Source organism: Grammomys surdaster, unplaced genomic scaffold (genome assembly GCF_004785775.1).
Source record: "Grammomys surdaster isolate TR1022 unplaced genomic scaffold, NIH_TR_1.0 1164, whole genome shotgun sequence".
Classification (NCBI taxonomy): Eukaryota; Metazoa; Chordata; class Mammalia; order Rodentia; family Muridae; genus Grammomys; species Grammomys surdaster.
This window is the reverse complement of record NW_021605583.1, coordinates 427,540-494,428: the sequence shown is the minus strand read 5'-3', so window position 1 is coordinate 494,428 and position 66,889 is coordinate 427,540. Positions and strand designations below refer to the sequence as shown.

The 66,889-nt window shown below is 43.5% G+C and overlaps 5 protein-coding genes across 9 annotated transcripts in view; 2 read left to right on the top strand and 3 right to left on the bottom strand.

Annotated features, from left to right (window-relative positions):
- Window positions 1-7,382: 7,382 nt before the first annotated feature.
- Window positions 7,383-17,238, bottom strand: Sdhd (succinate dehydrogenase complex subunit D). The gene is made up of 4 exons (XM_028783744.1): window positions 17,126-17,238; window positions 13,902-14,018; window positions 11,925-12,069; window positions 7,383-8,294 (listed from the first exon to the last, which is right to left on the bottom strand). Exons 1-4 carry the CDS (start codon window positions 17,175-17,177, stop codon window positions 8,129-8,131), a joined length of 480 nt encoding a protein of 159 aa, XP_028639577.1. The 5' UTR covers window positions 17,178-17,238; the 3' UTR covers window positions 7,383-8,128.
- A 65-nt stretch (window positions 17,239-17,303) lies between these two features.
- Window positions 17,304-18,661, top strand: Timm8b (translocase of inner mitochondrial membrane 8 homolog B). The gene is made up of 2 exons (XM_028783776.1): window positions 17,304-17,428; window positions 18,304-18,661. The coding sequence occupies exons 1-2, from the start codon at window positions 17,345-17,347 to the stop codon at window positions 18,469-18,471; spliced, it is 252 nt and encodes an 83-aa protein (XP_028639609.1). The 5' UTR covers window positions 17,304-17,344; the 3' UTR covers window positions 18,472-18,661.
- Window positions 18,583-31,200, bottom strand: Nkapd1 (NKAP domain containing 1). 3 transcript variants are annotated; one of them, XM_028783774.1, is made up of 6 exons: window positions 31,033-31,200; window positions 29,342-29,418; window positions 25,376-25,476; window positions 23,626-23,775; window positions 22,676-22,729; window positions 18,583-21,179 (listed from the first exon to the last, which is right to left on the bottom strand). In XM_028783774.1, exons 2-6 carry the CDS (start codon window positions 29,408-29,410, stop codon window positions 20,675-20,677), a joined length of 879 nt encoding a protein of 292 aa, XP_028639607.1. In that variant the 5' UTR covers window positions 29,411-29,418; window positions 31,033-31,200; the 3' UTR covers window positions 18,583-20,674. The 3 variants fall into 3 exon arrangements, with proteins under 3 accessions (XP_028639607.1, XP_028639606.1, XP_028639608.1); XM_028783773.1 differs by lacking the exon at window positions 31,033-31,200 and adding an exon at window positions 30,474-30,658; XM_028783775.1 differs by lacking the exons at window positions 29,342-29,418; window positions 31,033-31,200 and adding an exon at window positions 28,852-28,969.
- Pih1d2 (PIH1 domain containing 2) lies at window positions 31,030-39,124 on the top strand. Of its 3 annotated transcripts, XM_028783770.1 has the most exons (7): window positions 31,030-31,305; window positions 31,795-31,887; window positions 32,100-32,303; window positions 33,444-33,567; window positions 34,718-34,963; window positions 35,416-35,681; window positions 38,984-39,124. In XM_028783770.1, the coding sequence occupies exons 3-7, from the start codon at window positions 32,127-32,129 to the stop codon at window positions 39,116-39,118; spliced, it is 948 nt and encodes a 315-aa protein (XP_028639603.1). In that variant the 5' UTR covers window positions 31,030-31,305; window positions 31,795-31,887; window positions 32,100-32,126; the 3' UTR covers window positions 39,119-39,124. The 3 variants fall into 3 exon arrangements, with proteins under 3 accessions (XP_028639603.1, XP_028639604.1, XP_028639605.1); XM_028783771.1 differs by lacking the exon at window positions 31,795-31,887; XM_028783772.1 differs by lacking the exon at window positions 38,984-39,124 and having other exon boundaries at window positions 35,416-36,008.
- A 4,667-nt stretch (window positions 39,125-43,791) lies between these two features.
- Dlat (dihydrolipoamide S-acetyltransferase) overlaps window positions 43,792-66,889 on the bottom strand; it is a 27,092-nt gene continuing 3,994 nt past the window's right edge. The window contains exons 5-14 of the mRNA XM_028783842.1: window positions 65,010-65,136; window positions 61,459-61,649; window positions 60,374-60,515; window positions 54,493-54,560; window positions 53,690-53,776; window positions 53,260-53,367; window positions 48,854-48,969; window positions 46,518-46,680; window positions 45,687-45,823; window positions 43,792-44,769 (exon numbers count right to left, since the gene is read on the bottom strand). Of these exons, the coding sequence (XP_028639675.1) occupies window positions 44,640-44,769; window positions 45,687-45,823; window positions 46,518-46,680; window positions 48,854-48,969; window positions 53,260-53,367; window positions 53,690-53,776; window positions 54,493-54,560; window positions 60,374-60,515; window positions 61,459-61,649; window positions 65,010-65,136 (1,269 nt within the window). The 3' untranslated portion in view covers window positions 43,792-44,639. The remainder of the gene's footprint in view (window positions 44,770-45,686; window positions 45,824-46,517; window positions 46,681-48,853; window positions 48,970-53,259; window positions 53,368-53,689; window positions 53,777-54,492; window positions 54,561-60,373; window positions 60,516-61,458; window positions 61,650-65,009; window positions 65,137-66,889) is intronic.

The window sequence follows — 66,889 nt, the reverse complement described above, 5'->3', positions numbered from 1 at the left end:
AGTGAGAGGTGTCAGGAGACTGAAGGAGTGAGAATATAGTAAGAAGATAAGAGAATAAAGAAGACTTGAAGAGACTCCACCGGACTCTGGCTTGTATCTATCTTTTGCGTCTCTCGCCCCTTTTTTCCCCTTCCTCCGTCCCCACTCTCTCTTGCTAGACCCTGACCTGCCGACCGGAGCAGCAGAACCGGCCGGCCTTTACAAAGTAACAGAACCTGACGGCCGTTACAAAAGAAACGGCAGTTACAAAGTGGCGCCCAGACGTGCGGCAGCAAGAACCAGGGACCCAGTGAGGGACGTTACTGGAAGGAGGATCGACTGAAAATTCAGAGGTGAAACAGAGGTGATTGCCGCAGGAAACTGCCGTGTGGAGACCAGTAAGTCATAGTAATAATGGGGCAAGAAATAAGTCAGCCTGAACTCAACTCTCTGGTTTTGTTCTGTTGCTTGCTGTTTACGTGTATCAATTGTCTGCTTTTGTTTCGCTGTTTAAATGTTGCCTTTCATGCCCAAAAGAAAAAGAAACACATAGAATCCAAAATAGGACCAAAGGTTGAAGTAATCAATTTGTCAGACCCAGATTGTGCTGACCTAGAGGAAGAGGCAGCCAAATATTTTGATCCTGAATGGCCTTCTTCCCGAAGGCCCCCTCCCTGTGCTCCTCCACCTCCAGACACTCCTGCTATGGAGATGGTGGTCGAAGATCACAGAAAGGAGTTGCAGGACAAAATTTCTTTTCTTAAACAACAAATTTCTCTCCTTAAACAACAAATAGAGTTAGAGGAAGAGTATCAGGACTTAATTAGTCAGATACAAAAACTAAAGACAGGGAAGAGGTCTCGAGCAGGCAAGGAAAATTCCTCAGGTCCTCGAGTTCCTCAACCTGGAGTCCAAAGGCAGCCCCTGTCCTCTGGTTTCAGTTCAGCCACAGATCAGCCAGAGGAGGGAGAGGTTAAGGTTTTCCCTGTATCAGAGACTAGAGATGCTCAAGGAGTTGCGTGGAGACATCACACAGGGTTTAACTTTCAAATTATTAAAGAATTAAAAAATTCAGTGTCACAATATGGTGCCACTGCTCCCTTTACTCTTGCAATCTTAGAATCTGTTGCAGAAGAGTGGCTGACTCCTGGTGATTGGGATACTCTAGTGAGAGCAGTTCTTAGCGGTGGTGACCATCTTATTTGGAAATCAGAGTATCATGAGAATTGTAAAGAGACAGCTAGGAGAAACATTCAGGCAGGTAATGGTTGGTCCTTTGATGCCTTAGTAGGAGAAGGACAATTTGCTTCTAGTGATAACCAGATGCAATATGACCCAGGCTTATTCGCTCAAATTCAAAATGCGGCCATGAAGGCTTGGCGCAAACTCCCAGTAAAGGGAGACCCTGGTGCATCTTTGACCTCAGTCAGACAAGGGCCTGATGAACGATTTTCTGATTTTGTTAATCGATTAATGACAACAGCAGGGAGGATTTTTGGTAATGTAGAGGCAGGTACAGATTATGTGAAACAACTTGCATATGAAAATGCCAATTCTGCCTGCCAAGCAGCCATTAGACCCTACAGGAAAAAGACAGATCTTACTGGGTATATCAGACTCTGTTCTGATATAGGGCCCTCCTACCAACAGGGCTTAGCTATGGCAGCCGCCATGCAAGGACAATCAGTAAGAGACTTTTTGGCAAGTAGAGACAAAAAGGCCTGTTTTAAATGTGGCAAGCCTGGACACTTTTCAAAATATTGCAAAGCAGAAAATGAGTTAACCCAGAGACAGCCCAGAAAACAGCCTGGGCTATGCCCACGTTGCAAACGTGGAAGGCATTGGGCTAGTGAATGTAGGTCCAAGACAGATGCACAAGGAAACACCCTTTCCTATAATCAGGGAAACGGGAACAGGGGCCAGCCCCAGGCCCCGAACCAATACAAGCCAAAGCAGGCTTACGGGGCAGTCAGTTTCGTACCGACAAACAACAACCCCTTTCAGAACTTAGTCGAGCAACACCAGGAAGTGCAGGACTGGACCTCAGTTCTGCCACCCACACAGTATTAACCCCAGAAATGGGACCTCAGGCCTTACCCACTGGAGTGTTTGGACCACTCTATCCAAATGTGTTTGGCCTGATAGTGGGAAGAAGCAGTGCTACTATACAAGGACTACAAATTTTTCCTGGAGTTGTAGACAATGATTATCAAGGTGAGATTAAGGTAATGGCCAAGGCAATACAGAATATAGTCACTATTCCTACAGGAAGGAGGATAGCTCAACTGTTGTTACTTCCATTGATTCCTACTAATCATAAATCTTTAGATTCTGAAGGAAAATCTGCTGCAGATAGATTCTGGCATCCTAATACTAAAAAGAATTTTGCAACAGTCCTCTGGAAAGACCCATTAACTGGAACCTGGAATGGGCCAGATCCAGTGCTTATCTGGGGAAGAGGATCTGTCTGCATATATTCCCAAACGGCAGATGCCGCACGATGGCTGCCAGAGAGACTGATCAAACAAATAGACAATAATAACAAATCCAGGGAGGAGAAACCCCCTGAGAAGCGTATTTTTTCTTTACAGGAAACGTAAAGATGCTTCACTGGAGCGAATCAACCAGTATACCTGACTTGGGAAGTTCTCAGTGCGGAAGAAGACATTACCACCCGCACCTCCAGGGTGGCTCTTCTCAGTGCGGAAGAAGACATCACCACCCACACCTCCAGGGTGGCTCTTCTCAGTGCAGAAGAAGACATCACCACCCACGCCTCCAGGGTGGCTCTATTAGACTCTTGGTTCCCTGATTTATGATTTAGTGGTACATTGTTTAAACCCTAGAGAAAACCCATTACCATAGTTACTATAGTTGTGTTTTAGGTTTGAGATTGATTGGGACAGAAATAGGGATTTTCTTACTTGTTTTGTTAAGATCAAAGCTATGATCAGTTCTGTACTTATATAGATTAGATTTAGAAAATAGTGTTATAGAATAGAAGAGGCTTATACTTTTTACTCCTCCAACAGAAGAAGTTATGTACTACCCTTAAAAAGAGTGTTGTATTTGCGCTAACCATTCAGGCATTGCTAAGTCTCTTGTCTCTCGAGTTCATGCTGCTCAACAAACTGATGGCTTTTGTACTACAACAGATAGACGTTACACAAATGAAACCCATACAGGTCCATTATTACAGGCTGGAAGTAGGGGACTAAAACCTCTGTCATCAAGACTGACGAGGATTAACCCTTAACTTACGCGCTAAGCCGGATAGTCAATGACGGGTAAGAGAACACCTCAAGACCCTTGCCCCTAACTGGGAGGCCTCACCATCCTAAGACAGGAGCTCAACCAATGACTGTTGAGTATCCAGAGATGGGAAAGGGAGGCTGGGGTCCTTTGTTCCAACCTAAGGCAGGCACGGTTTCCGTAAGTTTTCCCAGCCTTCCCTTTTGAAAACAAATTTAAAAAGGGGGACCTGTTGGGAGCCGACTCTTAGCCGAAAGTGGCTATCATCTTTACAGCCATCTCGAGCCATATACCCTGACAAGAGACTTGTTTCAACAGCCTGCAATAGCTGAGCGCACTCTGATAAACATCTTGTTACACTGTTTAGTGCCCCCAGCTGCCAGGTGCTCCTGGTATCCATGGCTACAAGGCACGTGACGTAGTGGCTTCAGTTGAGATTGTCCACGAGGGCAAGTCACGTGGTAAAGGGTATAAATACCCAGGATTTCCCTTCTATAGGAGAGTAGAGGAGTAGAGGAGTAGAGGAGTCAAGGAGGTAGAAAGGAGGAGGTAGAAAGGAGGAGGTAGAAAGTAGGAGGTAGAAAGTAGGAGGTAGTAAGTAGTAGGAAGTAGGAAGTAGAGGAAGGAGAGAGAAAGTGAGAGGTGTCAGGAGACTGAAGGAGTGAGAATATAGTAAGAAGATAAGAGAATAAAGAAGACTTGAAGAGACTCCACCGGACTCTGGCTTGTATCTATCTTTTGCGTCTCTCGCCCCTTTTTTCCCCTTCCTCCGTCCCCACTCTCTCTTGCTAGACCCTGACCTGCCGACCGGAGCAGCAGAACCGGCCGGCCTTTACAAAGTAACAGAACCTGACGGCCGTTACAAAAGAAACGGCAGTTACACACCACAAGACAAAGACACAGATCCAAGACCATTTGTCACAGCATTACTTATGATGGAAAACGGATTCCAGCTAGAGGTGTAAACAAAAGGACCAGGTCCATGGACGATGAGACAGGCCCTGGGGAGCTTCCTACACTCACCTACCATGGAAGAGCAGCTCTGCTGAAGAAGACTGCAGGAAGCCCTGTCTGGAGTCGCAGATGCAGATGGGCAGATGGTGCAATGATGTCATCTAAGACTCAGGCTCCTCTGTTCATGTCCTCTTTAGTGTCTTGACTTGTGCTCACAGAGATAATGGGGCACAAAGTCCCCCTCTCAAGTTCCTTATCTCATGGATAAAACTATTTTGAAGCAGAACCAAATTGGGGGTGGGGTGGGAGGAAGCCATGCTTTTAGTAGAATAAAAGTACAATCTATACTTCATATCTACTTTGAAGAAGACACTAGAAAAAGAGAATTGGTGCCCAAGGCCTTTGTTCCTTGTAATTATTACTGAAGGGCACGACACTGCCTTCTCCCCAAAGTGACATGTGCCTCTGGCACAAAAACAACATTCCACCCTTTCAGGCCAACCAAGGAGGAAAAAATCAACCTAATACCTTCCTAATATTACTTGGGAGACTGGATGGCCCAGTGATTAAGAGCACTTGCTCCTCTTCCAGAGGACCCAGGTTGACTCAGGACAGTCTGTAACTCCAGTTCCAGAGGATCTGTGGTGCCCTCTTCTGGTCTCCATGGGCACTGCACTTATAGTGGGTTTGTGTGTGTGTGTGTGTGTGTGTGTGTGTGTGTGTGTGTGTGTGTGTATACTTCTGCAAGCACACACGGGCACGCATGCACATGCATGCACATACAAAAGAAATAACTGCATCACATCCTCTATGTACGTTATGGCTGTTAGTTATGGCTGTTAGCTTGGTGTTTGTGTGGGACTCCTAACAGTGGGAGCAGGTGTATCTCTTGACTCTTTCCCCTGCTCCTGAGACTCTTCCTCCTATTGGGATGCCTTGTCCTAGCCTCCATTAGGGCCTTTGGCTTGTCTTATTGTATCCTGTTTCGTCCTGTCTGGTTGACCACTCTCAGAGGCCTACTCTTGTCTAAAGAGGAAATGGAGGGGGAGCGGATCTGGAGGAGAGTTAGGTGAAGAGGAAGGGGGAAACTGTGGTTGGGATGTATTCTATGAGAGAAAGACTCTTTTCCATTTTAAAAGCTTGGAAAAAAAAATCTGGCTTCAGGACAGGGAGATGGCTCAGTGGGCAAGGGGAGCCTGTTGGCCTGAGTTGGGTCCCCAAAACTCACATGGTGAAGAGCTGGCTCCTGCAGGATGCCTTCTGACCTTCACAGGAGTGTGTCCCCCCTGCATCCAAACGCATACAAGATAAATAAGTGCTGAGGAATTCTGTTTTGGCTCACCTCGTAGTCCACTGAGGGCCAGTCACTCTCTGCAGCTAGAACTCTGGATGTGCCTAGGGCATAATCCACATTTGTCATTGTCACAGAATGTCAATCAGCTGCCCTCAATTCTCCTTGGAGTTTTGCACCAAGAAGGCACAGTACTTTACAAACTGTTACCAGTTTGCTTTTAGCCCTGTGGTCACTCTGAAGCCCCTGCCACTGGATCACATTTAACCTTCCAAACTGGTCACCAACTGTGGAGCCTAAACACTGACTGACGACTATACAGCCAATGCTCACTTTGAATCTGCCCACAGAAAAGCCAGCACTTAAAAAATGATATAGGCAGCCAGCAGGCTTTCTACCACAGTACCTGAATTCTGCCTTCTTAGTTTGCTATTATTACACTTATTGAGTATTGTTTGTATGTGCTCTTGTAGTGTGTAGGATAAACAGTGCGTCCAGAGGCTCAAATTCAGGTTGTCATGCTCAGCAGTTAAATAACCTCACCTGCAGAGCCTTCTCGTCTGCCTCTATCTTTTTTATTATATTACATTTTCCTTTTAGGGGTGTGTGGCTCGTGTGCATCACAGCACAGCTGTAGAGATCATGGGGCAATGGGAATTATCTTTCCACCATGTCAATCCGGAGACTGAACTCAGGCTTGGCAGCAAGTGTCTTTACTCACTGAGCCATCTCTCCAGCCTCTTTAGTATTCCAATTCTACGACCTCTGATCATGCCACCTGACATACATGTTGCAAACGGTATCCAGAAAGCAGATGGCCCTTTCATTTAAACACCCCCCAGCCCTGCTGCTCAGTACATCCTCCGGGAGTGACATGTACAGTGTTATTCAGCAAGGCTTACAGTCAGTACATCCAGGTCACAGATTTAAAAAGCTTGGCACTCACAGGACACCCTACTAATAGCACAGCTCTAACACCTACCACTCAATCTTCAAGCTCTAGTCATACTTAAGCTGCCTGTTTCTGCCTATCATGAGTACTTTTGTATTGTGGCATTCTATGGGAACTAGTCATTTGGTAAGCCACACAAACTTAAACTCAGTTCTGATTCAGAGCTGTGGATGCACTTACTTTTAATTGTTCATTGTTTTTTGGTTTTGTTAAGTAATGGTCTCACTATGTAGCACACGCTGGCTTGGAACTTATTGTGGTTTACGCTGGCCTCAAACTCACAGCACTCCTCCTCAGACTCCTAGAGAGCTGGGATCACAGGCACGTACCACCATACCTAGCATAACACCGTTTTAATGACTAAAACTACAGCTATGCACAGCAGGCCGCTACTCAGGCTAGTCAGATAGCTTGAGCCCAGGATTTTGATGCTAACCTGGGCAACAAACTGAGGCCCATCTCAAACTAGAACAGAAGTGAGGTTTGTGGTTCACAACTGTAACTCCAGCACTTGATAGGCAGAGGCACAAAATTGCAAAGTGTGAGGTCACCCTGGAGAGTTTCAGATCAGCATGAGCCTGTAAGACTCTATTCTATTTCAGGGCTGGTGAGATGTCTCAGTGGTTAAGAGCACTGACTGCTCTTCCGGAGGTCATGAGTTCAAATCCCAGCAACCACATGGTGGCTCACAACCATCTGTAATGGGATCTGATGCCCTCTTGTGGGTGTCTGAAGATAGCTACAGTGTACTTACATATAACGAATAAATAAAAACCTTTGAGTTGGAGCAAGCAGGGCAGGTGCGAGTGGGGCCGGAGCCAGAGGGAAAGGGAAGAGGGGAGAAAAAAAAGCTTTTAAAAAAAAAAAAAAGACTCTATTTAAAACATATAAGGAACAACCAAAACCCAAATACTAAAGAATACTAGCACATTAAAAAAATAAAAGTACAATGTATTTTCATTATATAATATTTTATTTAAAAATTTTGCTTTTTCAGAGTACACTTTTCATTTACAATTCCCATGGTGGGAAGACAGTTTATTACTTAGTCTTATATTTTTTGGGCAGCTCATTTCTGCACAAGTGAGATATATTTGAAGAGTAAGTCTGTTTGCAATCTGTCATATTTTAACCCACCTACAAGGAGAACTCCCTAAATTAAACTTTTCTAAATCTAGCTTTCTTCAATTTCCTTTCTAAGGCTTAAAAAAATCAGTAATTGAGACCATCTCCTGATTGAAAGTACCCTAGAAACAGAGCCATCAACAGCTGGTGTCATTTGAACAAGAATGGAAGGTTTCAAATGGATTACTTTCCAATTTCATGCAAAGTCTGACTCATGAATGAACAGTCCCCCCATCCTGGGCCGAGGAGAGAAGTCTACTCTTATCCTGATAGCAGTTAGCTGGCTCTCCTTAAGAAACGGTGGTCAAGGCAGCAGGAGCCCATGAAATGTTCAGTTACACGGTGAGGCATGTGAGCTGGCCACCATACTCAGTGGAATATGGAACTCAGACTCATGACTGGTCAAACCTAACTCCTCAAATCTCTTCCTCAACAAATAAATTCTGAAAATAACCATGTAATTAGAAGACATTCTGCCCACCAATGGACTTCTCCTTCATCCCTCCATTGTGAGGTGAACGGCATTGATAAAGCAGAGGCAAGGAGGCATACAATCAACGTGCTCCACACAGCGGTCAGAGCTCCCACAGCATGGCAACCGCTCTGCAGATGCCTACATCGTGGTAATTGAAGTAGCAAAGCCCAGCAAAGGTCAGAGCTGAGAGTGCCAAGAGGCCTGCCTTGGCAGCCTTCTCCAGTGTGTCCCCATGAACGTAGTCAATGACCACTTGTCCAAGGCCCCTGATGAAAAGAAAAGTCAAACACAAGGGCAGTTAGAGGCCATGCAGACAAGTTAAGTACCTCACTCACCCAAAAGAATACAAAACACCCCAAATACAAAGTCTTGCTCTATGACTCCAATAACTGGTTGCTCTCGCAGGGATCCCGTGCAGCCACGCTCACAGGTGGGATCATTTCTATGCTTTGACACAGCAGCCAAAGCAACTCACAGTTAAAAAGTGGAAACCGAAATGCAATAGAGTTGCTAATAGCCCAGCAGTGGTATTGCAAGCCTTTAATCCCAGCACTAGGGAGGCAGAGGGGAGTTAGAGGCCAGCCTGGCCTACAGAGTGAGTTCCAGGATGGCCAGAGCTACACAGAGAAACCTTGTCTCAAAAAGCAAGCAAACAAACAAAAAATAGAGTTGCTAACAATGTAATAAAAAGATCTCATCCTGTGACCTTACATTTCCAGGAAACTAAATGCTCCTCTATCTGTAAAATCTTCTTTCCATTTTTAACTAAAGCAAATGTTCTTCAGAGCTTCCCTCATGAAGAGTGTACTAGGCATATGGTATTGTGTGCCGTGTCAGGAATGCTGAGGGTGCAATAGGTAACAGGTGCTCCCTCTGTGCGGAAACAGACATTCTAGTGAAACAGAAGAATAAGTAACTGTGAATGCAGCCTGAGGAAACACCTCAGGGTGACATGAAGGAGAAGAACACCCAAACAAGTGACATGGATCTTAACATCCCTAAGGAACAATAAGGATATTAATGAGGCTGAAGTCTGCAAGCCAAGTAAAAACCATGGCAAAGCAGAGGCAGACTACAGAGGCTCTAAGGAAACACTGACTAGGTTTTCGGCACAGAATAACCTAAATAAGGAGTGGCCTGACTTTACTATTTTTATAGCAGTTTTATTTAGATGTAACTCACACCACAAAATCCACCTTTTTAACAGTACAGACTTGGGTAGTTTTCACATACTCGGGAAGCACTAGCTTGTATCCCACTCGCCGACTTGCTCATCTCTGTAGCTGTGCCTATTCCAGCATTTCCTACAGTAAGACCACGTGAGGTGTGTCACACTGCTTCCCTAGCATGTGCTCTGCTTTCAATGCCACACTGCAGCACATCTCAGAACGTCATCCCTTTACATGGCTGACCATGGCACCATACTCTAGTTAGGCCAAATGGATGGTTTCCACTTTACCTAATTTAAGTAATGTACTACGGTGTTCTTGTAGTGCAGACATATTTTGCTTTGTTTTTTTGAAATAAGATCTTACTAAGGATGACTTTGAACTTGTGACTCTTTTGCCTCCTCTTCCTTACTGCTAGGATTCCAGGCATGCACCGCCCTGCCTGGAATGGTGGGGATAGAACACAGGGCCTTACAAACGCTAGACAAGCACCAGACAACTGAGGCATGAGACCAGCTCTGTACCTGCACTTCCATGAGAGAGAGGGAAGGGACAAAGGCACAAAATCACACACAGAAAATGGAGCAAACCAGAGGTAGTGAGTGTTACTAAGAAAACAAGGAAAGATGACAAATGGCCGAGTGAGTGAACGCAAGAAAATCTCTGCGAAGAACATGGTGTTTAAGATCTCACATGGGGGGCAGGTAAGATGGCTCAGGGGTTAAGAGCACTGGCTACTCTTCCAGGGGTACTGAGTTCAACTCCCAGCAACCACATAGCGGCACACAGCCATCTATGAAGGGGTCTGATGCCCTCTCCTGGTATGCAGGTGTACATGCAGATAGAATACTCATAATTTTTAGAAAGGACATAAATTTAAAAATTATTTAAAAAAAAAAAAAGATCTTGAGATGGGAAACAAGTCAGGTACATAACTAGTTTAGACAGACAGGAAGATAGTGAAGCCCAGAATGGAGGGTCCCCAGCACATCTGAGGACCAGTAAGAAAGCCAGTGTGCCTGTAAAGAGCAGCTGGACACAGAAGCAGTGGGTGCTTATGTGTGGGGAGGAGGCTCGGGCTAGGGACTGGGGTGGTAAAGGCTCTCAGGGCAGTCTTTTATTTGTTTATTTTACCTTGTTTTATTTGGGTTTCTTTATATATATGATTTATTTTTGTGTGTTCATTGGTGTTTTGCCTACATGTATGTGTTTGTGAGGTTGTCAGATGCCCTGGAACTGGAGTCACAGACAATTTTAAGCCACCATGTGGGTGCTGGGAATTGAACACAAGTCCCCTGAAAGAACAAGTCAGTGCTCTTAACTGCTAAACCATCTCTCCAACCCTTTATTTTGGTTTCTTGAGACAGAGTCTCACCCTGAACTCAAGCTGATCCCCCTACCTCAGCAAATGTAGATTACACATGTGCTCTACCACACTGGAGAATGCTAAGTTTTTAATAGAGACAAGATCTCACTTGTTGGCCTAGATGACTTTGAACTAGCAATCTTCCTGCTTCAGCTCCCTGGAATAAACAAGACTCATAGGCATCTAATACCACACACAGTGTCTATACAAAATTTTAACAATTCTTTTAGTTTGAAGAAGATGAGATAGGTTTTGAGAGAGAGTAACTAGCCCACATAACACATGACAGGATCACTGGGGGCTGCTGTGCTGGCAACAAACACAAAGGGAATCAATTAAGGGTGACAAGCAGGTACAGGGCTTGAGCCAGTAAGAGCACATGGGATGACGGTAATTCAAATGGAAAGAGGAAGAGTGGTGGTGCATGCCTGTAATCCCAGGACAAGGGAGGCAGGGATCCCTGAGTTCAAGGACAGCCTAGACTATTTCCTAAGTTCCAGGTCACCCAGGGCTCCAGAGTAAAACCTCATCTCAAAAAAGTGTACAGGAGGAAGGCTAGACCTGGTGACACAGGCCTGTGACCCAGTCATTGGGCAGGAGGATGAGTTGTTCAATGTCATCCTTGGCTACATGAGATCCTGTCTCAAAAAAAACAAAAGAATACAGGAGGAACGGACTGGGAGACAACTGGAAACACTGTGTTCAAACTGCCTATAAAGATTATCAAAATAAGACAGCAGCCAAGCAGATGGATACGTGCTAGGCATGCTCATTGTGGTTGGTGCTCTCCATAGGCTCATGCATTTGAATACTTGGTTCCCAATTGGTGGAACTCTTTGGGGAGGATTAGGAAGTGTGGCCTTGCTGGAGGAAGTATCCCTGGGGGTGCCTTTTAAGTTTCAAAAGACTCCACCATTCCCAATCTCTCTCTGCCTCCTGATTATAGATCAAGATAAGTATGCACTCTCAGCTACGGCTCCAGTATCATGCCTGCTCGCCACCATGACAGCCACGGACTCATCCTCTAAAACCATAAGTCCCAAATGAACTCTTGGTCACAGTGCCTCTTCACAGCAATAAAAAAGTCCCTAAGACAGAAGTACACATATGTAACCTCAGCACTTGAGGCTGAGTCAAGACAATTTCAAGTTTCAGGCCAGCCTGGACTACATAGTAAAACTTTGATTCAAAAACACTTAATGTATACCCATAAGCCCAGATTTATTTGGCCATTGATAGTTGTTTGTATGTTTTTAAGTATTCTACAAGTCTTGAGAATTTCAATCAATGTTTCCTTTATGAACAGACAGGCTTGCAGCAAACAGACCAAGCAGACAATGCAGAGGGATTGTAGTACTTGCCAGTGACTGTGCAGGGTGAGGGCTGCAGCCAGAGAGTAGTCCACCACAGAGCAGGGATTCAAGTACCCAGCTGGGATCAGGCCCAAGAGCAAAACACTGAGAACCCTCTCACTGGTCCAGTGGAGAGATGCAGCCTTAGAACCAGCTAAAAAAAGAACCAGATTCACAAGAGTTGAGAAAAAAACAAACACTTCAATCACATGATTACCAAAACCATCAAAATGGTAGACAGTATACACAGCAAGTCCATCTGGAGCACAGAATCAGACAGTATACCCTCTGTGTCTCTGAGCACAAGCAAAAAGGCAGTGAAATTACACAGACTTCAGTGACACAGGTATCTTATGAATGTAATTTAGCAATCCTTGATGAAACTCTTTTAGAATAATAATGCTAATAACTGTCTAATCTTTAGAGGAAGATGTGATACATTTTAAAAACAGCTTAAACCAGAGTGAAAAAGGAGCAAAGGTCTAAAGCTACTTTTTTTGTTTTTTTTTTGTTTGTTTTTTCGAGACAGGGTTTCTCTGTGTAGCCCTGGCTGTCCTGGAACTCACTCTGCTAAGGCTATTTTTTAAGGTTACTGTTTCTATCCCTTTTCAACCCAATGCCAAACAAATGAAACATGAAGACCGCTCTTAGACAAGTCACAAACAGCACAGGCCCTAAGCACTTCTAAGAGGCGATGAGCTCCTAGAAGAACCTCACAAAAGGATGGAGCTCCTACCCAGAAAAATGCACACAACCACATACAGAAAAATCTATGCATACTACTTCGGGGGACTTTCTTCAGCCTCATGTACTTCAGAACAAGTCTGATAAATCTAATAAAGGAATCCAGAAACAAAAACTGGTCAAAACCAAAAAGGGTTTAGTAGGCAGAAAAGCCCTACAGCTAGAATTGCTCATCTGTTAAGTGGCTGATTTAAGAACCACGGAGGACTGAAAGGCAGAAAATAAAAAATAAAAATAGAGCCGGGCGGTGGTGGCGCACGCCTTTAATCCCAGCACTCGGGAGGCAGAGGCAGGCGGATTTCTGAGTTCGAGGCCAGCCTGGTCTACAGAGTGAGTTCCAGGACAGCCAGGGCTATACAGAGAAACCCTGTCTCGAAAAACCAAAAAAAATAAAAAAATAAATAAAAAATAAAAATAAAAATAAAAATAGAGACGCTTTACAAATCTCAGCAGCCAGGCATGAAGGCCTGTAATCACAGCACCAAGGAGGCTGAGGCTGGAGGACTGGAGTCTGGAATACACAGTGAGTTCCAGGCCAGCTACAGTACAACCCTAGCTCAAAAAAATTAACAAACAAAAAGGCAAATCAAAATAATGATCTCAGGAAGATCACTGCCAAGTTTGAGGCTAACCTGGACTACAAAGCAATTTTCAGACCAGCCAGGACAAAAAAAAAATTTCTCCCTCCACACTTTAATGAAAACACAGTTAGCTCATTAGTCATGTTTAGAATGTTTAATGTGAATATCCACATGGTATTTACCTACAAAATCCCATATGGTTTTACTCAACCTAAAAAAACTCAGCTATAAATCCAAGATTCAGTCACAGAATTAGATTTTATGCACAATTGGCTCCTTTCCACTGGCTAAACAAACACCAGTGACTAAGTCTTTGTTAAGACTTCCTACAGAGTTGTTTTCTTGACAATAATGTAACACATTTTGAAGAGTTAGACCAGAAGGTTCTCTATGAATATTGTAAACTGGGTCTTTATTTAACCAGCAGACAACGAGCGTCTCCCTGAGAAGGCATCAAGACCCGTCAAATGTACTATTAGTCCAGGAAAAGATGGCCAAAGCCTCAAAACAGTAGCAGTGCACAACTTCTTTAACTCCCTTCCAGAGCTCCGACCCCCTCCTCTGGATCGTGTGCATCAGGAATGCAAGCGCACAGACAGATACCACCACCCCTAAAATAATAAATAAAAGTGCCGACAAAGCAGAGGCAGAGAGAACGTACAGTGGTGGCTTGGTGACAGGTGAATGTGCTGGGTTCCACACCATCCTGGGGTAGGCTGGTCCTGGAGAAACGCTGACACACAAGCAGGTCTGACCACCCGGCTTCGGAGTAACAGAGCTGACGGAGGAAATATAGGGACCATAAGCACTTCCTAACGGGATCATGAGCGTACCAAGGAAATTAATAAATGTTTACTTTTAAAGGATGTATTTTAATATGCATGAGTGTCTTACCGACATGTAATATTTGTGTATCATGCACATACCCAGTGTCCACAGACATTCTTCTTCATAGCCAGAGTTATATCTACCCTAGGCCTGGAGTTACAGTTATTAGCCACCATGGACATGCTGGGAAGAGAACCCAGGTTCTCTGGAAGAGCAGTAAGTGCTCTTAACCTAAGAGCCCTCTTCCCATCCCAAACTTCATTCAGTGAAAAAAAAAAAAAAAAACAGAATCTGTACTGGGGACGTAGCCCAGTTGTCTGCCGAGCACTCCTGGGGCTACTTCCAACACCAACCACATATACCTCAGCACTGGAGAGGCAGGAGCAGAAATTCAAGGTCAGCCTCACCTACATATGGGGGGTCTGAGGTCAGCATGGGGTCACATGAGACCCTGTCTCAAAAACAAACAAGGAAAACCTAGACTCCTAATAGGAAGCTATGTATCTAAAAGGCCTCGCTTTCTTTCTTTAAAAACTGGCGGCTCTTGCTCTTACGCGCACTCTTGTTCTCACGAGCACTCTTGTTCTCACGTGTACTCTTGTTCTTACGCGCCTAGTTATCTAGTACTAACTGCACGAAGACTGTGCTTGGCAACAGAGCAAGAAACATAAGGACAAAAAAGTCTTTGCCCTCAAGATATACAATTTAGTTCAGAAAGTTCACCTACTGTCCTCTTCCTTTTCAAGACCAAATCTCATCTGTACCCTTGGACCTCTCCTTCCTGTCCCCCTTCGGATCTTGTCTCTTGGTTAAGACAGACTGATGTTCACCCAGCTACATCACAGATTAGCCATGGGATGATAAACAGCTAATTTAAATAGACCGTAGAATGAAGAAGAATGTTCTGGATTGCTTTCTGTTACTATGATAAATACTGTGACCAAAATCAACTCAGGGGAAGAAAGTGTTTACTTCAGCTTCCGATTCAGGTCACTGTCCATCGTTGAGGGAAATCACAGGGAGTGGAGTGCTGCTTACTGGCCAGTTCCACAGCTCACACTCACTAGGTTTATTATTCACTCCAGGCACGACTGCCTAGGATAGTGGCCTGGGTCCTTCTACATCATCAATCAAGACATTCTCTCCCAGACATGGCCAAAGGCTAATCCAATGGAGGCAATTCTTCAGTTAAGTTCCCTCTTTCCGATTGCCTCTGAGTTGTATGAAGTAGGCAAAACCTAGCAAACACAGTCAACAACTACATTTGTAACATAACACTGCTAAAAACTAGGCAGAGTAAACAAAGGTTTAATCTGTTCCCAGAATGCTAACTGCATACACAAAAAGATAATTTAATATCCTCTCCTGTCTTTTTTTTTTTTTGGGGGGGGGGAGGTGTGCATGGGAGTGGGGTGGGGGTGGAAGGTGGTTACAGGGTTTTACTGTTAGCCCTGGCTGACCTGGAACTCTCTATGACCAGGCTAGCTTCTAACTCAGAGAGTTGCCTTGCTCTTCGTCCCTTGCCCCATGACCTTGAACCTTTTGACCCTCCCATCTGCACCACCAAGCACTAGAATCACCAGCCTGTGAAAGCAGGCCTGAGCTCTTTCTAGTCTTCCTTCTGTGAAGTGTTGCCTAAGTCTGCACTTCCCAACTGTTCAACTATGGAACTGTTTTTCATACGCCCCGTGTCTATTCCAACAAGAGACGATCAAGTGACTCCATGCAGCCAATTCCAGGAATAGCCAATAGCCCGCCAGGTATTTCCCTCTATACATCACCACATCCTACTGACACAACTCCTTAACACTTCCTGAGACTGCCTTCTTCTCCTTGTACCTTTCTGAGCTCAGGACTTCACCTGCCTGGCTACCACAGTGTGCCTATGTCATCTCCATGACTTGGGTCTGAACCTGCTCTGTCTCCATCAAGGTCATGTACTACACTGTCACTAACCCTAAGTCTAGGCTGAGTCTGAGACTATAGAGTCTGCCAACAGGACATATGCTCAGCAAGCATGAGATGCTAGCCTCAAAAGAAAATGATTTTGAGGCTAAGTGGTGCACACCAGCTACTCAGGAGGCTGAGACAGGTCAAGTTCCAGGACAGCCTAAGCAACAATAGTAACGGCAAAAATAAACCAAGATTGTAAACCTATCATCCTTTCAATCTTACTCCCAACCTGGGCAACACATAAAGACTGTATTTTCAAAATAGAATACAATAAGTTCTGTGGCTTAGTTCCAGTTTGTCTTTCTAGGCTAACTTCACACTTGGACTTTCACAAATATTACTGTATTTGTTCCATTTGATCGCACCCTGTTTCATCTTTATATCCTCTCACTTTGGCTTTTGCTGATCCGGGTTACTATAACGAGAATGTAATTCCCTGCAGACCCAAGGCAGGTCAGTCCTTCCAAAGCAAGTATCCCAAACTTTCTCTACACTCATTACTAATGTCCATATAACACAACAGGGTTTCCTTTTCTTTGCCTGTAACCTATCACACACACACACACACACACACACACGAAGTTCTTCGAGAGTTGAAACTGTTTAATTCGTGTTTGTATACCAGCCTCTTAAGTGCCCGGTATAATGAAAATGCCTGGATAAATGATTACCGAAACCCTGAGTGATGGTGCATGGTTGTTATGCCAGCACTCGGGAGCCAGTCAGAGGGATCCCGGCAAGCTCCAGATCTTCGTCTTGTCTACATGGCTAGATCGAGGAAAGACAACACTGCATAGCAAGCCACTCAAATTATCAAACGAATTCCTTCCACCCACACTCAAATAGGAGTTTGTTTTCACTTTAGCCCGGTGCCACAACCACAGTCCAGATGCGGAAAGTAGGAGCTGGGGAGACCAGCCAGCAGGTAAACACTTGGGCCTTTGGGCTACAGTGTCACCGCTGCGTCCGCATAAGGTGCCTCGAGGGCACAAGAGGAAGTTCCTTCCTCTCAAGACGTCCCACCACCCGGCGGTCGAGCCCTCACTCCTTCCTTTCCTCTGCTGCAGGCTGCAGCAAGAACCTTTGATGGCCAAGACACCTCACCTCGAGTTCCTTGGCCACTGCAAAGAACGCCCAGCTTTAAGAGAACCGCCATGTCGCTTTTGAGGGGCTCAAGGTCACCCTACAGCCCGGAAGCAGTTATGTAGTAAGCCCCGCCCCTCGTTAGAGAACGGTGAAGCAATCTCAAGCGTGAACCGGAAGGCAGGAGGCGGCGCGCTTCCTCCGCGCGTGCGTGCCTCCGCGAAGCCCCTGGCGCTGACAATGGCGGAGCTTGGTGAAGCGGACGAAGCGGAGTTACAACGCCTGGTGGCCGCCGAGCAGCAGAAGGCGCAGTTCACCGCGCAGGTACGAGGATGAGGAACAGGGAAAGGAGGGTGACGCGCAGATCCCGGGCACTCATGGAGCTCTGAACACTGCGGCACAGCGGGCCCACCCGGCTGCGCCTCCCGCCCTGGTGACTACAGTGCTCAGTACCGGTGAGGCAAGCGCTGCGTGGGAAGACAGGGTTAGAAAGCAGCGGAAAGGTTTGGGCAACAGGAGCATTGCATTCGGAGTCCCTGGGTTCTGACCTTGGAGCACTGGTGCCTGTAGACAAGACACCGGTCCTCACCTTGAGTTCTGGGTTCGCTGTTGCCCCCTGCCTCAGCATTGGGTCGTGTGATAATGTATTCGGAAATGGTGATCATTATTAGAGAAAGCTGAGCCCTGCAGCAATCAGTGCAGACTCCGTCGGTGTGGGACAGGGTTTGGAGTATTTCAGGCATATTTCAAACTAGGGTTTTAACCATTTAATCAAGATAACCTTGGAAATACTGATAGCTATCAAGAACTGACTAGTTCCTGACTTTAAATGTCCTGACTTTCTCTCATTTTAAATTGCTAGTTGCTTTGAGAATTGTGAAGGTATGAGTCGTTGGTTTGGTTTGAAGACAGGGTTTCTCTGTAGCCTGGCTGACTTGTGACTCCCTCTGTAGACCAGGCTGGCCTTAACTCAGATCTACCTGCCTCTGACTCCCAAGTGCTGGGATTAAAGGCTTGCCCCAGCATCACTCCGCAAAAGTATGAATTCTAATGAGAATTTACTGTCTGTAAGGACGCAGATATGGGACCATTACTGGTGACAAAGAGTAGTCCTGAAGTGATCCTACAATGCCATTACTTGTCACAGAATGAGGAAGATATCTCAGACCCTAATGATAAAAGGCTTTTCTCTCCCTTAGGTGCATCACTTCATGGAACTATGTTGGGATAAGTGTGTGGAGAAGCCAGGAAGTCGGCTAGACTCCCGCACTGAAAACTGCCTCTCTAGCTGTGTGGATCGCTTTATTGACACTACTCTTGCTATCACCGGTCGGTTTGCCCAGATCGTACAGAAAGGAGGGCAGTAGACTATACCTTAGAATGACAGAAGACCAAAAGACTTACTAAGCAGATGGAATAGCCAGTGGTGAAAGACTTGTCAAAGTGTCTGTTGGTGTTAAAAAGTAAGAGAGCAAATGTTCAAAAGTGAAATTTTATTTATGGGAATTCAGTAATTCCAACTTGTATCACACCAGTTAATAAAAGTGAAGTCTCCGATTCTTTTTTCTTCTAAATCCCAATTTAGGATTCAACATAATCATCTCTAAGGAACACTAATAAGAAATGTTCCAGAGCTGGTAATGCAAATGGGAGAGTACAGGTTTTCAAAAGTGGCTCTAAACCATTGTTAAGGGGATTAGAGGAACCATCAAAGCCTTAGCCTAAGGCATGGATTAGAACAGAAACTACTTTATTGCTTATGTGCAAGAAAAGATGGAACATGGCGGGAGGTGGGGTATGTTAAATTAGGCAAAATGTGCTTTCCTTGGGGAAAAAAATAAGTCTGTTATGCATAGGAGGAAGGTAAGGTCAAAACTCAAACTTGGAAGTGCCTTACTTGCAGAACCACCTTCCTGAGTCTGTGCTTAGAATCAGTACATTTGTAGCACAAAACTGCATTAAAAATGCATGCCCAAAACTACTTCCAACAACGATATTACTTGCTTCTAGAAGGTTATGAGGTAGTAACTAGAGTCTCCCTCCACTAAACCCAAGGAAAAGAATACACATTGGAACTTGTTAAGTTTGAGTACTAAAGTCATTAGTGTTTCAGTATCCCAAAAGGCGGCACCTGCTCATAATCAAGGGATAGGGCACATCTGGCCAACCATATATTTTAAGAACAAGCACTTTATTAGAAATGTTCCATAAAGAGCACAAATTTAGAACTATAAAATGCCACTTCATGGGATGTCAGCATTGTCGTATTCTATTGCTGGTGTTGTCATGCTAACCATGAAGTATCTTTGTATTACACGTGGAAAAGTAAGGCCAGGGAGGTTAGTTAACCTGCTCTAGAACGCAATCAATTAGTAGTAGAACCATGACATTTCGTGCACTTCAGTACCAAAGTGACAACCTCAAAAGCAAAAACCTTGACAATGTCACTTTATCTTTCCTCTTAATGAAAAGTCAACTGTTCTGCCAACCACTTTCCAGTGGTATTTTGGTTTCTTTTAATATCAGGATCACAGTATATAGCAGGGGGAAATAATATGTTCTTGATAATCAAAACACAAAGTCAGACTGGGAAGTGGGTTATGTCCCTGAGAAGTGTGTTTCATTTTGGAATTGATTCAACTGTTTCAGGGAAAATCTAAAATCCATTAATAAAATTAGAAATGAACAAGGAAAACAACAGGACTCGGGGTATGGCTCAATGGTAGAGCACTTGCCTAGTGTATGCAAGGCCTTCAGTTCAATCCCCAACTCAGCAAAAAGGAAAAAAAAAGACGTTTAGATGGCTGATGCCATGAATCTCTTTGAAAGCATCATTGGCAACATAACTACTTCCTAATTCTTTCCATTTGATAGACAGGACAACTAAACAAATAATTCCAAACACAAGCCCATTTAGGCAATATACAGCAATGGAACTAGAAAAACATTTACTATCCAGTTACTGTTATATTTGAGTTATGCTAAATGTAGCTGTAGACCCTGACCAGCAGGGAAGTTAAGCAGAAAACCCTAGGTTCCTTAGCAGTCATCTGTAGATATTACCATGAAAGGAAAGGTTTGTTCTTGTAACTATTTCCTCACTAAGTAAACTAGATACCTATAGGGCCCAACTGCAGAAGAATCAAAGCACCAAAGCTGAAGGCAGTATACCTCCTGTATAGATAGCAAGGTCTCCTTGTCAAACCATTCTATCTAGCACTACACTTCAGTCCTCCTCCTTCATCATGGACTCTTGATTCCCCCAAATCCACCATTCCAATTGGTATGCCCAGGTCATTACTGAGTTCTGCTTTCTGGGTTCTTTAATTTGTTGTATAGGTATTCTACCCTAAGTGATTAATTGAAAAAAATAATCTCTTCAAGAAACCTTAACAAAATACCAGATTCCCTATTAACAAAGGGGGATGGGGATTAACAAACCAAAATAGGAAAAAAGGTAGCTGTGGCAGGGCAACTCTAACCTCAGACTCCTGTGCTGTAGAAGTCACCAGCAAACACCCCCCCTCTTTTTTTAAGAGTCAGTGGGAAACAGGACTGCTGCTCCCCCACTTAGTCATCCTCTGAGCTCTCAGCAGACCTGGCATCGGTAGCCACCTTCCAGTTCCTGCGCTTGCTTGTCCTCTCCTGTACCTCGGGGTCAGGCACAGGAATATGGACACTCTTGTCTTTCTTTTTCCTTTTGGTTTTCTTAGTGTCTCTTTCCTCAATTTCCTCAGAACTGCTAGATGCAGAATCATCTGACTGAGAAGTATCACTTTCTTCCTCTAAAGGTAAAGATTTTTTAGGAGACTTTTTCCTGGATTTTTTCTTGCTCTTGTGTGGTTGCTTCCTTTTCCTGGTACTAGAAGCTCGAGTTTCCTCTGAGAACTCACTTGAGGAGTCTGCTGTTATGTCTGTGGCTTCCTTTTTGTTTTTCTTCTGTTTTTTGTGTGACCGTTTTTTCTGCTTCTTCTTATGGGATTTCTTTGACTTCTTATGTTTCCGGGATTCATGGGCAGATGATTTTATCTGGGGAGATGTTTTTTTTCCATTGGTAATGTCTTGCTGATCACTACTATTGAAATAAAAGACAGAACTTTTATGGAGGAAAGAAAAGGTACATTTCTATTTAATACTCTGCACTCTAGGTAAATTATTAACATCTGAACTGTAAGTCAGAACTTTGAACTGGGTATGGTGGTGCACAGCTATAATCCTAGCACTCAGAAAGCAAAGCAAGACAACCTCCCAAGTTTGAGGACTTCCTCTACGTAACAAGTTCTACACCCCCAGAACTACAAAAAGAGACATCACAATACATACACACCCAGCAAACGAGAGCTCTGATGGTTACTGTGTGGCTCATCTATTATTATTACAAAGGTTGTATTTCCTTATCTTTAAAACCCTAACTTGAGCTAAGCATACTGGTTTATACCTATAATCCCAATATTTGGAAAGTAGAGGCAGGAGGGTCAAGAGTTCAAGGCCATCTTGAGCTATAGGAAATCCTGTCAAAAAGCAAACTCCTGATCTGCCAGGCTGTTACATATGAAATACCAAACACTACTGCTCCCATATTCATGGTTTCATTTTCTCAGATTCCTGCCAGCCAGAGTCAATTCCAGAAAAAATTTGTAAGATTTTAATTGCATATCATTCTCAATAAGAGGATGAAAATCCTCACTATTCCACTGTGTCCCACCTAGGACCTGAATCATCCCTGTGTCTACTTCCAACCATCTTAGGTCATTTACAGCCATCTGGGTTATCAGGTCCACTGTTTGGTATAGCTTGTTTTTATTTTATTTAACAATGACCCCAAAGCACAAGCATGATGCTGACAATTTATATATGGCTAAGAGAAACAGTAAGATACTTCCTTACAGAGCAAAGAAGGTTCTAATAGGTACTGTATTTATAATAATTTAAAAAAAATATGGAAGATAGGAAGACAGACTATAAAATAATTATAAAATATCTAAGGTTTTGGGGCATCTTGGAATATGTTCACTACAGATGATGTTGCTGTTATTTTTTTAAACCCTTAGGCTTACAGAACAAACTTCAGTCTGGAAATATACATCAGGATTGTCTCCCAACTAAATTTGGCTTGTTTTCTTTGTTTTGGAGATAAGACATTATGTCCCAGGCTGGACTCAAACTCCTGGACTCAGGCAATCCTGCCTCAGGCTCCTGAATAGCTGAGACTTCAGCCATGCACTACCATTCCAGGTTCTAGTTATATTTTCTTTTTTTTTTTTTTTTTTTTTTTTTTTTTTTTATTTATTTTATTGATGAGTACACTGTAGCTGTCTTCGGACACACCAGAAGAGGGCATCCAATCTCATTACGGATGGTTGTGAGCCACCATGTGGTTGCTGGGATTTGAACTCAGGACCTCTGGAAGAGCAGTCAGTGCTCTTAACCGCTGAGCCATCTCTCCAGCCCCTCTAGTTATATTTTCAATGACAAACTAATCCTTTGTAAATGTTAGGAATGCTAACTGATGGCATAATTTTGTGTTCATCTGAAGTGTTTGGTTTTGTTCCAGTAAGTGCATTTACCTACCTGTCTGTTTCAAACTCTTCAGGATATAACTCTTTATAACCACTGTGACCCCATCTGTAAGGTGACATAATACATGTATTTTATGAAGCAATACATATCATTTTTGGAAATTAAAACAAAATTAGATTTTGGATTGCATCAATACTATATGCACACACAGAGAGAGAAAAAAAGGGGCAGAGTAAATAGCTTAGTAATAGCTCTACTTTCTATACTACTGTCATATCAGACACAGGAGATACTGTTCTTTACCAGACACTACAGAATTCATATGGTCTTTTCTTTAGCAGTGAAGTTCTCCCAAACTACAACATGTTATCTACTCTGGGACACTCTAAAGTGATTTGCATGTCAGGTGCAGAACCTGTAGCCCAAAACAAACCTGAGTATTTCTGTCTCTATAGATTTTCCATTCTAGACATACTACATAATACAAAAAACATGTGGCCTTTGTATCAGACTTCTTTTAACATTTGTGAAGTTTTCGAGGTTAAGCATAAATAATTAGTACTTATCCATTTTACCACCAAGTATTATTCCGCCGCTATAAGGGAAGCCTACATTCTGTTTAATGCATTCATCCAAATGGCGGGAGTCATTTCTTAGCCACTGTAAGTACTGCTATGCATATCCACTTACAAGCTTTTATGGGGACAATCTGTTTTGAAGATTTATTTTTACTAATTTTTGTGTATGAGTGTTTTGCCTGCCTACACATACATGCCCAATGTCCACAGAGATCAGAAGAGGGTATCAGATCCCCTGAGCTGGAGTTATAAGCAGTTAAAAGTTGCCTTGTATGTGCTAGGAACCAAACATGGGTCCCCTACAAGAGCAACAAGTGCTCTTAACCACTGAGCCAGCTCTGCAGCCCTAGGACAATTAATTTCAACAAATACATATTCTCAAGCCAAACACCATTAGGGGGTCACAAGAATGTAATCACAAACCTGTCTGGTATATTGGATTCATAATCATATAACTTCTTGTTCCAGGATTTAGCCTTAAGAAAATCATCTTCCAGGGCCCCAGAAATTTCATTCTTTGACCTCCAATAGTCTCTATGACTTTCTTCATCAAAACCATCACTTCTCATCCGACTATAAATGAAAAGAGACAAGCTTTTAGATTTATAAGCAATCTGTGATGTCATTTTATGTAACATGCTGAGACCATACCTTTGCACCATAACATTGATACCAGTCACACTCAACCTAGTACTACACCAAAGTCCACATACTCCACAAACACACTCACCTGTAATTCTTTTCTTCTAGTATTTCCCTAGCTTTAGATTTAGATTTAGACTTCTAGCTTTAGCAATCAGGAGTCTGACCTACCGCATGTACCTATTATCTTTTATACTTAAGAAGCATATGAAGCCCTAGAGATATTCCTCATTACTCATAATACACCCTACACCTCCCAGAGAACACAGTCAAGCCTCCACAATCCTTTATATTCACACTCAAATGATTACCAAGGAAATATAAAAGCCCATGAACAAAGATAGTAAGCCCACTGGCAAAGACAGTAAGTATGGCTTTTTAAAAGATGCCTAGGGCTGAAGCTATGGCTCAGTGGTTAGGAGCATTTACTGCTCTTTTGGGAGATGTTAGTTCAAATCCCAGCACCCATGTTAGTCAGGCAGCTTACAAAATCAGGGCATTCTGTCCCCTGCTGACCTACAGACACATAGACACATATACATGAATAAAATAAATGTTTTTAAGGTGTAACAGACTAAAGGAGGAGCAGTATGACTGACTGAATTAATTATAAGACTCCAGGGATGGCTACAGGTAAAAGTGCTTGCCTGGCAAGCCTGATGACTTGAGTTCTATTCCCAGAACCTAAAGTTGTTAACAGAACAAATCCTGAACTTATCCTCTGACTTCCAAGTGTGCACTGACTGGCACACCCATATACACTAACACATCATATAAAACATTGCCAACACAGTAAGTATAAGAAATTAATTTTGTTTTTGTCTTGGCTAGTCTGGAAAACACTATGTAGGTTGTCAGGCTGGCCTCAAACTCAGAGATCTAGCAGGCCTGAGTGCTGGGACTAAAGACATGACGCACCATACCCAGCAAATCATACAATTTTTATAAGATGAAAGGAAGAAAAGGGAAGGAGGGAGGGAGGGAGGAGGGAGGGAGGGAGGGAGGGAGGGAAGAAGGAAGAGGGAGACAGAGAGGAAGGGAGGGAAGGAGGAAGAAACATACTCCAGTAGAAAATCCTAAGTTACCAGGCAGTGGTGGCATACACCTTTAATCCCAGCATTTGGGAGGCAGAGACAGGAAGATTTCTGAGTTTGAGGCCAGCCTGGTCTACAAAGTGAGTTCCAGGACAGCCAGGGCTACACAGAGAAACCCTGTCTCAAAAACAAAAACAAACAAACAAACAAACAAACAAATCTTAAGTTATAAGCTATTAGACAAGGTTGGAATCCATAAAACCTAAATTTTACAGTAGTCCAAAGAGAATGTTTAATTTCCCATTGAGGATTAGTACAATCTAGTCATGTTACCACAGGCGTCACTGTTATGCTTGAACCTAAATTTAAGAAACAAGGAAGGCTTACTGATTTGCTGAACTGAATGCATCTATCCTTAACGTACCAGAATGTTTTAAAGCTAAAGTTAGTAATTCTAAAAGATGAGAGTTATTTTGGTTCTCAGAGGCGTACTTTACCTTGAGCTGCTGGGTACTGTGTTCCTTCTGGTCCCCTGGTAGGCATCCTCCATCTGCTTCTCTAGTTCCCTGATTTTCCACATGTCGGACTCCTCCTGAATCTAGATGTTTTAAAAACGGAAACAAAAACCCAATCACTAAAAACAGCTCTTTGCATTACAGAAACTAACAAACTAACTGAAAGTACAATCTGCGCTAACTATTAGGATACAGACTAGGAGATGATCTGGAAAGTAAATTCTAGTTTCTCTACAGAGTTTAAAGACGGACTAACCAATCCAACACAGTAAATCTACAATTATGCAGTAACAGGTTTTGAGCCCTGCAGAGATACACGGATCACCTCATTAGCTTTACAGTCCTACTGCAACAAGAAAATAATAACCCTACATGGTTCTGGTTCTGGGATACAATATGATCTTAGTCACAACAGTACGTGATCTTACAGGAAAGCAAAGCAGGCACCATTAGAATATTTTACAAAGAAGCTGCAAAACCTCAGAGACCTTACCAATATTCTTTAAACAATTACACAGGTTTTCTTTTTGCTTTGGGTTTTGTTGTTCTGTAGTTTCAATTTGTTTCGAGACTAGGTTTCTCTATGTACCTCTGGCCTGAAACTCCTTCTGTAGACCAGGCTGTCCTTGAGATCTGACTGGCTCTGCCTCCTGCCGGGATCAAAGGTATGTATCTCCTCCAGGGTTTCTCTGTGTAGTCCTGGCTATCCTGGGACTCACTCTGTAGACCAGGCTGGCCTTGAACTCAGAAATCTGCCTGCCTCTACCTCCCCAGTGCTGGAATTAAAGACTTGCGCCACCACTGCCCGGCTTTGTTTTTCTTCTCAGGGCAATATACACTCTACCACTGGCCTGGTACTCCTTTCCAATCCCTGCCTGTTGGGTTTTGTTTTGGTTTTTTGGTGGTGGTGTTGTGGATAGCTCTGTGCTTCCTGCATTTTGATGTTAACTTCTGCTCTCCTGGGAGGGGCTGCAGACAAGGAGTGAGTCGAGTACTCAGGTGACTTCTTGTGAACCAATCCCCTATGAATAAAGGAACCAATCACTGGGCCGGTAGGCGGGACTTCCGGGCTCGATAGGAGAAGAGAGGAGGAAGGGGGTTTAGACAGGCATGAGCACAGGGATAAGATGTGGTGGTAGTTTCCAGGTACCATGGTGGATGGATCCACCACCAGAGGATTAGGTTTAATAAGGCTTACAAGATTAGATTTTAGTTGTTGCACCCAGAGATTGAGTTATCATTGTTCCTGAACTTTGTGTGGTGTTTTTCTTCTCTCAGCGACTCGACTCAAACTTGAGTTTGAGAGAGTAAGGTACGGAGGCTTACCTCAAAAGCCATGGGGGGTTTGAAGCACAGGAATGGCGTGGTAGTGATCTGCCAGTGGGAACTTAGAGAGCTGGCTGGTGAGATTCTGGAGCTTCAGTCAGTGTTGAGCATTGGAGAGGGAACCTGGATGGCGGCTAAACCAGGAGTCAGGAGGCCGCAGTCTTTTCTAGTATCTCCTGCTACAGTGGTGGTATTTTTATTTAGTGGTGGTGTTGTTTTGAGACAAAAATCTAAACTACTTAGGGAGGCCTTAAACTTGTGGTCCTCCATCCTGTCCTCACCTTCCTAGATGGCTGAGATTATAGGCCTATGCCTTAGCCCAGTAGGGATACGGCTGTAAATTCCCTAAGCATAATCTCTTTTTACATTAAGAAAAGTCAGATAAGTAGATGTCAGATAGATGTACATTTTTTAAAGGATTTTACTTATTTATATATTATATGTGTGTGTATGTGAATACACTGTAGCTGTCTTCAGACACATCAGAAGAAGGCATCTGATCCCATTACAGATGGTTGTGAGCCACCATGTGGTTGCTGGGAATTGAACTCGGAACTTCTGGAAGAGCAGTTAGTGCTCTTAACCTCTGAGCCATCTCTCTAGCCCATATGTACTTATTTTGTGTGTATATATCAGTGAGAGAGCAAGCAAGAGAGGGAAAGAAAGGGAGGGAGATGGAGCACACACATGGTGTGTCAGAGAACTTCCAAGTTGGTTCTTGATTTCCATCTTACTGAGTTAGAGTCTTTCTTATTTTCTGCTGCTATACTACATATTCTAGACTAGCTGGCCCTTGAGCTTCTGGCCAATTCCTGTTTCTACCCACACCATGCTGTAGGAGAAGTGATACTTGTATCACTGCATCTGGCTTCTCACCTGGACTCTGGAGATCAAATTTGGGTTACCAGGCTTGCAATAGCAAATGCTTTTACCTGTGCCATCTTCCTACCCATTTTGTTTTGTTTTGAACTTCTGTCTTATTTTACTTTATGTGAATGAGTCTTTAGTCTGTGTACCATATGCATGAAGTGCCCACAGAGGCCAGAAGAGAGTGAACGATTCCCTGGAACTAGAGTTACAGATGGTTATGAACCTCATGCAGGGGCTGAGAACCAAACCCCAGACCCTGTGGTAAAGCAGCCACCTCGCCAGCCCCTTTTTGTTTGTTTTCTGCATTCTTGCCACACACAACAGGCTAGCCATGTACTTAAGCAAACTTCCTGACTGTCTCCTCAGTGCTGAGATTACAGCCATGTACATCATACCTGGCTCACATTAAAATTTTTGTCACAAACAGAAACAAAGCAACATAGCTAACAGAAAATATACTGGAAAGCAGAAGACAACTGCCAAAAGCAAAAGCACATTTTATTTCTAAGTTCTCTTACACACTTGGTTAAACCTATGCTATGACTACTTTGTTTTTAGCTGTCACTCTCAAATCCAAGGTCTCTATGCAACTGGAAGTAGAATTAACGTAACTGTCTAAGTAGCAAGAGTAACCATTACACTTCTATCCACCTGTTACTAAAGTAACAGCTGGGCACAGGTCGGTGATCATAGTCAAGGCCTGCCCAGAATACAGGGTGAGATCAAGACCAGCTAGACAATAAGCTTAGTGATTCTCAGTGATTCACAGGTTCAATCCCCAGTACTTAATACCTAAGTACTATGATGCTGACAATGATAGGAACGACCAAGCCAGGAGTACAGTGTGTTGAAGAAAACGGGACAAGGGGGTCTTTCTTGATCTTTTCATTACAGGCACACTCTTAGGTGACTGTCTACAGTCCCAAACTTTTCTTCCAGCTCTAATTTTTCTCCTTGTCTCCAAGTCTGAGTTTTCAACATCAAGCTCCTATTCATAAATATATTCAAAACCACAGTGTGTCTCGTGTTTGTCTGCTGTCATTGTTTTCCTTCATTCCTTCCATCCCAGCCACTCCACTCCTATCACACCATGCATGACAGTCTCCTAGATCCTGTCTCTAAGCCGGCACCACTTAGACCATCATCCCTCCAGTGCCTCTCTCTCATTGTCTATTTTCTACCACACTGACAAATCACCAGTGTAAACTCACATATGTGGCAATCACACCACCTCATTCCCTCCAGGGTAAAACAGCACTTACAGATATGAGATATGCAAGACACCACCCCTAGCTGATGGCTTCTTGCATTTTATCTTCTGTCACTACTTCTGTATCTTCTACTTTCTAGAAGCTTTATGTCTTGCCCCAAGTGATGAATGCCTGAGGGGTAGGGATGGAATGAGGACTTTGCATATAAGAGACATTACCACTCATGCATATCACTAGGCCCTGCTCTGTTGCTCTGTATTTGTGCAGAGAATTTTCAGCCAAAAACAATGGTAAACATTTATTCATCAAGTACCAGCTCAAATATCAGAGACCATTCATTCTGTGAAATCGTTCTAATTTTTCCAAGGCAGATTTCGTTATTCCTTCCTGGGTGCACTAAAGCAATTTGTAACTATCCTCATGTTATAGTACTTTTCAAACTATGATTGTTTCTTATGCATCTTTGTTATCTCCCTACATAATTCATGGTTTACTGTATGCTCTCAAGAAATGTTGACAGTAACTAGATTGTACTGCCTACCTTATTGTGAGCATCTGTATGCCGGATGACATTCCTCAGGAGGACTTTCCCCAGTGGAACCCGTGACATTCTTTAGTCTGAAATGAACCAATAATATGCAATAAATTTATTTTTATTAAATTGTAAAGAGACAAAGAAATGAAGAAAGAAAAAAAATCACTGAACTTTATGAGACCCGACTATGGTGTAAAGATGAAAGAGGACAATGTACACTAAGTCTTTAAAATTGCACGAAGCTGCTCAATAGTGTTTCTGTGAGCACCACATTATTCAGTCCTCACAATTCTGTCAAGTAGTCAAGATCCATGGGGGACTGGTTCCAGGACCACTAAAGGTATCTAAATCCAAGTATGGGCTGGTAGAGCATTCGCCTAGCCTAATAGCGACCCTGGATTCAGTCCCTCAGTAACATACATGCACACACACAAAGCAATCCTAGGGTGCTCATCTCTCTTTTAGAATGGTATAGTATTTGCATATAAACTATTCTCCTGTGTATTTTAAATTAGGACTTTTTTTTTTTGGAGTCAGGGTCTTAACTAGCCTCAGCTAGCCCTTAACTCCTCATCCTCTTACCACTCTTCCACATTTAGGATGAATGGGAGTATTTAGGTTAATTATAATACTTTAAACTATGCAAATGTTATGTAAATGTTATGATGGAGATTAGAAATAAAGACCAAAGAGGGAAAGGTCTGTACGTGATCAGTACAGATGCAATTTGATTCCCCAAACATTTTCAGTTGGCTGTTTTAACTTACAGGGATCCCCGAGTTTAGACTCTATCTCAACTCCTCTTTTGAATATCAAGGTCCTTAAAGCTGTTAAGCTGACCCCAGACTGCATGGACCCAGGCAAAGGATATGTCAGTGTCGAGGCTAGAAATCAAATCTCAAAATTCTCTTGCAATGATATAAACACGTAGATTCGAAGGCATTAAACACCAAGTATGTCAACAGTAAAAAAAAATAAACTGAATTGTAAAAAAAAAAAATAAATAAACGACTTAAATATCTCTACTCAGGACATTTTGTTTCCTACATTGTACGGAACTTTCCAAAACCCAGAAGACAACGATATTCACATGTGTAGCTAGCAGGGGCTTGGTGCCACCGTCCCGATGCTCACTCACCCCTCGATCCTGAGGAAATCAGGCATCTTGTTAGTTTGAGACGAAGAACCACTCCATTACAAGATCTCCTCCGACCCAGGAAGCCAAGGAGTCAGGGCTGAAAGGCAGCTCTGCAGCTTCACCCGAGTCCTTCGTGAAAACGTAGCCTTCCCACTGGTTACAGTGCCCTCACCCGAGGCCCAGGCTACGGCTGCCTTCCCCCAGCCGAGCCCGCCAGGCGGCTCTCTCTCCGGGACCCAGGCCAGAGCGGGCGCAGGCGCGGAACGCAGCCTGCGGGTGGACCGGGGCATTCCCCGCTCTCGCTGGGCTGGGACGGCGCCCGGCGGCTCGGTTTCACTCCCGGGACAGAATGGGGACAAGGGGCATGGGCTCGGCCTTCCGTTGGGGCCCGGGAAGTGTCTACAGTGCCTCAGGGAGAGCTTGAAGTTTCCAAGGGGAAGTCGGGGCAAACACCCCCATGTCTGTCAGCGGGCTCCCCGCCCCGCCGCAGCCTCGACGCTCTCGGCAGCCTTCCCTCGAAACGCCCTCCCCACACAAACACACACAAACACACCCATACCGTGCGCCGCAGCCTCGCGTGGCGGGGTGGGAGAAAAGGCGGCGGCTTCCTTCCGGGCCGGAAGTCGTGCTCCGGAGAAACGCTTCCCTCCCACAGGAGACTCCCACAGAGCGGGCTCGCCGGTCGCCGTGGAAGCTGACAGATGCAGGAAGGAAGCCGGCGCTCTCCTGAGAGAGAAGCCGGACCGGCGCTCTGAGGAGCCAGTCCGGCACTGGAGAAAAGAACCGGAACTGGCTATAGAGACACCGCTCTACTTTGCACACCCCGGACCCAGTTAGGTGTTGTACCGGGCCTGGTTACCATAGTAACCAGAGTCGCAGTTTGTCTCCAAACTAAGAGGTGCCTTCCCCTTCACACACACACACACACACACACACACACACACACACACACACGTTTGGATTAAGTATGTATTCGTTGTTTGTTTAGTGTAACTTTAATATATAATTTGAAGACTCTAAACCTCTTTAAAATTTTGGGGGACATTTCTCTGTTGCGGGAGGAGGAGGATGGCGGGATCTTTGACTATTACTCTCACATAGTATTTATCCAGCTTTAAGTATTAGTGTTCTTAATCAGCTTTATTTTGAGTATATACACTACTTGCTCAAGGCAACGTAGCTGTCTGCAGTTAGGAAGAACGTAAGCATACTGGCTCCAATGCGCCTATTCTTAACTACCATACTGTCTGTCTGTCTGTCTCCCCCTGCCCCACACTCTCTACCCGTCTGTCTTTCTTTCACACACGTCTCACAATTTCAGGTCTGGAAGGCACCAAGTCAGCCAATATCCAACTATTGGAACAAAAGTCCTTTCTGTTCCCTCTGTATTTGTGAAGACCAGACAGAAGCACAGGTACAACGTGGGAAGTTAGGAAGTGGTTTAACTCACAGACTGTAGAAAAGCCAAGATAAAGCAGTATGGCTGTGCAATCTTTTAGACATAGGAAACAAGAACAGTTGAGAACCTACCCCAGCACAATTCCAAAAGCCTCCCTCCTTCCCTGAAAAAGGAAATAAGGCCATAAATACCTTATATCCCTTTTCTCAAGTCCTGTCTCTCTGCAGGTTCCAAAGGCCTGCCTCATCACCATCATGAAGGCTTCCTCAAAAGGTCTTCTCACCCACATTTCCCAGTTCTGGAGTATGCTTGATGATTTGGCTGAAAATGATCCCGAGCGCTACCAGAACTTCATTCAGCAGGAGCTGAAAGATGGCAAACAGCTCTGCGCCGACCCAGAACCTCAAGTCTGTCTACAGACCAAGATCCTAGTATGTAGAGCTGGTGCAAGGGAGAAGAGGTCTTCAATAAAACTACTCTGGCTTAACCAGGAGACACAGTAGCCTTTTCTAGTGCTACTTTAACACAAGAGAAGTTTATTAAAACTCTCTGAACAAGAAATGAAACCACATGGAAGATTTCACTGAGGGAGTAAAAATGAGAAATTCATACTTGGTATTTTGGAAATCCCCTAATGCAACTTTATTGTCCTGATAGGTGGGAAAATAGTGCTATAAGTTAAGGTTTTTTTAAAAAAATGTATTACATTTTATGTGTGTATGGGTTCAAGAGAGTGCATGTGCAAGGACAGAGGATGACTCTGGGGAGCAGTTTCCTACGATTGAGGTGAGGTGAGAATTCAGATCATCAACCTAGAGCCAGGTGCTCTTATCCACTGAGCCATCAAACTGGCCCAGATGCAATGAATGTTTGTTTGTTGAGACAGACTCTTTATGTAGTCCTGATTGTTCAATGCTATGTAAACCAGGCTGGCCTTGAACTCTTGAGATCCTCCTGCCTCTGCATCCTGAGTGCTGGGATTAAAGGCTTCCTAATTCTGATTTAATAAGACTCAGGAGCTGAGGATTTTTCCAAATAAAGAATTTACTGTTAGTGAAATAAAGAAGCAGTGACATGAGGTTCCAAAAACACTGAGCAGTTGTTAACTTCAGCTTCTCCTCCTGTCCAGTTCCTCTGGGAGAGAACAGCAGGTGGATTTAGGATGAAGAGCCAGAAGCTTTGGGGAACTCAAGTCACAAAAAAATTGTGTCTCAGTGGTAGAATGCTTGCCTAGCATGTGAGGCTCTGAGTTGGATTTGGTTCCTGGCATAGCAAAATGAGTGAATGAATGAATGACCAAATGAATGAACGAATTAACCAAAACAGAGAAAGAGCTTCCAGTCAAATAATTTGCTTGGAAATTGTGCAGCACAACTGGATGTGAAGCACAGTTTGAATATAATCACTGAGTGAGTGACCAGAACTCTCCCTCTTGGAGGGAGACGTAGCTGAGTAGTGGAGCACTGCCCTAGCACATGGGGAAGAAGGCCTAAAAAGGAAAGTGAGGACTTTGCTTTCAGGATATTCTCATCAAATCTCATTTGGCAATGTCAAAATTATTCACTTTCTAGAAACCAAAAGAAAAAGTACTTTTTATCAACCTATGTCAATGGGAAAGGATCCCCACTCCACAGTCAGCTACTCATCCTGTACCTATAAGTGTGGGCAGACCAGAAGATTCTGCTGAGGCATCAGGTATAAAGAGTTAAAGCATGTGCACGAGTTTTTGTTGTTGTTGTTGTTGTTATTGTTGTTTTTTCCAGACAAGGTTTCTCTGTGTAGCTCTGACTAGAACTCACTCTATAGACCAGGCTGGCCTTGAACTCAGAGATCTCCCTACCTCTGTCTCCAGAGTCTTAGAATTAAAAGTGTTCTGCCATCATTGACCAGCAATATGTGAATTTTTTATTGAACATATTTGAAGACCAGAATTTACTTGGTAGAAATATTTTAATTACATTATTTCATCTGATGGGAATATTATTAATAAATAATTGACATAGTAAATAATATTATTTTAATTATTATATTGTACAATGATTTACAAAATAATATTAATATTTCCCAACAAATTGGTGTGCTTTGTGCACATTTAATATGATTTCTAATAGTCTGATCTGCATTCAACTCAAATAGAAATGGCAGCATAGAACTGGAATTTTGTGTAAATGTTAGAACAGACACCTGCATCTTTAGGCCAGATCATACAGCCTGAATCAGGCCGTGCCTCCCTGCTGAGACAGAATTAAGAATCAGCCTGTTCTGTGACTTGACAGCCTTCAGTTCAAGATCACCTGTCTCTTCCATGACGTCACGTACACTACACAGAAGTAAATTTTGTGACGTGAAAATTACTATCACTCCTAAAAGGTTATTTAAAAAGTCAGCTTTTTGTTTTGTTTCTCAGCTGGGTCTTCAGGGAGATTTTGTTCATGCAAATGCCCTGAAGCTGCCCTCTCCAGGACCCTTGTTCTCCCTGAATCTCTCCCATCTCAAATCTCCCTTCACTACCTCTCATTCTCAACCTATGAAGCTCTTTTCCAGGATTGAAAGGGAAGCCATAGCTCCCTTTAAGGTCCCATCATGCTTAGATCTCCATAGACTGCATTGCTGTTGTCTAAGGCTTTTCCTCACTTCAAAGCCCTTTCTCCTAATAAACTTTGTGTCGACTTCCTATCTGACCAGCCACTGCTGGCTTAACATAGTGCTTCTATGATTGTCTAAGAATTCAGGGATGGAATCTGTAGTTTGCTGGAATCTGTAGTTTGCAGCTTTGCTAATACGGGTTAGAATACTGCCCAACATAAATCCTTATAGAATCAAACTGTCTCTGACTTGCACACAGATGCTCATACCATCATTGATGTTGCCTACAATCCTGGTGTTCTGCAAGTGGCAGAAAGAGACCAAGGGATCAGAGATCAGTTAATAAGGATGGCCATGCTGTGCATCGAGGAGCGACTCCAGCTCACACTTGCACACTCATACTGTGTTACTAGTATTAGGCTGAAAGGAAGCCTCCAGAGAATGAAGGCAAGGCTGATGGGCACTAGAGATGACTTCCCAGACTTCAAAGCAATGATGAGAACAGGTGAGTCGATGGAGGTGAGCTGAAAATGAAGTGATGACATATTCTGGATTTGTAGCCTTTGCATAGGTTTCAGGCCACACATCTCTATCTCAAAAGAATGAGAGAGAAATATACATTATTAGAGAACTTAGAGAGAGAAATATACATTGTTAGAAACGTCAGAGTATCCAGAAAGATGTCAAAATCTTGCAGGATTCCCAAGCAAATTCTTTGACTTGAGGTTCTGGGTATCTCCATCTGTTTGCTTAGCTGTGCCAGAATCACTCCAACCTAAAGCCCAGATGCTAAGCAGGTTATCACTGAGTGGCATGGCCAGCTGTTCCAGATGCTTTAGAACTAACATTTCCAAAACAAGATAACTGCAGCTTCATCAACTGCCTCTGTGAACACCACCTATCCTAAAGCTCACAGCCTGCTAATATTTGCATTTCCCCTCCCCTTTTTCCATAAAGAAAATACTCTTGAGAGGATCAGAAGCAGTACTTTGAGTGAACCTAATCACCTACCTGAGGTGCTATTGACAAAAACACAAGCATCAGCCAAAGGACGATGTCTTATAGAAGAGATTTCTAGTTCAGAAATCCAGGTGGAGGTTAAGCAACCTGCCTATGAATTAAAGGTTGTAAAGGATCAGAACGAGAAACCTCAGAAAATTGAGCTGAAAGTCGAGTTACCTGGGATCAAGTCAGTCTCTCTCTGTGAACTTAGTGTTTCTGAGGTAAGTTAAACAAATACTGCAGTAGTCCTAAGGAGGCAGCTCTGGGGGATTGTTTTCAGGAACTCCTACAGATGAGCAGATCCACTGATGGCCAATTTTTTTTTATTGTTTGCAAGTAACATTTGCATCTGCATGTACTTGAGGTTTTCTATGATTGAATAACATGTAAGTGCTGTATCAATTCAGTTGTACATCAGCTTTGCATCACTATAACAGACGCTTAAGATAACTTTAAAGAGGAGGGATTTGTTAGGGCTCATGATTTCAGAGGTTCCAACCTTGTTCACATAGCCATTTTCACACATGTGCTGAAGTGCCAAGCACATCATGACATGAATACATGACAAAGCAAAACCACTCATCACTCAAGGCCGGGGACAGTATAGAAATGGCCAGCGTCCCACAATCCACTTTCTAGAAACATACCCAATGACCCAAAGACTTGGCACTAAGTTCCACCTCCTAAAGGTTTCAGTACTTCCCAATAGCATATTTATGGTGGGGGAAAAACACTCGGAGGTTTGGGGAAGTTAAGATCCAACTATAGTCAGGCATGGTGGACCACATCTTTAATTCCAAAATTTGGGAGGCAGAGGCAGGCAGATGTCTATAATCTTGAAGTTAGCCTAATCTATGTAGTGAGTTCCAAAACCGCCAAAGCTATAGATAGATAAGACCCTGTCTCAAACAAACAAACATCCAATCTATACCAAGTTGTTTGACTGTATCAGTTACAAAATAATGAGAAGCCGGGCAGTGGTGGCGCACACCTTTAATCCCAGCACTCGGGAGGCAGGTGCAGGTCAATCTCTGTGAGTTCAAGGCCAGCCTGGTTTACAGAGTGAGTTCCAGGACAGCCAGGACTACACGGAGAAACCCTGTCTCAGAGAGAGAGAGAGAGAGAGAGAGAGAGAGAGAGAGAGAAAAGCCTCTGCTACATGTTCAGTGTAGATGCAATCAGTGAACTGTACACCTAAATACTTTCCAATACAAGGTAGGCTGCATCCACAGATGTAGAACCTTCAGATGGAGGGCCAATTATACAGTAAATTTGTATCTATATTATGCTGCAGTAAGAACAAACTCCAAAATTCAAAGGCTTATAGTAATTTGTTTCGGCTGCATATTACCTTCTCTGCCCCATAAACCCCTGTACATTCAGAGACTTGACGCATGCCATTCTTTGGTTTTTTGTTTGTTTTTCTTTAAGATTTATTTATTTTAGTACACTATCACTGTCTTCAGACACACCAGAAGAGGGCATCAGATCCCATTACAGATGGTTGTGAGCCACCATGTGGTTGCTGGGAATTGAACTCAGGACCTCTTAACCGCTCTTAACCGCTGAGCCATTTCTCCAGCCGGAGTCATGCCATTCTTATGGTAGAGGGAAACAGAAATTCCTGCCCCAAGTAATAGACCTAAAACTCCCATGTCTATAGGGCATGTATCTCTTCTAATTGCATCCTATTGGCCCAAGTACATCACAAGGCAAAAACATCAGTAGGACTGGGAATGACAGAAAGTGATATACACGTTGTATAGATGTATAGAAAGAATTCTCTTACCTTACAGAAGAGCAGATAATTGGGACACGGTACAGTCTACCCTCGGGCTGAGACACTTCCTTCACTCTTCAAGCACAACAACCCTTATCCTAGCCTCAGATTCCAAAGTACAGGGTTTTGTCACCACAGTCTATATATTCCTTTTAAAAAATATTTCTTTTCTTTTAATTAGTTTTATTTTATGTGTTTTGCCTGCATATGTGTGTGAGTACATTAGAGTCCCTGGAACTGGAGTTAAAAACAGTTGTGAGCTACCATGTGGGTCCTGGCTGGGAATTAAACCTGGGTCTTTTGAGAGAGCAACCAGTGCTTTTAACCTCGGAACCACCTCTCCAGCCCGCTGTGTTCTCCTTTTAAACCAGACCCATGACATATCAAAACAAGTGATCTGCTGGAAATCCATCCACCATAGAGGGAGAGAACAACTAGGAAAACGTCTCACTTCAGAAATGACCCCAAAGGTCTAGTTCCTGAGGAGCAGCAATCCTGAAATTGTAGCAAGCAAAACTTGTGAACGGCCTGTACGGAGGTGGGGAGAGCTGGCTGGGTCCTGTGAGAAGGCCCCTTTGGCTACCTCCCTTCCTACCCTATTGTTGGATTCTCTGTGGATTACCTGCTTAGGGAATGTTGAGGGTACAAATGATGCTGTGCAGTTTGAAGGCAGTTCCTTCTAGCCCATTGTGTCTGTTTCTTTGATTGTAGCTACTCTACCCACAATTCTGTTCCAAGTCTAGCTTCTCTAAACTTTTGTTTTTAAACAAATTTTTACGTATAATATATAAAACAACTCATTCCATCATGGCACTTTCATGCCGGTAAACTGAATTGCTGTCATCTTAACCAACTGTAAGGACTGGCTGACCTGGCCCTCAGCCTGTTCACAGGCTTTTTTTTTTTTTTAATGTCTTGCAGGAATTTATTTATTTTTATTTTTTCAAGACAGGGTTTCTCTGTGTAGCCCTGGCTGTCCTGGAACTCTCTCTGTAAACCAGGCTAGCCTCGAACTCTTGAACTCAGAAATCCACCTGCCTCTGCCTCCCAAGTGTTGGGATTAAAGGCGTGCGCCACCACTGCCCGGCTGTTCACAGGCTTTTTAACAAGTGCTGCTTAACCTATGACTTAGTCAGCTACTGTGGATAATGGTATTCTTATTTTATTCTTTCTGGATTGATTCCATTTCTTAGCTGTTAAGTCTTAGCATTTGGAGACTGCATGTAAACTGGTTAGTGTCTATTCTCTCTCTTTATGATGCCTTATGAAATGTACCCAATAAAAATGAATAACCTTTTATCCCCGAGTCTTCTAAAGGTGTATCTTAGCTCAATACTTTATGTGCATTTGAAATTATCAGGAGAGATTCGCTGAGGGCCTAACTGTGAAACATGGATCCTAGCTTCCAGGCTCCAGTATATTTCCTTGCCATCTGATAATAAATCCTGAAGACAGCAAACACACTACTCTACTTCTGGTATTGATACAATTGACTCCTCTCATCCCCACCAACCCCTCAGACGGGGTTTCTCTGTGTAACAGAGGCTGGCATGCACCACCATACCCGACCCACCAGTTAACAGTATGTTGTGTTGGTAAGCAAAATCTCAAGAATCAACAATCCCAAGTCCTGTAGCAGTAACTAGGTCTCCATACAAGTGACTGCAGTGATCTACTTACTACCATAGCCCTACGGTTACAATTGTCTGCTATCATGATCGTAAATCTACTTTTTATTTTTAGGTTGATTTATTGATTGAGGTCTCCGAGATGTACCGATTATACCTGAATCTTCCAGAATCAATTAATACAGAAACAACTACAGCAAAATTTGTCAAAAATAAATCTGTATTAATCATTACAATGCCCCTGGCATAAAAACAGTTTATTTGGTGTTTTCATTGTTACGGCCATTAGCATTTTGTCTAAGCTCTGCCCCACAGTTACCTGGCAACAGCTAGGTATGCCTGACTCACTATAAAAGGGGCTGCTTGCCCCCTCCTCTCTCTCTTACTCTTGACTTCTTGCTCCCCTCGCCCCTTCCCTCTCTCCCCATTCTCTTCCTCCCTCTCTCTCCACATGCTCTACTTCTCTACTCCTCTCTCTCTCTCTCTCTCTCTCTCTCTCTCTCTCTCTCTCTCTCCTCTCTCCCTCCCTCCCCACCTCTCTCTCTGTCTCTACTACACTCTTAACTCCCCTCCCCATGCCCTGAATAAACTCTATTCTATACTATACCGTCATGTGGCTGGTCCCTCAGAGGAAAGAGATGCCTCAGCATGGGCCCACAGAGGCACCCCTTTCCTCCAAACCTGACTACACCTCCACCAAACATATCCCCTCTCTCCTCTTTTTATAAAACACAACAACTCTTATGAGTTACAGACCTACATTGTGGGCCGGGGTAGTTGTTTTTTGTTTGTTTGTTTGTTTGTTTGTTTGTTGTTAGAGAAAGGGTCTCACTGAATAGCCCTAGCTAGCCTGGAACATCCTGTATAGATCAGGCTAGTATCAAATTCATAGAAATAATCCTGCCTCTGCCTCGTGGGTTTAAAGGATTTTAGCACCACACCCAGAAATATATATTCTTATTCCTGAGAAAGGGTGGCAGGTAGCCCTAGGTCAGATGGCCTAAACTTGCTACCTAGCTGGGGATAATCTGGAGTCCTAATCCTACCACCTACAATCTCTAAGTGCTGAGATTGCTGTGATGTGTCCACTTTCCCTTAACTTTTCTCAACCGTTGTGGGGTAGAGAGATGGTTCAAAGTGCAGACTGCTCTTGGAGAGGACCTGGGCTTGGTTCTCATCTCCCTGTAAGTCCAGCTCCGGGATCTGAGGTGTTCTTGTGGTACCAGCACTCATCTCCATACACATAACATACACATGCAACTTAACATAGAAAATAAAAAAATCTTGAAAAAAAAATCCCATAACTTTGCATCGACCAGAAAATTTAAGACACTGTAACCACAAGACTCTTGTTGTTGTTGTTGTTGTTGTTGTTGTTGTTGTTGTTTTTAAAGGATGGTTGTAGCTATCTCAAGTAATTTAAAAAGCCATTTGGGAAAATTCCAATTGTTTGCAAGTGTCTTTGGGTTTCTATTGAAGTGATAAGACAAAATGGCCAGAAGCAAGTTGAGAGAAAGGGTTATTTCGGCTTACAGTTCTACCACATCAGCAAAGGAAGTCAGGGCAGAATCTACTCACACAGGGCAGGAGCCTGGAGGCAGGAACTGATGCAGAAGCCACGGAGAACTGATTACTAGCTTGCCACTCAAGGCTCACTCAGCAGGCTGTGGTTTTTGTTTGTTTTTGTCTTTTTGTTTTAAGAGTTTTGTTGTCTTTTTACTTTATGTATACAAGTACTCTATTTGCATGTAGACCTGTAGGTCGGAAGAGGGCAACAGATCACATTACCATGTGGTTGCTGGGAATTGGTCTCGGGATCTCTGAAAGCCCAGTGACCGCTGAGCCACCTCTCAGCTCCTCCGCCTGTTTTCTTATGCACCCCATAGCTACCTGCCCAGGGGTGGTACTGACTACAACAGGCTAGGCCCTCACACAACAATCATTAATTAAGAAATTGTACTAGACTTGCCTGCCTGCAGGTGTCCACTTCTCTCCCCTGGGGTAGCCAAGCCTGTTGAACACCCTGAGCTGGGCTGGAGAGAGGGAAGCTTAACCTGGTGGGTGGGTGCCAGCAGGATCTTAGTCTGTGGTGAGTGTTCAGGCAGAGGACACACATACCCAGGAAGTTTCAGAGAACTGGTTCAGTTTATTGGGGGATGAGGTGAGTATTTATACCCCTGGCTAGGTGGCCAGGGCCTCTGGGACAATGTTTGTGTGGCTTGTGCACAACTGGCCAGGACAGGTATATTGGAAGATGTTTCATTGGCATGCCCAGGGGCTGTAGGGAGGTGATGGGAACCTTTTAAGGTCAAACAAGGAAAGAACCATGACAACTGTCAGGTAATTCTTACTAGGGTTGATGGTGGGGCAGCTGGCTTCACAGTGCCAGGCTGGGCCGTTCTCATCTGAGGTAACCTAGGTTAAAGTCTCCTTGACCCTTCCTCTGTAATACTGGCCATTACAGTCCCACACTTTGAACACTTGCAAAGCCTTCACTAACACAGCCATGATTCCTAGAAAATACTGGGACTAGAGAGATGGCTTGGGTTTAGAGAACTGGCTGCTCTTCAGAGGATCTGGGCTGAGTTCCCAGCACCCACATGACTGTTGATGGTGGCAGTCTATAACTTCAGGCACAGAGTTTCATCGCCCTCTTCTGGCTTTCAGGAGCACTGCAATAATGTGCTAAACACCCAGCACTCATATAAATTTAAAAATGATCCCTAAAATATAGTATCAATTGTTTAGAAAAAAAAAGAGAAAATGTCCCTACCCAATCACATGACTCACTAATCAACTCTCTGCCTTCTTAAAAATGTTTTTACGTTTATTGTGTATGCCCACACATATATGCACACACATGTTATAGCATATATGTAGAGATCAGAGAACTTGCAAATTTCTCCTATTACATGGGTCCACAGGATCATATTCACAGGCTTGGCCACAATCACCTTACCCACTGAGCCATCTTGCCAGCTCTTAATCTCTATTTTTTCCCCCAACCCACAAGGGGCTCTATGAGTTACATGTATTCGTACTCAGGCTGTACAAACCTGACATCCTAAATTCAATCTCTGCACCTCATGGAAGCAGAAAAATGTCCTTTATCTCCTTGTGCACATGCACACTAAAAAAAGTAAGATTTAAAAAGTCCAGCATATTAAATTGCTATTCAAACTGATTCCTCAAATACCCTACTTTGTGTCTTTCACTAAGTTTTACGTTAACAAAACCACTCTCCTTCTCCTTTTAAAAGTGAAACTGTTCAGGAAGGGCATTAATAATGAAATGCAGAAAGTTTAAACATGAAGGTTCTTCATGTATGACCTTGTATTACCTGTCTGTATATACACATACCATGTGCATTGCTGGTACCAGGTGGCTTCTGACTCCCAGAACTGGAGCTACGGCAGGTTGTGAGCTGCCCTGTGGGTGTGGAACTGACTGCCCAGCTGTCTTCAGCTGTTTATTTCTATCATGCACTGTCAAGTGTCTATGATTTTCCAGTATTCATACATGGGTACAGGATGACTACTCCTTTCCTGTCATGTCTCCCATGCTGTTCTGCTGTTCTGCTTCTCTTGTGGTTCATGCCTTGGCAAACCATACCACCACACTCACAAACCCCAGGACTGGGAGTAAATCATCTAACAGCTAGACCGCACTTTCTTTTCTTTCTTTCTTTTTTTTTTTTTTTAAGTAGAACTTCCATTTTGTTTTTATTTTTTTTAGACGGCACTTTCTCTCTTGGCTCTAAGTACTATCTATGCCTCATAAAGTAGCTCGAGCTACTGTGTTAGATAACAGCCGGATGACATCACTCATCCTGCCAGTTCTACAACTGAACTGTCACCGGTATTGGGAGCTGACACTTGATATTAATCATTTAATGTGAAAGAAACTACAAATAGATCAAACATTAGTTCAGACACACTGAAAACATGTTTAATTTTTAAACAATTGTTCTTGACCCAAAACTCTGCTTCTAATTTCTTTCAGTTACTATTCTAGAGTCCAGATTTAGATTACAGGTGAGATTCAGTCTTAACTGAGAACATTTTTGTCAGATGACAACCTTTTATTTTTCTTTCAAGAGAACAAAAGAGCATTAGCAAAGAATGAGTCATTTTTCAATTTCACATTTGATCAGATTTGGCTCACGCTAATGATGTGCCCTTGTGCTAAGTATGTTCTTTCTGTAGTTTTCAGTACAACCTATAATACCTCAGTGCTGCAGAGGAAGGCCCCTGTATGGGACTGTCTTTACAGACACACAGCCATTAGAGGTTTGTGGACTATTTGGAGTGTCACTTGTGCACCATGTGATAATGAACACTTAGAAACAGATTCGACACCAATGAAACACTTCAAATTTCAGGGAGTGGCCCCCCCATATTACACACAAGGTCAGGGTTACTATAAGTCACAAATAACCCCAAACATTTATGAACACACATCACATCAACAGGAAGTCTGTTCCCCATTGACTTTTACTGTCCTGCATGTCAGCCTGCTTTCTTCCAACAGAAAGGTAAGACATAATAAAATGAAAGAGCTGTCAGGCCAGGAAGGATGATGCCTATCTGAGTTTTCTCATCCAGTGCGGTCTGAGGGCTCTTATTTTATGTGAGACAGGACTGGGGTGAGAGAGCAAACGCTCTTGAGTATACACTTTTTAAAAAACTTTCTTGAACCACAGATTGTCATGTTGTTTTGGGTATTACTTTTGTTGGTTTTATTGAGATAGAGACTTGCTATCTTGTTGAACTATCCTCCCGCTTTGTCATTTTGAGTAGCTGCAGCTACAGCACCAGGTGCCTGTTCTGGGCATTGCACGTAGCACTGCGAAATGCCCAGTAACATCCTCTCTCCCATTTCCTTTCAGGCAATTATCTGGTGATAAATGAACTTTGGCACATATACAACTCTAAAACCATATATTACATATGTACACTTCTCCCATATACATTCCATAGTCATTCCACAGAGTTCTCCAACTGAGCATGTACAGTCAGCATCCACTTCATCTTAGAAGGAAAGTTCTACTTTTACAACTTGTTCAGTTCAATACGTATGTTCTTTTATTTGGAGGAAACTGCAGAATTCTCAAGTTATACATTGACATTGTTTATAAATAAATACATAAATTTTCATTTATACCAAGAAGCTGGCTTATATCTTTATCTTGAGGGGAAAGAAAGCTATTTTATGTAGAGATTCATATAAAAATAACAGTTGGTTGAAGAGGTCTAAGAAAATGCTGACTCTTAAAGTTTCACTTATTTTCCTTGAGTGATAAACTAAAGTCATGTAACAGGAGACTTTAACTAGGGTTAGACTCCAAAGTAAAACTTTTGTTCAAACTCCTCCCATAAGAAATAATTTCATGACTTTGTTTCCCTCACACTTAAATAAGTTGAATCGGTTAAACTCTAAACTCCAAGGTCTCATCCGGGTCACTCTGACGAGCCTGTCTGCAGGAGGTCACAACCCTGCCCATCCTATACCCTCAGAAAGGTCTTCTCACCAAAGAGTTAGGCCACAGGCCCCTTCACTAGGGGTGTACAGCTTTCAACTGATGTTTAATTATTAAAGGGGTACAATATTTGGGTGTAACTGGCATTTACAAAAGACTCATTTATGTCTATTACAAGTAAATAATCTGGACTGACTCAATAAAATGAACTAGTGAAACTTTAAAAGAACCCCCTGTTTAATAACATATAAATATAATGTCAGCAGAGAAAGAGTAGAAGTTCTCGGGTAAATTATAACAACATAGTCACAGGCTTTTCAAGGTAGTTTTTGAATTCAGCAAGCCACTGGGCTCCAACCGCTCCATCCACAACTCGGTGGTCACAGCTGAGCGTAACAGACATCACACTAGCCACATCAAAGCTGGAAAGAAAAACATCAGTGGGAATTCTGAAGGAAACCAATGAGCCCAAGACAACAGCCACCCCGTGCTGATTCCTACCATAATCCTACCCAGGTAGATTATTTCCCTTTTATCATCCAGAGGACTGAATTTAGGTCATTTATATGCTGTGCAAACAAACAACAAAAAACTGGTTTTTAAATATCTGAGACAGTTAACCAGGCTGGTCTTGAACTTGCCCTGTAGTTGAGGTGGCTTTGAACAGTTCAGGGCCTAGAGTAGCTGTGATTACAGACCTGCATATGAAAACTGCATGTTCCATGCTCTGTTCATCTTTAGCTCAAACTGTCACCTTGAAGGAAAACTAAAGACATGCCTGGGAACACGGGTTGCAAAACTATACAAAACAGGCCAAATTCTACTTTTTATCTGTATGATGTATATCTACTTTTCTAGAGGTCACATTTTGTTGTTGCTTGCTGTCATAGTACAATGGCAAGGACTCAGTAACATATGGCCCAGAAAGTTAAAATATTTACTATCTGACTCTTTAAGAAAAAACATGCAGCTAGGTAGTGGTGATGGCACATGCCTTCAATCCCAGCAATTGGGAGGCAAAGGCAAGTGGATTTCTGTGAGTTCGAGGCCAGCCTGATCTATAGAGAAAGCTCCAGGACAACTAAGGCAGCACCAAGAAACCCTGTCTCAAAAAACCAAAACCAAAACCAAAAAAAGAAAAAAAAGAAAAAAACAAAACATGCCAACTTGTCATCCAGAAATCTCAAGACCACATCTCAACTATGACTGAAGTTAGTAAAATTGAAGTGGCTTCCACTGCATCTCACGGTGTATTTACTGAAGCTACCTAAAGCCATATGCAAACATTGTGATGATGTAATGCGACCACATTCCAGCCCCTCTCCATTTCCCCACTCACCCTTTCTCATTATCTGCTGGAATCAGTTTATCCTCTGAAGCACCAATTGCTAAAATACACGCCTGAGGTGGGTTAATAATCGCAGAGAAATTCTTAATTCCAAACATCCCTAAATTGGAGATTGTAAATGTTCCACCCTAAAGGAAAAAAAAGTATAAAAATAGATTACATTGTCACCATAAGCAAGAAAAAAAATGACAAATATTCTCTAAAGAGGCCATGAGACAACCTTTTATTTAAGAAAGTCTTGAGGGCTTAAGAGATGCCTCAGCAGTTAAGAACACTGGCTGCACCAGGCAGTGGTGGCGCACGCCTTTAATCACAGAACTTGGGAGGCAGAGGCAGGCGGATTTCTGAGTTCGAGGCCAGCCTGGTCTACAGAGTGAGTTCCAGGACAGCCAGAGCTACACAGAGAAACCCTGTCTTGAAAAAACAAAACAAAATCAAACAAAACAAAACAAAACAAAAGAACACTGGCTGCTTTTCCAGAGGCCCTGAGTTCAGTTCCCTGTAACCATCTGATGCCCTCTTCAGGCAGGCAGATGTATATGTAGCATAGCCCTCATACATTAAATAAATAAGAAATTCAAAAGAAAAAAGAAAAGTCTTGAGTAGGATACACATGATATAAACCAAAGTCAACTAAATGTACTGGCTTTCCAATGCAATTATGAAGATATGTCTTGCAGCTTTCCCCATGTAACTCAGCTGCTCTGTTTTGAAGACTGAGTATCATACAATTATGTAGCAGAATCAAAACAGAAAATCAACCAGAGAACGAGGCTGAGCTTCGGCGTAACGCATGCCTACAGCTGAGGGACGGCATCCTACCTGGAACTCATGAGGCTGGAGTTTACCCTCTCTCGCTTTGGAAGCTAAAGAAACAACATCACTAGCGATGGTCTCCAGTCCTTTTATGTGTGCGTTAAACACAATAGGAGTGATAAGGCCTGCCGGGGTACTGACAGCAACGCTGACATCAACCACGTGATTCCTGTCAAAAAAAAAAAAAAATGGAGTCAAACTCACCACCACCATAAAGGACTAAGAGCTGCATGGGCCAGGTTGGAGGGCCAGGCCGGAGGGAGGGCTCATGGCTGATAGCACTGGCTGCTCCCCTAGAGGACCCAGGTTCAATTTCCAACTCACTGGAGCTGTCTGTAACCCCAGCTCCAGGGGATCTGACATCCTCACACGGTCATACATGCAGAGAAAACACCAATCAATGCACGTAAAAATAAATACATCTAAAAAAAAACGCTGGAGTGTCTCCCTCAGTTTTTCCATCCTCTGCCTTGCCATGAGGAGGAGAAGTAGAAGAGGAAGAAGGACTACTAAAAAGTACCAGGTTAAAGAAAATATGGATCTTGGATATTTCCTTCAAATACTATAGGTACTTAGGAGGTAGCTACGGCAGTAGAGCACTGGCTATGCACAGAGTTCCAAGTTTGATACCCACTATCACCAATAACACACACACATACAATTTTAGAAGCAACTGTGCTATTACTGTTCTGAGATGTCTGTCCTATGTGTTAACATGTGTCTTCTCTTTCACTTGCATTTTTTAAAAAACAACTGGAAGGGGGCAGAGGAAGAAGTGTATCGGAAGGTTGAGTTCACACTTATGTCCCTTGCTGTTCTTGATTAACACACCAAGTAGCTCACGAAAACATCATCATAGTCAGCATGAAGCAAACCGACCTTTCTGGGTTGTGAGAACAAGTACATTGGCTGGAGCAGAGTCTACACCACAGCTTGAGCACATGGAAAGAGAGTGGGAGGAGCACACTGTGGGCGGGGCTGGCGAGGAGTGGGGAAAGGCACTGCAGTCCAGCTGACAGCTTCAGTTCAAGCCTGGGAACTCACACGGTGGAAGGAGAAAATGGACTCCCAGAAGTTGTCATGGAATACACATACATCAAAGAGCAGGAGGTGGGGGTGGGGTGGGGGTAGAAAAGTAGGTAGAAGGGAAGTAGAAAGGGAAGGGGGAACGAAACAAACAAACATACAAAAAGCTAAGACCATGTAGGAGAAACCAGCGTGCCCAGGACTCAGAGGCGGTCATGACTCAGGAGAAACTTGGGGCAGGACTCCCAGTCCTTCTCTAGAGAAGATCAGCTAGGGACTATACTCTGAGCAGCATCTCTGGGTTTTATTTATTGGTTGACATGTGTTTCACTCTGTAGGTCAAGATGACCTAAATGTCATCTGTACCCTTCCTACAATGTTCTCAGGAAGACACTACGTAAGTATTTATTTCTTTGAGCGGTGACTTGTCCTGCTGAAGGGGTCATGGGGACCTGTTTGTAAGTCAGTTGCTAGATCTGAGAATAGCATCTAAGAGGAGACAGTTATGTGGGACTAAGGCCCAATCTCTGAGACCTAAAACTATTTCCAGGTACACAGAATTAGAACGAAGGATCTATCTGCTGCCTACAACAAACCGACTGGCTCATCTCTGAGGATGCGTGTGGCAATGTGAGCACATGAGCACAGGAAAGGGGGAAAGGGATTTTGTTTTTTTTCTTTTCTTTTAATAATAATTGTAATAATGCTAGGGTTAGGAAGAGGACCCGGATTTGGTTCTCAGCACCCATGCCAGGCAGCAACTCCAGTTCGGAGGGATTTAGTGCCTCAGGTCTCCTTGGGCACCTGCACTCATCTGCACATACCCATACCCAGAGACACATACAGATATATAATTTTAAAAAATTAAAAACTATAGTATAAAAGAGCCTACCTACATTCTAGAAAAGGCCAGGGCTTGAGCTGGAATCCTGATCAGCTTACTAACCTGAGACAAACTACAGAACTCGCTGAGCCTCCGATCCTTCAACAATCAGTGTTAACACTGAACTGATAAAGTGGTTCCAGAGACCTAACGTGTTGTACCTAGCCCATCACACGCTGACAGAACTTACTGGTGACCAGGGAACGATCCTACCCTGCTTTCTGACAGTCATTATCAGTGTAACCAGACTGTGTTTTATACCAGTTTCCTTTTACTGAATCTGTATAAGGAATCGCAGCCTTTACTGGCCAGCAGTGTACCATCTCAGGTAGTTTTGTGCTGTTTTACCCATGGGCATCGGTTTCCACAGCCCTAGCTGCAGTCAGCAGACATGAGCTAATGCAGTCACTGTGCACAGTCTCCACTCACTTACTGTCTTATAACTGTGTCCATCCAAGACGAGTTTGCTTCGGGAACCTTCAGACAGGCCAAAGCCGAAGCTTTTATGATGAAGTCATTGACGGAGATTTTTCCTTTCCCTTCAAGCATCTGTTAAACACAAGCAACGAGTCTTATTAGCCTCCTTCACCAGAAGCAGCAGCTTCCTTTATCTGTTCAATGGAGGCACGGCAGCAGCTAGACATCGTGATTTATGGAGTGCCCCCATTTTCATTCAACTGAACCAAGGTGTTTTTTTTTTCTTTTTAAAAGATCAAGTAAAAGACAACCACACTAACAAATGTTTGTTTGAAAACGTGGAAGTAGACTCAAATTCCTCAAATTAGGAGTGAAACTGGGGACATGCTATCTTTCCAACATAAAAAAGAAGTACTATGAATATCCAACACCAACAAATAACGCCACCTTTATTAAATGCATAGGTTTCTAGAAAGAAACAACCAATAAAGAATATAAACTCAGAATAAACATAACCCTAAGATGAAACTGGTTGTGCAATCTGCTCACACAGATCAGACCCAGACGGCTTGGTTTTTTTTTTTTTTTTTCAAGACAAGGCTTCTTTGTCCTGGAACTTGCTCTGAACACCAGGCTGGCCTCAAATTCAGAGACCTGGCTGCCTCTGCCTCTCAAGTGCTGGGATTAAAGGCGTGCACCACCACCACCCAGCAACTAGCCTATACTATCAAACATTTAAAGGCTAACATAAATCTGCACCCAGTCTTCTAAAGAACAGAAGACTTAACAACTTAACAATTCCCCAGTGTTAGTCTCATTCCAAAATCAGACAAAAACCCAACAGCTAAAGCCTAAACATTATCTTATAAATATAACAGAAAAGCCCTTAACAAAATACTAGCAGACAAAACCTAGCAATATACAGGAAGGCCCATTAGGTATGACCAAATGGGTTTTGTGTAAGGAATGCAAGAGTTGACAACATCTAAAAATCAATTAAAGTGTGCAGAGCGGCATGTGACTACTCTCTTGTCTCCTCTGGAGGCTTAGGCAGGAGAATCATCTGAATCCAGAAGTCTGGGCATCACAGTGATAGCTTTCTTCTTAAAAGAGAAAAAGATCAATTACTGTGGAATGCCCTAACAGAACAGAAAGCCCACATGACTGTTGGGTCATGGAAGGATGTCTTGATCTTTGTCTTGGCATGGGCCTTGAACCCCGACTCCCCATTGGAGAAACAGCAGGTATTCGGCCACATCCCCAGAATCCAGGCTCCTACAAGCGGTCTACATCCCCATTAATCTGCACCTTGCAGTCACATTTGGCTAGAGAGGGCGTGACTACAGGCTTCAGCCTTGAGAGATTTCCATATTCATGAGTTACCTAAACAAGGGGCGTAGCTAATTAAGTTATTCCTTCCCAGTCCCTCCTCTTTCCCCCTCCCTATTTAAGCCAGCTCCCCCTGGCTTTTACTGGGGGCGCACATCCAGATCCAATTACCACACCATGGCAGTAAAACTCTTAGGAAACCCACGGACTTCTCTTATCATTGGGGCCTGCCATCGCCAAAGCTTCTAGCCTTTGGAACATTGGACTTTCTCGTGTTTGTGGGATCCGACCGCGTGGAACGCCTTCGAGACTCAGCCTCTCCCCAGTGGGACACCGCCACACAGTTCTGGGGCTCTGCTGCGAGTTTTTTCCCCACACATGACTGCTTCAACAGCCCCAAAAGACACAAGAAAATTCAGTATTGCTCTTCAGAACAAAAGTTACTGAACTTGGAGGTCTAGCCTCATACTTCATGGTCAAAAAGTTATTCCCCCTAAGAGCACAGACAAGAAGATGTCTCCAGGGGGATCTGTCACCCTCTTGTGGCTAGCTTCTGTAGGAACCTACATGCACACACATACACATTTGCACAGATACAAAGCACACAAATAATAAAGCTTAAAAAAAAGACAGAAAGAAAAAAAAGAAAGAAAAAAGAAAAAGGAAGGAAGAAAGGAAGGAAGAGAAGGTGATAGATACATGCTACAATATAGCTGAACCTTGAATATAATAAATGACAAGCAATACGATTCTAGGCAGAGAATTCCATTTTGCCTCCTGGTAAATCTTCTGAGACAAAAATGTAAGCCTGAGGAGAGTGGAAGGATTGGTGGAAGGACTGGTGGTATTATGGCAAAGAGCTCGCTGGGGTGGAGAAAATGCTCCAGAATTTACCATGGTATTGTGGATATATTCTGAAATATACTGAGCAGGATTCTTCAAATGTGTGAACCGAATATGGCATTAAAATCATATGAATAGCTCAAAAAAGTCATTCAAACTAATGCACCAAATACACTGGATACAATTATCTGTTTCAATACTTTGATTTTTACAAATATTTTAGTTGTAGCTGGGCGGTGGTAGTGCATACCTTTAATCCTGGAACTCAGGAGGCAGAGGCAGAGGGTGAGTACAAGGCCAGCCTGGGGTACAGGGGGAATTCCAACACAGCCAGGTCCACATAGAGAAACTGTGTCTTGAAAAACAAAACAAAAAAATTCTTAGTTGTGTGTGAGTAGGGGGGAAGTGTGTGTGTGTGTGCCTGTGTGTATGCGTGTGTGTATGAATGTATGTATATGTGCATACATGCACATAGGAGCCTGTGGAGGTCCCTGGGAAGTGGAGTTCCAGGCAACTGGAAGCTTATGTGTTTCTGTCGGAGCCATCTCTAGACCCATTTCAGAATTTTGACAATAACTGTATGGGCTCATCTTGACTTCTCGGAGCCACTCAGAGGCTCTGCTGCTGATCCACTCATGTAGTCAGTGATGGGCCTCATCTGTCCACTCTGTGCTGGATACATAATGTATGAAGCACCGAACACTAAACAAGTCTGTGCTCAGGGAGCAGACCTTGTAAAAGGAGTGACTGTGCCTCCGTCACACAGCATCGTACAAAGTGTTGTGTGGGGGGGGGGGGCCCGGGGGAGGTGTATATTTAGAATGAAGAAGACCAATCAAGGCAATACAAGTCAAGTCCTTACGGAGGTCATGGACACAGCAGGGTCTACATGGAGAGAACACAAGTACAGAGTGTACAGTGGGGATGCTGAGAAACAGCAAGACAGTGCATCTTCAGTGGTGGGAAACCAGCTCAGAAAGGTCACGAATACCTGTGAAAGGCTCTATATGCCACTCTAAGGAGCTCATGTGGTTCTTTTGTTCTAGTTTTTAAAGAACTTGTACACTTATTCATTTTATGTGGTTGAATATCTTCCTCATTCACTCTCTGCCTTATTATTTTTTAAAGACTTATTTTATGTGCATGTACATCTGTGCATCCTGTGTGGGCCTGCTGCCTACAGCAATGAAGCATCATTTGGAACTGAACCCGGATTCTCTGCACGAGCAGCAAGTCCCCTTAACCAAGCCATTCTCCAGCCACACTCTGCTTTACTTCTTGAGACAGAGTCTCAGTCACAGACTTAGCTAGACTGGCCACTACGCTAGCACCAAGGATCCTGTTTGCCCTCCCAGTACTGAATTACAGGCACACCAAAGTGCTGGGAGCGTCATCCTTGTGCTAAACACTTCATGGGTCTCTGTCCAGTCTTATATCCGTTCGTACAGCCCTTGATCCTTATGACTCTCAACAATTACCATGAATTTTCTTCACCTTTCTGTCAATACAAACATGTTACATTGTCCATGGTTTGGCCACATTTGTCTTACTGCACTGTGAATTCCCCAAATACCACTCCCTGGTCTCCTTCATCACTGCTGAACTCCAGTAGAACACACACAGTGTCACTGAGAAAACAATCGAGAGGCGCTTCATAAAGAGCCTGGTCTACAAATGAATCCTGCCACCTTTATAAAACCACCTTCCCTTCCTGTCACATGTAGTAGTGCCCCAATTCCATCATAAGCTCCTGCTCAAGACAGACTGCTTATGCTCTCTATCCCCAAAAGTGCCTTACGCTGAGCAAAGTGCACATGTAGTATCTGACTATAAACATGAATATCATGTCTAAACTATCAAAGCAGCCTCAAGCATCAGCCCACAGAGAACATGCCAGACTAATATGTATCCATGGCAAAGTGAGTTTCAAATGCTATGTTCTAAACAAGGGTTAACAGAAAAGCCAGAAGAGGTGGTGCACTCCTGTAACCTCAACATTTTAGGGGCTACAGCAGAACTGCAAAGTCAATGCAGCCTTGGTTGTATGGAGTTCCAGGAGGGACCTACATAGAGAGTCACTGTTCAAACAGTTACAACAATCAAAAGAAGTTAAATGACGTTTCCCCACGATATTCCCTACTTAACAATTTCAAATGGCAGTAATTTTCTATCATTAACCAGTTTCTAATAACAAAGCACGTGGCAACACTGTAAAGCTTTCATGGGAAAGACAGAATTTCCAGGTTTTACCTTGTTAAGTTCCTTCCGTACCGACAGCACCTCTCCCATCTTTACATCGACAGAAAGGTAATAGTGAGGTATAGTCTGCTTCGACTGCATGAGCCTCTGCGCAATCACCTGAAACCAGACAGAGTTCAACATCAGTCCTCAGCTGACACCAGAGTGTGCCTAACTCAGGCTGCTTGCTTCTTCTTCGGCTCCCTGCTACCTTACCTCACGTGTCAGAGTAAGACAAAGGATTGCTCCTCCTAGGAGATTAGCCAAAACAGAGACTTCTTTACCCCATTTACTCAACTGACCAATCAAACTTCCTTAAACTAGTATTTTCAACTGGCAAGGTCCTTTTTGGTGTTTTAAACTACCACACACACAACTAAACAACCAGAGTGGAAATGAAATGCCCAGCAGCTCGGTTTGCAGACTTCAGTGGTGCTCTTACTCGACGAATGTTGCTGATGGGGATGTCTGTGAAGACGCCTGCAGGAGCTGGTGCCACTCGTGGACCCGGGGGAGCCATAGTAGCCGCCTACGAGAGAAAAGAAAAAGCGCTTAGTAACTGGCTGGGTCTTAGCATGGGCTGTGGAAGACTACATGCCAAAGCGGAACAGCAAAGTTCTGAGGAATAGCTGGTTCCATAGGAGAAGCTGGTTCAATCTCCATGGAGCAAAAGGGACTCGGATTAGATTAAAAGCAGTCAAGGCGTGGTAGTTTGTATCTAAATTCCCAGCACTCAAGATACTAAGGCAGGAAGAGTTCAAGTTCAAGGTTAGTCTGCTTCCTCAACATAACCAGAAGACGTGGGGTATGCGGGTGAAGAAAAAGCAAAGCTTTTTTTTTTCCTTGGTTTTTCTTTTTTTGGTTTTTCGAGACAGAGTTTCTCTGTGTAGCCCTGGCTGTCCAGGAACTCACTCTATAGACCAGGCTGGCCTCAAACTCAGAAATCTGCCTGCCTCTGCCTCCCAAGTGCTGGGATTAAAGGCGTGCGGCACCACTGCCCGGCCGCTAAGCATTTTTAATTAAAGAACTAAAGAAATATAAAAATAAAGGCTGTGGGCCAGGATGTAGCTCAGTCACAGGAGTGCTTGCCAAAGCCTGTATGGAGCCTCAAGATTCGGTCCCCACAAGGAAAATAATTTTAAGCTGACTATGGCTAAAACCAAATGAATGAATGAATGAATGAATGAATGAATGAATGAATGAAAGAAATGAAAGTATAATTTTAAAAAGCCAAAAATAACTCACAGGAACAGCCTTAGTAGGCACAAAAGACTCAATGTCCTTCTTGATGATTCTGCCTTCTGGTCCCGTCCCTGAAGAAACATGTAAATAATACGTATATGATAGCATACCACTGGATAGTAGTTTTGTTTGTTTGTTTGTTGTTTTTTGGAGACAGGGTTTCTCTGTATAGCCATGATTGTCCTGGAACTCACTCTAGAGGACCAGGATAAGAGATCCAACTGCCTCTATCCCCCACCCCCACACCCCAGCCAACAGTGGTTCTTTTTAACTATTGTAAATAGAAACCATTTTTCTTTCAAAGTTTTATCCAATTAAATTGAATTCTTTATTTTTTCTTATTTTCTTATTTTATTTCTTTGCTTTTAAGTTGGAAAGCACTGACATAAGAATAATACTATTCATAGTTTATAAATCGAAAAGGAAAATCAGCTGTTGACTGTGGTTACCTTAAAAGGCAAAACAAAACAAAAAAAATCAAAACCAAAACAGAACCCCAACTCACTAAAGCTTAAAACCCTCTCATCTGACCATAAAGTACAACCTTTGTGTAAGGTTGACAACTTTCTCAAGAAATAAACCTTTCTTTACCTCAGACTAGCATGAATAATGTGTAGCTGCAGTGATCTCATCCTCGGAATCATTCATTTCCATAATTCTCAAAAACTAAATCAATCCATGCTACAAACCAAGGAGGAAATACTACAATGTCTCTAAGAGACCTTCACATTTTCTCACAGGCTTAGTTTACTCAAATTCCCCTCCCTCCTCCCATCTTTACCTCAGGGTTAGGGTCTCAGTTTTAGGCTTAGGCCCAAGTACATCATCCTGACCTTGAAGCAAATTCAGAATTTAGTTATTATAATACCTTTTACACTGGCCCACTTCTAGAAAAAAATTGATCAAATTGATTCATCTTCCCCCATGGCAGCCTTTTAAAGGATTCCCGTTGTGTGCAGTTCTTCCCAATTCCTTTCCTTCGTTATGAAAACAGAGTTGGCTAGAACTGTCTCTCCTCACCAGGAGCTCTAGAACAGAGGCGGCAGGGACCTCTATTAGATTCCCCACCCTTTAAGCACAGAGACACCATAACCTCCCCTGCAACCGGAGCGGAGCTTGATGCCACAACCCTGGATCCCTCAAGAGAAAACCAGCTACCCATCGCAGTTAGCTGAGTTAGCCAACAAACGCTTTTAACTTGCCAGCCCCCCAACAACGTACAATGGTTGATTATAAAGCAGTATGGTATAAAGGGAAGAGCTAGCCTGGCAGGAAACACGCAGGGCTCTGTGCAATTAGGCAGATAACTACAGTCACCTGTCTCATCTGCAGGATGGAGATTACAGTGCCAGCCCTTGTTCACAGCTGGACTGTGAGAACAACGGACCATGAGACAGAAGGTGCACCACGTGCAAACACACACAACCGCTGGACTCTCAACACCAGAAGCCTCAGTTTCTCCCTCAGTAGTTAATGTTTTAGCTACATTTCCTCATTACCGTGCTCCTCTATCTGACTTTTGGTTCTTCTACAATGGAGTTTTGTTCTTTTCTTTCTCTTGCTCCCTCTTCCACAATCCCAATAATGAATAAATAAATAAATTTAAATCCCTGAAATCCACAAAAACCACATTCTTCTCTTTGCTAGTACTGTCATACAATAAACATAGGTATGTTTGTCTTTGTTCCAGGCTTTTGGCATGGGCCTTCAAAAATCTAAGAAATTCCCCAAGTGTAAGTATTCGCTTTTTCCAATCACTTCTTTATATCACACTAGTTTGTGCTAATGAGGTGACTAAGGGTGGGGCTTCTGGATAAGGGACATCGATCTTGTTACCCTAAAGACCAAACACTTGATTAGTATGATAACTTTCAATCTTCTTTCAATCTCCCTCCCCTGCTTCCTGCACCAATTCCAACTAAGGAGAGAGAGAGTGAGTTGAGTCCAATAACCACTGACCAGTGATTTATTCAAAATGTCTTTATGACGACACCTGCTTGAAAATAATGCTGTGGAATCCTGTGAGCTTCCTAGTTGGTGACAGCAATGTGATGGCAGGATGGTAAGTCCCTAGAGTGCATGGGTGCTCCAGTATCTTTCCCTGATATACCTTATCCTATGCGTCTCTACCACTGGCTACGCCTGAGCTGTAGTCTTTACAATATCTATCAGTCATTTTAGCTAATTATCAAACCCATGGAGAATTGGCCATGATTTACTACAAATGATTTAATCATACAGGTGGCCCTGGGGACTTAGAAGGAAGAAGGAATTTGAAGGAAGATCTGCCTTCGCCTATGGAGTCTCATTCTTAACTCTGAGTGCTTAATGTCAGAAGTGGACTGAACCACTGGACACTCAGTTGGTGGTTCTATGAAAAACCTCCAAACACTTGGTGTCAGAGAACATCACACAATCCTGCATCCTGAGCTCACTGAGCCTAGGCCACAAAAGCCTGGTTCAAGTTCCAGGACTAAAATAAAAGATAAGTAACTGAAAGGACACTGCACTCTACTGACCCTTCCACTCTTTCTAGCACTGACTGTCATCCCCGCCCCTTCGTCTTTGCTTCCCTTCCCAAAATGACATTTCTCAGCTATTAGAATCATTTAGTCTTCTATTAAATACCAGGGTGACTCATTGTTGCTTGGAATAAAAAGCATGCACTTGGTTAAGTCAGCTCAGAATTGAAAACCTGAAACAGATGCACAGAAGTTTCCAGAAAAACAACTGTCTCCTGAAATTGCTCCCAAACCGTAGGCTACTTTATAATCTCTCTAATCTCAGCCCTTCCCAGACTCTCTCTAAACTGATAGTATTAATTTACAGATAAACAGTAGCAAGGAGGGATTCTTCCATCACCAAACCAGCCATCCATACTCTCAATTAAAGCAGACAAAATGTTCTAAATTCTACTAAAGGCCAATCTCACTTTTATACTCAAGAATCCTGTCTCCCTGACAAACCATTCTACCCTGTGTCACCCCAACTGTCTCTAATGGACCAGGTTCTCAAGGAGGGGACCCCTGGCGACAGCTGAAGATACTTTCTGTGCCTTGTGAATGCTAGCACTCACACAGTGCTAGACAAGTGCTCTACCTCTGTGCTGCAGCCCCAGCCACCTTGGTTTGTGCAGCCCAGCAGACTCTGAACTGATCCTTCTGCCTCAGCTTTTTGACCAGCTAGATTACAAGTGTGTGCCAACCAGACCCAGCTTCTTCTGATTCTTCTCACCCTTGAGTTCTACTCTTCCCTTTCCTCTCCATGTTCTATTATGTTCCCCAAACATGTCAAGGTTTGTTTGATTCCAGACCACGGGCTACTGGTGTAGCATCCTCTGCCAAAATGCTTTTCTCCTACTCTTCACAAGGCTGGTGCACAGATGACTCCTGGCCTGGACATGAGATCATGTATCACCTCCCCAGAAAGATCCTCGTCACCCATCCTAAAAGTCACCGTGTCTGTCACTGACAGGCTTGTCACTGAGTCTATTTCTTTTTAGCTCTTAAGTCACCTCAGTTCATAATAAAATGGAGAGCCAGGATAGCTAATACGCTTTCTCTACACAGCACTGCTTACTTATTAATCTTCACACAGTATTAAGTATTATTTTTACATACAAGTAACAGAGGCAGAAAAGGTCACACTGTTAGTGTAAGGCAGAGATGGCATTTAAACATGAGCATCCTAGCTCTGGATCCTATCCTTAACTATGATGCTAGACTTTTGTTACTTCATTCATTCCTGTTGGCCAGTGAAGTTGGAATGTTCTCCATCTTACAAACAAGTACTTGATGCACAGATGCTTCTCAATAAATATGTGCTTAGCTAACAATAATGGAATCACTTAACCCAGCCTGCAGGAAAACAATACCGAGGTTCTTCAATTTATCCCTCTACCAAAATAAGCAGCACTGCTACCTCTCCAGCAAATGACCCTACTAGTCCAGGCTCTTTAGGCACAATTACTAACTCAGCGCCTCTGCTCTATGAAATACCGTAAGCTTGTCTGATACTAAGCACAAATATATAAAGAATGCACCAACAAACAGTAGCTTGGTGGCGAGTAAGAACCAGACTGAGGGCAACAACTGCAGATCTGAGGACAGCACAGGGTAGTGGGAAGATACAGAAATTAACATAGGATCTGGTGGTTCAGGCCTCTAATCCTAGCTACTCAGGAGGCTGAAGATAGAATAAGTTCAGAGCCAGTCTGAGCTTTTTTTTTTGAGATGCTATAACAAAGTAAAGAGAGGGTTAAGAATATGCATGAGTGTTGCAGTGCCTGCCTACTGTGATCCTAGGCTCATGTTTTAAAAAACAAAAACCAAACTGGGCAGTGGTGGCGCATGCCTTTAATCACAGCACTTGGGAGGCAGAGGCAGGAGGATTTCTGAGTTTGAGGCCAGCCTGGTCTACAGAGTGAGTTCCAGGACAGCCAGGGCTACACAGAGAAATCCTGTGTAAGAAAACAAAAACAAACAAAACAAAACAAAAAAAACCTCCAAAACTAAAACCCTGGGCTGCTGAGAAAGCTCAGTGTGTAAGGATGTCACTCCAATCCAGTGACCTGAGTGCAGCCCTTATGTATGAAGTGTCACACTGTACACAGAGGTCAGAGGACAAACGCCAGGAGTCAGGTCTCTGTTTCTATTGTGTGGGTGCCAGGGACAGTACTCAGGTCAGCAGCAGACAGTACTTTTACCTGAAGAGCCAGTTTTGCTTATTGCTACACTCAGTTAACCTAACACTGAGATTCATTACACAGCCACATCCTACAACGCAATATTGCTCAACAAACACATAGAATTTTGCCAACACTTAAGACAAGATAAAGACAAGGAAACTGAGGGACTCTGAGAAGGGAAAGGAGCCCCCCCACCTTGATGCAGACAGAAGCAAGGATTCAAACACTAACATCTGCTAAATCTCCTCCCAGTTATAAACCGACAATTTCCTGGGAAGCTCATCAAAAGCCCCATTTGCAGTAGAGGACTTGTACTATAACCCTTGTGGCTCCTGGCTTTACCTACAGATTATAATCTCATCCACAGCACCTCCAGAGCCACCCCCACAATCTCACTCAGCAAGGGGAAGGAGCAGCAAGAAGAGCCGCCACAGTGGTGTACATGACTAACGGTGGGGCATCTAACTGCAACTCTCCTTTGTGGACCCACACTTTATACTTCAGTATGTCTGACCTTCTCTGACTGTCTCTTAGAAAGCCCATACCCACACTTAGGTATGAATTATTATTTCCCAGAGACTATTTCCCTTAATCTCCATCCTTAAAATCTTCATTAACGGTATCTTTTAATAAACAACACTGTTCTTTGATGTGCTTTTGATTTTTGTTGTTGTTGTTTTGTCTTGTTTTTCGAGACAGGGTTTCTCTGTGTAGCCCTGGCTGTCCTGGAACTCACTCTGTAGATCAGGGTAGTCTTGTACTCAGAGATAGGACTATAGGTGTGAACCACCATGCCTGGCTTATGAACATCTTTTTATTTTTAGTAAAACCTCAACTCAGCTTCATTCTAAAAACTCCTGAAATTCTTTTCTGCACCAATGCCACAAAGCCTGGGTTTCCCTGAGTCCAGGTCCCTAAGACTACAGGAGCTAGCTCCTCAGAGCTTTGAGGGCAAACGTGAGAGACGCTTTCTTCCCTTGTCACTGCTGTTGAAGATTTCCTATGAGTAGAGGCAAGTTTGAAAAGGCACACAAATTACATAGGCAATACTAGACAGATCAAATTGAACACAGTAATGCTTTCCCTACTCTGTGAAGGCAGCAAGGATGTTTCCTTCCACATAGGTGTATGGCTGGCCTTACTCATAGCAATTAAGTGAACTAACTGTATAACCCCTTTCTTCAGAAAGAAACTCACCTTTAACTTGGGTAAGGTCAATCCCTTTCTCTGCTGCCAATTTCTTTGCAAGAGGGCTAACGAACACCCTTCCCTTTGGTCCAGCAGGAGCGGCTGAGGGGATAGATGCCATAGGCTGGGGAGTGGGAGGAATAGCTGCCACCTTTGGGAAAAAACAGAGTATCCACTCATCACTGCAAAAATAATCTGACAGAACACGGGTTCATATTTTATAATGGAAACATCTTTATAATTAAATGATGTTTAAGCCCTTTCCTGGTTTGACTAACATAACAGTTCCTGCTAACTAGAGAGGTGTGGAATTAAAACTGACCTATGTATAACATACTTGCTGCCTGTCATTTCTTGTCATTTTTCCCTTTGAAACTATGTAAGCCACAGTGATCTTCCTGCCACACCTCCCAAGTACTTGAATCACCAAATACCTTCCTTCTTGTCAATTCTTTATTTCCACTGAGTACATAACTAACCTGAGTTCTGCTTTATTTAATCTCATTTCAGGATATAAAATGATAGCATCAGGTCCCATGTTTCAAGTATCTTAAGGAATGGACCACCCTGTTCCCTGACAGCATCCAAATCAGTGCAAGACTGAGAATGCAAGCTTTCTCTGAGGAAATGTACAGCTCTTCTAAACCCATGGAGGAGTGCACTGAGAGTGGGAGTGCATGATGCGACAACGACTCGTGTCACATCGGGGGTCCAAAGTCTGAAACATGCTTCATCAGCTACAGTCACATGTACCAGAACTGAGAGTGGAAACAGGTTCTTAGTTGAGCAACAGAAAATGTGGGGTGACACCATCACCTTTCATGGACGTGACATCACACCACAAGCAGGACATGAAACTTAGCTTTGTTCTCAGCAAGCCTTAAGATGGTGGCAGAGTAAACTACTGACCATCAGATAGACAGTACATGATACACGCGCGCGCGCGCACATACACACACACACACACACACACACACACACCACAGATTAACAGATACTGCCAGTCGCTTTCCTCTGTGTAGGATCTGGACAGGCAGGAACCTGAGCTATCATCTGCCAGAATGGACAAGACCCGGATCCAGAAGTCCACCTACCGGGGGTGGGACGGGTGATGGCGGCGCCTGTGGCTTTAAGCTGGTCACTTCTGTCGGCCTGTAGTCTGCAAATGCTGCTATATCTTCCTGTTTTTCTACTATGATACACAGTGGGGCTCCCAGAGGAACATCCCTTGTGCCTTCAGGGACCAGGATTTTTGCCAGATAACCTTCTTCTTGTACTTCAAAGCCTTAAGCAGAAAGAAAACCATTATAGGACTCAAGCCTCCATCATTCCTACGCCCTTATACTAGGTTTTCAGGTAAAACAGTTTTCTTTTTTTTTCTTTTTCTTTTTTTTTTTTTTGGTTTTACGAGACAGGGTTTCTCTGTGTAGTCCTGGCTGTCCTGGAACTCACTCCGTAGACCAGCCTGGCCTCAAACTCAGAAATCCTCCTTCCTCTGCCTCCCAAGTGCTGGGATTAAAGGAGTGCGCCACCATTGCCCGGCTAAAACAGTTTTCATATTCAAACTACTGGTATTGTTTTTTGGTTTTATTTTTTTTTTCACAAACTGCTTAACTTCTCTGTGCCTGTTTCTGTCTTTAACATGGGAACAGGAATAGTATAGTCAACCCTCTGTCCACAGGTCCTGCATCCCTAAATCCATTCAACTGTAGGTCAATATTACATTGTTGCTGACAAGTACCATGTAGTTAGGCTTCGGAGGTCTGAACTTAAGCACATACACTTGTTATTCTTCCAACTATTTCCTAAATAATGCAGTGTAACAACTACTCACACAGCACTGTTGTACTAGGCATTACAAGTAACTGAAAATAACTAAAAGTGTACAGGGCTAGAGGCATAGCTCAGTAACACAAGCCTTACTAATTTGCTCAAGGCCCGAGGTCCAATTCCAGCGACCACACCCTACCCTCCAAATACTAAGTCCACTTATTTAGGAAACTTGAATCTATAGACTTCATCCTCAAATCAGGTTACCAAAACATATGCCAAGGAATGATTGACCATACAATCCTTACATAAATGTTACGGATTTAAATCAATTAATGTCTTTAAGTACTTACCTGCACCACATATAAATGAAAAATGCAATTGGTCCTCCAAATCTATGAGATCAAAACAATTTGGGAAAAAAAGTACTGCACTTGTGCTGAGCATGCACGAATGCCCTTCTGGAGCCAATCCCTTGTGGGTCAGTACTGTGTCTGTTCTACCAAGACTGCAGACAGTGGTACATTCTAAGAGTTACTGAAAATGCCTCAAGGGCAGCCTTATGTGGCACTCACAGGACACTTAGATGATATCAGCTGGACTGCTAGAAGTCAGAGTTACATGGAAGTCAAATTACGAGAACTACCAGAAGGACAGTAACATGGGATTTCAGCAGTAAACATGTTCTCAGAGCTCCTCAAGGGCTATACTTGGCATTATGCTTAATTTTCCAATGTGATGAAATACAGTATCACCGAGGTCTCTGCATCACCAGGTAAGATGTTACTCAGCTACTGTTTCTTAAAGCCTAAAGCTAGGTGTTTTCTTATAACCACACCATCAGGAGCCTGAAGCAGGAGGATGGTAGCTCAAAGGTAGGTAGCCTGGACAGCATAAGCTCAAGACCAGACTCGATTACACAGCAAGGAGTTCCCTGTAAAGAACGAGCAGCAAGGCGTGACGATGCATGACTTATGTGTTTTTTTTTTTTTTGTTTTTTTGTTTTTTTTTTGTTTTTGTTTTTTTGAGACAGGGTTTCTCTGTGTAGTCCTGGCTGTCCTGGAACTCACTCTGTAGACCAGGCCGGCCTCAAACTCAGAAATCCACCTGCCTCTGCCTCCCAAGTGCTGGGATTAAAGGCGTGCGCCCCCACTGCCCGGCTATGTTTATTTTTTTTTTTACTTTTTTTTTGGTTTTTGAGACAGGGTTTCTCTGTATAGCCCGGGCTGTCCTGGAACTCACTCTGTAGACCAGGCTGGCCTCGAACTCAGAAATCCGCCTGCCTCTGCCTCCCAAGATGCATGACTTTAATCGTAGCACTCGGATCTCTTGTGAGTTCCAGGCCATCCAGGATAAGTGAGACCTTGTCTCAGAAACTTACTAATTAATTTAATTAAATTAAAAATATCAAAACCAAGCTACTGAAAGGGGCAAGCTCTGCCTTCCAGATCTTACTTCTTCTTGATGGACAGACACATCTCTAATGAACCCTTCCATTTTCCAACTGGGACTACTCAATGGAAGATGTGTTGAAGTTGGACAGAGGTAGCGCACATCTAAGGCTTAGTTAGCAGCAAGCACCTTTACCCACACCAAACCATCCTGCTGGCTCTTGCTTTTTCCTTAAGGCAGAATCACTTCTTCTTCTTCTTTTTTTTTTTTTTTTTTGGTTTTTCGAAACAGGGTTTCTCTGTGTAGCCCTGGCTGTTCTGGAACTCACTCTGTAGACCAGGCTGGCCTTAGAACTCAGAAATCCACCTGCCTCTGCCTCCCAAGTGCTGGGATTAAAGGCGTGCGCCACCACTGCCCGGCAGAATCATTTCTTCTAATAATAGCTATGAGGGAACCAGGCATGGCAGTATAAGCCTGTAATCCCAGTACTTGAACTTCAGTCTCATCTCAAAGAAAAAGTAAAAAGAAGAAAGAAGGAGGAAGGGGAAGAAAAGGAGGAGGAAGAAGAGGAGGAAGAGAAAGAAGAGGAGACAGAGAAGGAGGAGGAGGGGGAAGAAGAGGAGGAAGAGGAAGAAGAAGAGGAGGAAGAGAAAGAAGAGACAGAGAAGGAGGAGGAGGGGAAGAAGAGAAGGAGGAAGAGGAGGAAGAGGAAGAAGAGAAGAAGAGGAGGAAGAGGAGGAGGAAGAAGAAGAAGAGGAGGAGGAGGAAGAGGAAGAAGAGGAGGAAGAAGAGGAGGAGTAAGTCACAGAATAAGATGGGGGGGGGGTCTTACTCTTTGATTGGCACTTGTCCGAGGCTACCAAGAGAATGGTGGAGAGCACTGTCTGTGACCAGAACTGCCTGATGCCTATGTCCCGCTCTGCCACTATGGCATGGATGAGCTTTCTGCTACAGGAAACGATAGAAGAGTGGAAAGAAGTTCCTAACACCTAGGATTAGTGACAGATACAAGCACAGACACATGACTGCACAGTGGGCAAATCAATCAAGAGGTACATGGAAATGTAATATGTGTGAAGACCAATGCCCACGCCACATTCAGATTATGAGACTAATCTACACCCTGGGTGCTGTTTTCCCTCAGCATCAAGGCTTGGTATTCTCCTGCCCTAGAGGGCATGACTTCCTTCCTCCCCCCTCCTTCTTTTCCCATGTTTAGACAATGGCAGTTGTGCTACAATTTCTGAGTACCATAAAATTATAGCCAAGAGAGCGAACCCAGGCCTTAGAATAGACCCTGACGTCCTCCATCGATGAGTACAGCTCAGAACTGACATGTGTGGCTGTGATGACTTTGTTAAAAAATATCACATCCCAGGCAGAAAATCTCAGGACTGTAAATGTCACATTATCACTCGCTCAGTACAGGAAAGAATGGCCATCCTCCTCCTCACTCAGTTACCCCAAGCTGAAGAAATCTCACCTATGGTGGCCTTGTCGGTCTCTATCTCTGCCAGCAAGTCTCCTTCACTCAGCTTCTCGCCCACTTTCTTCTCCCACCTCTGGACGGTGCCCATGGTCATGGTTGGAGAGAGGGCAGGAAGAACAATCTGTGGAGACACATCACTGCTTAACTAGGAAGCACCACACTTAAAAGCATTCAGGTAAGCGCATGCTTACCAACTACACAATGGGACCTTGTCACCAGCACAAAGGTCTGTGCTAATTGCTTCCCACCAGTTAAATCATCCTTCAGAACAAGAGAGATTATACACCACCAGTTACCCTAACTCATCCTCCAAAGAAAAGCAACAGGGAGATGGCAAAGACTTCTTTCAGATGGTCAAAACAAACCTCCCCCCCCCTCCTCTCTCTCTCTCCTCTCTCTCTGCACGCACGCACGCACAGTATCTTTTCAACCAGGTCAGTGCTTCTTAATTTTTCTAATGCTGTTACCCTTTAATATCGTTTCTCATGTTATGGTTAACCCCAGGCATAAAAATAGATTTGCTGTGTTGTTACTTCATTACTGTAATTTTGCTACTGTTATAGATTTAATGTAAGTATCTGACATGCAGTTATCTGATGTGTGACCCATGTGAAAGGGTCATTTGGCCCATAAAGGGTTCGTGACCTACAGGTTGAGAACCGCTGATCTAGGTTACCATAGACACTTTCATTTATTTTTTTTTAAGGTTTATTTATTTTGCCGGGCGGTGGTGGTGCATGCCTTTAATCCCAGCACTTGGGAGGCAGAGACAGGCGGATTTCTGAGTTCAAGGCCAGCCTGGTCTACAGAGTGAGTTCCAGGACAGCCCAGGCTATACAGAGAAACCCTGTCTCAAAAACCAAAAAAAAAAAAAAAAAAAAAAAAAAAGGTTTATTTATTTTATCTATGTGAGTACACTGTCGCGGTCTTCAGACACACCAGAAGAGGATATCAGATCCCATTACAGATGGTTGTGAGCCACCATATGGTTGCTGGGAATTGAACTCAAGACCTCTGGAAGAGCAGCAGTCAGTGCTCTTGAACATTGAGCCATCTCTCCAGCCTGATACTTTTCATTGTTACAGAATCTTGGTCTAGACAAAGCACTCTCCTGAATTTGCTGTGTTCTGCAATAAGCATCTTTTTACCCATAAGAAACCACACGTATTTCACACACACACACACACACTATATATATAAATATATATATATATATATATATGGGCTAGAGAGACGGCTCCGTGGATAAGAACACTTGCTGCTCTTGAATAGGACCTGAGTTTGGTTCCCGATGGGCCGGCTCCCAACCACATGTGACTCCAGCTTCAGTGAGTCCACTCCTGCCTCAGGAATACCAGCATGCACATGATGCCCTTGTGTACACACACAGTTTTAAGACATGGACATTAAGAGCTCTTCCTGAGGCGAAGGAAGAGTAGCTGACTAGCATGCATGAGACAGGACTAGAGGGAAAACCCAGAAAACTAAACACCCTTCCTCATAGACTAGAGGATCGATATATTATAGTTTTTAAAACTGCCTAAAAAAAAAGCTTTCTGGGCTGGAGAGATGGCTCAGTGGTTAAAAGAACCGACTGCTCTTCCAGAGGTCCTGAGTTCAATTCCCAGCAACCACATGGTGGCTCACAACCATCTGTGATGGGATCTGTTCTGGTGTATCTGAAGACAGCTAGTGTGCTCATATATGTGATATAAATAAATCTTTAAAAGAAAAAAGCTTTCTGACCCCCCCCCCCTCTCTCTCTCTCTCTCTCTCTCTCTCTCTCTCTCTCTCTCTCTCTCTCTCGGGAGGGGGGGCTGCACAGGTGTACGTAAGTGAGCAGTGCCAGCGGAGGATGTAAGGTGTCCTGTGCT

Excerpts from the sequence above, each read along its gene's own strand:
- Sdhd (XM_028783744.1), bottom strand. The coding sequence starts at position 17,177 with ATGGCGGTTCTCTTAAAGCTGGGCGTTCTTTGCAGTGGCCAAGGAACT. Across the intron at positions 14,019-17,125 it reads CAGTGGCCAAGGAACTCGAG|CTCTGTTACTCCGAAGCCGG; the intron begins GTGAGGTGTCTT and ends TTCCTCCGTCAG. Across the intron at positions 12,070-13,901 it reads CCTGTCACCAAGCCACCACT|CTGGTTCTAAGGCTGCATCT; the intron begins GTACGTTCTCTC and ends TTCTTTTTTTAG.
- Timm8b (XM_028783776.1), top strand. The coding sequence starts at position 17,345 with ATGGCGGAGCTTGGTGAAGCGGACGAAGCGGAGTTACAACGCCTGGTG. Across the intron at positions 17,429-18,303 it reads AGGCGCAGTTCACCGCGCAG|GTGCATCACTTCATGGAACT; the intron begins GTACGAGGATGA and ends TCTCTCCCTTAG.
- Nkapd1 (XM_028783774.1), bottom strand. The coding sequence starts at position 29,410 with ATGTCACGGGTTCCACTGGGGAAAGTCCTCCTGAGGAATGTCATCCGG. Across the intron at positions 23,776-25,375 it reads ACAGTACCCAGCAGCTCAAG|TCGGATGAGAAGTGATGGTT; the intron begins GTAAAGTACGCC and ends TTTCATTTATAG. Across the intron at positions 22,730-23,625 it reads GAATCCAATATACCAGACAG|ATGGGGTCACAGTGGTTATA; the intron begins GTTTGTGATTAC and ends GTCACCTTACAG.
- Pih1d2 (XM_028783771.1), top strand. The coding sequence starts at position 32,127 with ATGAAGGCTTCCTCAAAAGGTCTTCTCACCCACATTTCCCAGTTCTGG. Across the intron at positions 33,568-34,717 it reads AGATTCTGCTGAGGCATCAG|ATGCTCATACCATCATTGAT; the intron begins GTATAAAGAGTT and ends ACTTGCACACAG. Across the intron at positions 34,964-35,415 it reads CAAAGCAATGATGAGAACAG|AAAATACTCTTGAGAGGATC; the intron begins GTGAGTCGATGG and ends TTTTCCATAAAG.